At 38.8% G+C, this 53,511-nt stretch overlaps 4 protein-coding genes across 6 annotated transcripts; 2 read left to right on the forward strand and 2 right to left on the reverse strand.

Annotated features, from left to right (window-relative positions):
• Positions 1 to 391: 391 nt before the first annotated feature.
• Positions 392 to 7,616, reverse strand: gucy1a3 (guanylate cyclase 1 soluble subunit alpha). The gene is made up of 8 exons (XM_022758541.1): positions 7,377 to 7,616; positions 7,038 to 7,105; positions 6,167 to 6,255; positions 5,339 to 6,054; positions 3,265 to 3,750; positions 2,448 to 2,591; positions 824 to 978; positions 392 to 537 (listed from the first exon to the last, which is right to left on the reverse strand). Exons 1-8 carry the CDS (start codon positions 7,614 to 7,616, stop codon positions 399 to 401), a joined length of 2,037 nt encoding a protein of 678 aa, XP_022614262.1. The 3' UTR covers positions 392 to 398.
• Positions 7,617 to 15,085: 7,469 nt separating this feature from the next.
• On the forward strand, positions 15,086 to 19,805 carry ufsp2 (UFM1 specific peptidase 2). Its single transcript, XM_022758544.1, has 12 exons — positions 15,086 to 15,169; positions 15,385 to 15,475; positions 16,347 to 16,530; positions 16,616 to 16,682; positions 16,928 to 17,082; positions 17,236 to 17,428; positions 17,678 to 17,824; positions 17,959 to 18,123; positions 18,252 to 18,376; positions 18,469 to 18,545; positions 19,219 to 19,343; positions 19,440 to 19,805. The coding sequence occupies exons 1-12, from the start codon at positions 15,167 to 15,169 to the stop codon at positions 19,524 to 19,526; spliced, it is 1,419 nt and encodes a 472-aa protein (XP_022614265.1). The 5' UTR covers positions 15,086 to 15,166; the 3' UTR covers positions 19,527 to 19,805.
• A 1,799-nt stretch (positions 19,806 to 21,604) lies between these two features.
• cfap97 (cilia and flagella associated protein 97) lies at positions 21,605 to 28,975 on the forward strand. 3 transcript variants are annotated; one of them, XM_022758556.1, is made up of 5 exons: positions 21,605 to 21,778; positions 22,213 to 23,168; positions 24,306 to 24,586; positions 27,294 to 27,456; positions 28,392 to 28,975. In XM_022758556.1, the coding sequence occupies exons 2-5, from the start codon at positions 22,238 to 22,240 to the stop codon at positions 28,514 to 28,516; spliced, it is 1,500 nt and encodes a 499-aa protein (XP_022614277.1). In that variant the 5' UTR covers positions 21,605 to 21,778; positions 22,213 to 22,237; the 3' UTR covers positions 28,517 to 28,975. The 3 variants fall into 3 exon arrangements, with proteins under 3 accessions (XP_022614277.1, XP_022614279.1, XP_022614278.1); XM_022758558.1 differs by having other exon boundaries at positions 28,395 to 28,975; XM_022758557.1 differs by having other exon boundaries at positions 21,626 to 21,687.
• A 730-nt stretch (positions 28,976 to 29,705) lies between these two features.
• slc25a4 (solute carrier family 25 member 4) lies at positions 29,706 to 31,986 on the reverse strand. Its single transcript, XM_022758511.1, has 4 exons — positions 31,807 to 31,986; positions 30,623 to 31,109; positions 30,383 to 30,523; positions 29,706 to 30,267 (listed from the first exon to the last, which is right to left on the reverse strand). Exons 1-4 carry the CDS (start codon positions 31,915 to 31,917, stop codon positions 30,110 to 30,112), a joined length of 897 nt encoding a protein of 298 aa, XP_022614232.1. The 5' UTR covers positions 31,918 to 31,986; the 3' UTR covers positions 29,706 to 30,109.
• Between the last annotated feature and the right edge of the window lie 21,525 nt (positions 31,987 to 53,511).

The following is a 53,511-nucleotide window of genomic DNA, read 5'->3' on the forward strand; positions in this document are numbered from 1 at the left end:
ATCTGCAAATCAAAGACGGCAAACTCGTTTAAAATATATGTCCTTTTGGCCTAAAGTCTTAAATTATATATTTTAAAAAAATGTCTCAAAATCTTTCATTAACGGTCCGTAGTGGGAGCTTGAAAACAATTCAGAGAGATGACTCACTCTGGAAGAAAAATTAGGGAAGTGAGTGTTTCTTTTCACTATTACTGTACAAACAGATAATTGCACAGAGACAAGACTCATGTTTGACAGCAAACTGACATCTCTGTAAGCTCCAAGAGTTTGACTGATAGACAACATCATTAATATCTAAACGACCCAAACCAAAAAATACAGGGTGTTTGTGCTGTATTCACTAAATATGCTTATATTTCTTTACAGCTAACATTTGTGGGCTGTGCAGCAGCTTGACTTCATTTCAGAGTCAGTTTTGAAGTTTTGAAGGAGGCCTCCAAAAAGTAACAAACACCAGGGATGTCTTCTGGGAAGTTGGCCGGAAGCTCCTGTCTGCTCCTGGGAACAAAGACAAACTCTGGGCGATCCTTCAGCAATCTGGGACAAAGTGCACACAAATAAAACATGAATCTAAAAACAATGTGGCAAATTATTTGACACAAGAAGAAACACAGCGATGTTCTAAAAGTTACGTTTCCTGACCAGAGCACTTTGTTTTGTTTCTCTGCAACAGCCACTATTACTTTTTTTTTTTTTTTTTAGAGTCGGATCATATGTTTTGAGAGGGTTACGAAAAGTTATTATTGAGGTATAATCCTCACTGTGATGATAATGATAAAACCACAACAATCACTTATAACTTGCATTTGCAGAGTTACATCACCTGTGGGTTGTAGGGCTGATATTGATTTTTCTAGGTTGGCTGCAGGATTCAAACTTGTTGGCCAATGTGACATTGTTCCCAAAAAGGCAGTAGCGTGGCATCTTCACCCCTACTACACCAGCCAGAACTGAACCAGTGTGGAGGCCGATACGCATCTGGAAAAAACATTCAGCACGAATCAGGCTTCCTTATTAATCAGATTAATCAACAGAACTGAACTAAAATGTCTTACAGTGTATGAGCGTAGAGTTGGTATTGGTATCAGTATAGCTCCTGAGTAACGCTGCTGTGCACATAATTTAAATCAATACTTTTAAAGGGTAACTCTGGTGATAATCCATATTTTTTTTATAGTCAACAAATCTCACAAAAAGGTAAAATTCAACATTAAATTGATTCTTTAAGCAACACAAACACTGCCCTGCTGCTATAAATACTCACCAGCACACAAAATCTGCAGTTGAAAATAGTCACAAATGAATGCATAATTTACTGTTTAAAGGTATCCTGTGAGGTTTTTGACCACTATAGTGCTATGCAGTGTTGCTTTTATGAGTAGGGCCCTGTTTTGATTGTATCGGGCATGTACATGAGGACGCACACAAATGTGCACAAGGTTGCGGGCAGTGCAGTTATTGGCAGTAATGTGTGAACAAACGCAGTGAAGAAGACTAATAGCAACTACATCAACAACATGGGAGCACAGTAAACGATGCATGATTTAAAACATGAGGAAGGAAATGCTGGTTAAGATTTATGTCATTAATGGGAGTTAATGGATTTGGGAATGGGAGCCTCTGACAGGGCAGAGAAGCCAGAAAGTATTACAGTAACATACAGACCAACATGTTGGTTTTGGTCTTTTCATGGGATTTTTATTTTTGACAATAAAAAAAATATAGAATATCGTCAGTCTTATCCTTGAACATCTTAGCCATCAGAGTCCAAAAGCTGATTTCAAAGGATTTAAATGCAGTTAAATAAAAGCATAGCCGTCCTTCACTATAGTGTTATGAAATTTTCCTTGAAACTTCTTAGTGAATTGTTTTCAAGTAAGATCAAATATTTTTTCAATCATACATTGTACACATTTCTATCATACACATTGTATACATATTATTATAATTAATTAATCCAGGCACCTCATCAATTGTTTTCCATTTGATGAAGTGTCTGGCTAAATTAATCAGTTCTGATGAATTGATTCAGCTCTAAATTCTGATTTCTCTTAAAATCTCTGATTTCTAAATAGTGCACAATATAATATTTCATGAAGTATTTTGATTCGTGATAACTAAAATGATTTGTTCACTTGTTAGTTTTTAAGAAGGTCTCTACAGATAAAGAAGATCATTTCAACAATTGAACAATGTTGTGGCTTGAAATGAATCAATCAGTATATTAAAATAAATCATACCATCGATCAAGACCATAGCTACTTTGTAGGCAAAGGTCGACAACTTTAATAATGATAAATAATAAACTTTAGAGAAGGCACCATTTCCTTTCAAATGGAGAACATTTCTTTTTAAATAAAAGGCCTTCATACCAAAACTCTCTTAGGTTGTTAGAGTTATATAATTACACTGAATGAGGAGTACAGTATGCAGTACTTGACCCTCACCTGTATTGGGTCTCCAGTTGGTGTCATGACTTCGTCTGAGAGCTCCATCATCTTTAAGGCCATGAGTGCAATTTGGACAGCATGAGTCCCACTCTCCTTGTGTAAGCCACCAGCTACACAGTACGCATCACCAATGGTCTCCACCTGAACACAGTGGAGGATCATTACAATGAGTTCTAACCTGGCAAAGTGAGACAGAAAAAAGAAGCTGTTTGTGTCTCCTTCCACCCAAAGTCAAGGGCTCCCTTAACTGTATTAAATATGTACTGTGCCATGAAGACAATGGACCTTGAACAGAATGACAAATGTGAAGTGGATATTCATCAAAATCTCTTTGATTAAGAATCTGACTTGCTCTTCATCTTGCAGTAAAAGACAGAGGGCAAGAAACAAGGAGTAATAAAACTTAAATAGTAATAGTACTTGATCCCTGGCCATATTAAAAAGTCCAGAAGCGTTTTGTCTTCTTCTTCTTTGCCTTTGTACGTGTAAATCTGGACGGCGGAGCACTCAGCAGCTATGTGGCAGAGACAAAGTGAAACTATTTTTAGACTCATACATGTGGAGTGGAAACAGGGTCCTGAAGGAACCTCTGACTTCCTAGCGTTTTACGAGATATTTGTCAAACATGCTGCTCTGTCTGTTATGCTTCCATGACACTTTGATTACATTATCCACCCTCCCTGTAGATTAACAGCCTCTGGCAGACACTAGGGTTGTTGGTTGAGCTACAGTCGGTCCTTTCAGTCCTTTGGAATTTGTAAAGCAAAATTGTTAAACATTTTGTTCAAAATTTCCAAAAGTTTAATTAACCTACCTTATAAACATCAAGCTCTCCACACTGGTGGTCAAACCTGGTGTACAACTCATTGAGCATGGTGATCACTTGCATTGGGGTACAGAGGGAGCAAACAGCCGTGAAGCCCACAATGTCAGAGAAGAGCATTGTAACCCTGTCAAACTTCTTGGCCTGGACTGTTTGTCCCTGCCACAACTGCTGTGCCACAGTGCCAGGGAAAATGGAGAAGAGGAGGTCCACTGTCTTCTTCTTCTCCTCCTCCAGCGCTTGGTGAGCATGCTCCAAGGCTGCCTTGGCCTTCCCCAGACGCTTCTTCAAACCGTCCTGGGCTTTGGCCTGTTCACCAACCAGAACGACGTCACGCAGCGCATTATGGATAGGGATGTCTGACAAGTAGAGACCACGGCCTGTTAGCTCCTCCAGCTTGTCCACGCATGGTGAGCCTAGGAACAAAATGGCATTGGACTCTGACACGTAGATCATCTGACCTTTAAGGTCCATGAGCTGAAAGGGAAGATCATATGATGAGAAAAGTTAATCTATTGGAATGTGGTAAAGCTAGTTTGAATTGGAGACTAACTGTCCTCACACCTCAATGAAAAACAACTAAATGTGTAAAGATGTTTTTCCTTGTGTGGCATCTGTGCATTTCAAAATAAGCAATGTTTACATACATAAAATCCCTCGAGACGTATAGGAATAAGAATTTAAACATTAGAGAAAAGAAAAGCAAACTGGCCATTTGCATGGTATTTATGAAATAGCAGCTGTATGCAGCTGTCCCTCAGCTGCAGCGGTAAACAACACCAAAAGGTTTATTTATGTTCCAGTGGAGCACAAATTCAAGAAACCGAAAAATCTAGCTCAAGTACATTTGTATTAGTCACAGTAGCAGCATGCCTCTAGGGATGTCAGTGTCAGTCGGTTGGTCAAGTCCACAACTTTGGACCGGACTAAAATATCTCAACAACTACGAGATGGATTGCCATGTTATTTGGTACACACATTCATTGCTCCTAGAGGATGATTCCTAGTGACTCTTGTGACCCCCTGACCTTTCATTTAGCGCCACCATGAGGTTAATATTTGCAGTTCAGAGTGAAACATCTCGGCAACTGTTGAATGAATTGGCATTAATTTTGGCATAGTTACTCATGGTTTGTGTTGGTGATCCCTTGACTTTTCATCTAGCACCATCAATCAAGTCAAAATTTTAATGGCAACAAAGCCTTTACCTATTATAACTGTGCTATATTTATTATTATTATTATTATTATTATTATTGTTATTTTATAGTCTGACACAGTTTACTTGATTGTGTCTGCTAAAGGTCGAAAACAAATTTTCGAACTCAACTTTTATCAATCTAACTGTTAAATTTTTTCATATTACAGCCTCACAGAGCTGAGACTGTGGCCGTAGACCCAGAGTCTCCTTCACTGTTATAACAACAGTAGCTATAGGGAGAAATACAGCCGCAGAAGTAGTTTGAAGACTGTAACATAATTCATGTTGAATGTGCCACTTCTGTTGACATTTCAGTCATGTTTGTGTATAGTGGACTTGTCAGTGGAGTAATACACTATCATCCCCAGATGGACGAGAATGAGACACTTGCTTTCTGCTCACCCACTTACTGATTTTTTTTTTTAAACCTGTTTTAACTGGTCCGTGTGGTCAGTAAAGGTAAAGGTAAAGCTACCACTGGAGGACTAGTGTTATAGTAAGTGGAAGCATCTCTGACTGAATGTCATTAGTCATTACACCACTGTCATGTTTACTCAATGACACTTTTTTTTCTTGTCGTGGCGACCAATTGCTGTGCACCCTTACATAAATAGCACGAGCATGGCTGTGCCTTTGATGGATGAAATGGTTTGACATTTGCTTCTGATCTCCACTGGGGGTATAATCTTGATCTCTACCTCAGGCCAAGTACACCACTAATAAGCCTGAGCGCTTATAAACAGCCTGATTTTTTACCCTCTATCTTACTCGATTTAATATTAACACGATGACCGGAAGACCTTTTCTGCCTCATTAGTCGGTGACGTCACTGGTCAATTTATATCCCGCAGACATGACGACATACCTTCCCTGTGATGTCTGTGGTGTAGACTCCATGCTTGATCCGAATGATAAACTGTGTGTTTAGCATGGTCAGAATACCTTGAAAGGTACATTTGATCTGGGGAGAGACAATAGAGAAGTGTTCTTGGAAGGTAGCAGACCGCCTCAGTCCATCCTTTCTGGTCAGTCTCTTCCTGAGCCCATGTCCTATTTGAACCAGAACCAAGTCCTGGTCCAGGATCAGATGGAAAGGGAAAATGGTGGAGAACAGAGTGGTAGGAAGGGTCCCAGCTGAGGTAGCCCGCAGCGGGCTGGGGCTCAGATTTTTAGCATCCTTAACAACAACTGTGTACAGAAGACTGGCCTGTGGGCTGGACTGCAAGATGCTGTCTTTAGCACTGGGGGGGTCCATCAACACATCCACAGTGGTGTGATACAGCAAGCGGGCAGCAGCTTTGATGACTCCGGGGAAAAAGAGCTGAGTGGTCGGGCGGGGGTTGAAGAAATAGACAGTAAGCAGACCCGGATCCTTGTCTAAGCACAGCACCGATGGTTCGTTTACATAATCCTCTCTGTCCGGGTTGGGTAGCGTGCTGCTCTGCTTCAACAAGACATTGAAGCTGTTGAGGAAGTCGTGGAGAGCTCCCCCCACCACCCTCAAAATGTGTCCGTCCTCCTCATAACACATGTTGAAAAGCTCTTCGCCAAGAGCAACTTTCAAAGCTTCCATTGGGATTGCTGCCAGATACATGAAGGGAAACAGGTGAAGATGGGCACACAGCCCACACTACCCAGAATCTTAAAATGAAAATGGCATGTTTTGGACAATAAGTTTCAGATTTCACATTACCTGTTTTGGTTGAGTAAATGTTTATCATCTCCACTAAATGCTCTGGTTCATCACTGCAACTCTGATTGTCTGTGCAGCAAATTCTTGGACTGGTGAGACAATAAATAAAATATAAGTCAAAGACACACAAACCAGTGCTTGATGGACCATACATTTACTGTTCAGTTACTGGAAAATATAAGACTAGAGCTGCAGCTCCCTATTATTTTCATGACCTGATAATCTGCCAAATGTTTTCTTAATGAATCGATTAAGAGTTTAGTCTTAAAAAGAGTGAAAAATGTTTTTAGAATTTCCCAGCCCAGGCTGACATCTTCAGATGTTTTTTTTTGTCTGACTAACAGTCCAAAACCCAAAGATATGCAGTTTACTGTCATATGACCAAAAAGAATCAACAAATTGTCACATTTAAGAAGCTGCAACCAACAAATATTTGGATTTTAGCTTAAAAAAAGAAGATTAAACAAATGAATCAATTATGAAAATAGTTTCTGATGACTTTTTTTATTTTAGCTCTCCATGGCTATAGTACTGTGTTCTCAGCAGATGCGTAAGGGTTTTCTCTCTATCGCCAGGTATCCATAGCAGCCTGAGTCTGCATCACGCCTTATTGTTGTTCTCATCATTAGCATCAGTCTAGTAGAGAGATTGGCAGGAGAAATTGGTAAGAAATCTTCAGGTAAACAGAGGGTCAAATGAGGCTGTAACATCTTAGCATCATTACAGTTATTATAAGAATACATGTTGTGGTGTAGTAGCCTAGTGATAGTATAGGCCTGTGATTTACAGTGGCTGTGGTGGTAATTGTGGCAGTGCAGGAGAAGTAGAGTAGTTGTTATTGATGTCTAATAAAATAAAAAACACACGTTACCTTTCAGAGTCCCTGGTGTGATCTGATAGTCTCATCATTCGGTGCAGGGCAGTATGCAGCCTTTGAAACTGTGTGACAAAGTGTTCACCAAGTTAAAGGTCATCCTCTGGTGAGACTTGAAAGCAGCTTTAATTACAGAGACAGCATTGACATAAAGAAAGCAGGATTACCATATCTTTATCTCAAGTGAATAAACAGACATGCGTAAAGACAGACATGCGACAAACTCAACTGCAGAGTCAAATTAATGTCATTTATTTATTTTTCATAATTTACGTAAATAGAGCATGTTTGTTGCATGAAGTGTATATTAATATATGTATTTTTTTTCTTACTCACCTCAGGACATGCCAATTTTCGGATGCTCTCCCCAAGTGTATGCAGGTTAACTTTGGCTCTGCTTGTCTTCTGTCGAGGTAGATCCTCACCTATTTTTCCGTGCACGTCCTTAGAAATAGGCAATAAATCCGCGTCGTCAGCTGAGCGCTCCTCTAAGTCTCCGAGCTCATTATTTTTGGCGCTGCTGGAGAATGGACATTCTCCGGATATCTTCAGTTCTTTCAGCTTAGCGCAGAACATCTTGCCCGCTGTAATCTCTCCTGCCTCTTCTCTCTTATCTAATTTCGGAGGGAGACAGTCCTGGTCGAGCAGCTGCGGTCTGTGGGAGAAATTCCATCATCTGGTGTGCTCATCCAGGATATACCTCTCCCCCCTCGCAAACCGCTGATTCAAATGATCAACACCAAAGCAAGCCAGAGACCACATACAAAATTCATTGAAAAATGCATGGGCAACTATCATTACCTAAAGCCAATGAGAAACTGGAGAAAAAAGAGCACCAGGCCAATCCATGCGCAAGTGGGGCTGGTGTAGCTGAACAACCTATCAGCAATGAGAAATTATTTCCAGGCGACTCCACGCATGCAACGGACTTTTTTTTTATTTAGATCAGCCTTTGGACTGAGTCCCGTCATATGAAAGTGGTCCCCCAAACACTAATAATGACGTTTCTATTATATTCACATACTGACTTCAAGTGTAGGCTACGTGCCTGTAGTGCCAAGTGTGTGTTCTAGTTCTGTGTTCCTATAAAAATACTAATAGTTAATGTTTTCATTTTACATTATTTATTCTTATTATTTAATATTACAGATATTCTCTCTCTCGTTCTCTCTCTCTCTCTCTCTCTCTCTCTCTCTCTCTCTCTCTCTCTCTCTCTCAGTAGCAGACACACACACACACAAATACCTACGTTATAACTTCCCTCCTTCACCCCCCCACGAAAAACCTGTAAATTGACGCCTCTGTGGTGTTTAACATTAAGTTGTAAGGTTCCCTCTCAACCTAGTGCTTCTTCTGAAGATCTCTAATAACACTAGATTTCATTAACAATCAATTTGTTGAAATTTTTTGTCAATCGACCAGTTGTTTGATTGATAAAATATCAAGAAATTGAAAAAGGACCATCTCATGTTCCCAGAGCCTAAGATAATGTCCTCAGATTACTTATTTGGTCCAAACAACAGTTTTAGACCCAAAGACATTAAGTTCTATTGTATAAGACAAAGAAAAGCAGGAAATCTTCACATTTTAGAAGCAACAAGCAAACAACAAGCAAATATTTGGCATTTTTCCTTTAAATGTGATGTTATTTTAATTCAGTAATGGGATATTCCAAGTGATGTCACTTGAGACAGTGCTGGTCCTGCCTGAAGACTACCAGACCTCTGTAGCCCACTCCTCATCTCTGCTTGAGGCTAGCAGCTCCAGGCTGCATTACCTGCTACTTTTATAGCACACCTGAATATCCAACCAAACTGTTAGCAGTGGTTTTGTGTTGTGGGTAATGTAGGCAGCAGGCTCTGACAAGGAAGAAGAATGTTTGGAATAAAAACAGAAGATATCTCTAATTTAGCATTTTTAAAAACTGTCTATCGTCTTCTGTCGATTGATTAATCAACCAATTATTATTATCATTATTTTGATGACTTGCTGCCAACTTGTCCCAGTTCCTGCAGTTGCCAGATGTTCTGCTTTGCATAATGTATGGGCATATTTGTCAGTATCTTATGAGCATTATGATATTATTACTCACAGTTGTGTCTCATAACTCATGCTTTGTTTACTGTCATACTAGCATTTTATAAACTTCAAAGTTACTTCTGTTATTCATATTAATGTTATGTTTCAGAAATAAGTCTATATCCTATTGTGTCATGCTGCTCTGCATGGCTGATGTGTGTAAAATGCGGTTGTTAACATTATTGATAATTTGTGCTTTGTTACTTCATGTTCAGGTTACAAATACTGAATAATGAATGTTTTATTATTTTATTGTGCTTCAACGTTTGACTGTTTCCTGCTGCTCTTCAAAGCTCCTGCACAATCTTAAGAATGTTGATTTTGTTGCTCTTGCTGTCCACTCTGTGTGTGTGTATTTCGTCAAGTGTTGCTGGATCGGTTTTAGAATAGCTTGGCAAAAAGCTTCAGTTCAAAAACCACTGGCTAGCTAACAGTGATTAAAGCGACTATCCTGACCAGAAATTAGCCATGTGGTTGTTTTTGACACGCTTCAATGAGTGGATGTCCAGATAATATTCACTGTTGGATGAAGTTTTCATTTAATCAAGATTTCAGTTTACAGTAAATTACTCCTATTGCAAACTAAAGTGTGGTGATATTATGGCTGGTTTGGCTTTTTGGTGTGCCCTGGTGTTAGAGCGGTAAAAACCGTGAGATCTCCCTGTCACCCTCCTATCAGTAGCCGGTCTGTTGCACCTGTGCCACATATAGAATCCACCTGTCACATTACTCCACCGGTGGTGAATTTTATATTTTATATTTCACATATAAAGAACCATAAATACACAGACAGAATAGATGGCTCCTGCACTGCTTGTTGGTCTTGTTTGGTCTGAAAAAGATTTCATTGTCTAACAGAATAAATCCATTACAGAGCTTAAATAATGAACAGCTTTGTCACTCGGGAGTTGGAGTAATTTCTCGCAGGATAACTCTGGACTGGCACACTGCTTACTTTGGCTGTCTTTCAACAACAAGGCCGAGGATGCTGCTACTACATAAAAACATAAAGTCCATAGGTTAGATACTTAAGGAAGAACCCTTTCATTTGGCACCAGGTGTGGACAGGACCATGTTATTCATTAAACTGCAATTTAAAAATTCCTCTTTTTAATGCATGTGTGTATGTTATTTTACCTTTTATGTTGTGTTATGTTCAATCTTTTCTCCAAAGACTGAATTAGAAAGGTCTAACTTGTTGGATTTATTCATCACATATTTTCGAGGGCAAGTTTAAGGGGACCTTTTACAAGCACATTTACTTAAAAGCACACACTGATGTAAACCAAATAAATAAGATGAATTAGGCTGACAATTTTATTTATATAGCCCAATAACACATAAAAATAACAATAAAACTAATCAAAAATATGTAATGGGAGGAAGAATGAGAGAAACCTCAGGAAGAACTACAGACAGATGAGATCAAAATAATCAAATTACAACATAAAAAAATTAACAACACCTGTGTGCCACCAAACAAATAGGGCCTGAACCACATGACTTCTGATATCGTCTTTGCTTTTCTGAGAATTCCACCTATACCAAGATCAATGACAAGTTGAATTATTTTGGAAATTAATGAAAAAAATAAATAGATTCTAAATCACACGTGTTTTTAAATTTGACAAGAAGCAAATGCAAATGAACTGCACAGATTCTACAGGCCATCCTCAGGTCTCAGTGACCCATCTGCCACCACAGAGGTGACAGCTGTTGCTGCCGCCTCTCACCAGGACCCAGAGGAGATAGCACCAGCTGCACTGGCATGAACAAACCTCTTTGTCATGATTATCTACAACATGGACCTTATGATCTGTGCCAAGGTGAGACAGTGAATTAAGATTCAGGACCGAAAAGTCTTGCAGTTGTAGTCCTGACTCTGCGTTGCTTTGAGTCTTATTGTTGTACTCTTTCAGAGCTGAAGACTACAGTGCAACTGGAGTTGAAGGAGAAGATGATGAGCTCTGAAGCATCTGCCGTTCAAAATGAGGAGCACTGACCCACAGGAATGGGCACAGGCCACTTCTCTTGAACCATTTCTCTCTTTCTTGGTCCTCAAAGAACATTTCAGTTTAGGGAAGCAGAGAAGGCAGTAAATATGACTGATGGACAGATTAGGAGAAAATGGGCCCCTGCGCAGACAGGTGAAAGACCCCGCACTCCTCTATTACAAGCCCCCCAGACTGAGGGAGACATCAAATGACTACAAATCACATTTCGTCATTTTTCATCTCTTTATTGTCATTTTTGTCTTTTGTGGTCATGTTAAAGGTGATCAGTTTGTCTCTTTGTAGTCATTTTGAGTATATGTTTTCATCATTTTGTGTGTTCTTGTAGTTGTTTTGTGTATCTTTGTTGTCATTTTGTGTTTCTTTGTGTGCTACAATTTAAAAATACCCTGTTACATCTAAAAGTCATGCATTCAAAATAAGTTAAGCAAAAGCACACAACTATTATAAGGAAAATATAAAAGTAAAAGCACTCATTATGCAGAAGAATTGCACCTTTCAGTGTTATTGTATATTGTATTACTGGATTCGTATTATTGATGTATTAGTGTGTAAGCAGCATTTTGTTGTTGGGAAGGTTAATCTGTAAAAGTGCATTATATTGTATGAGCTGATCATATAGTACGTATGTCCTAGTACATCTGCAATGTAGCAGAGTAGAAGCATAAAGTAAAAGACAAGTACCTCGCAATCGTGATTAACTACGGTACTCCAGTGAATATAGCTACTTATCTTCATTCCAATGGTTGAATCAGGCAAAATGTTGGACTCTCTTCTTGTTTCCTTCATCTATTTGTCTCTCAGAGGTTGTCCCAGGGTGAACCCATTAGCAATGGTGAATGACTGAGGGCCAGGATCCAGAGCTCATGCCTCAGTAGGAGACCAATGATGTGAAGCTAAGGTCATTTGATATCCAGAGGCAAAAGATGTGGATGTTAAATCAAGATATTTCAATGGGCCACACTGTTCCAGTTTTTACAGTTAATTACCCCCAAGTTCCCTGCTGTTCGTGAAGAAGACATTTTTTTAATGAAAAGAGAAAAAATTACAAATTTAAACATCAAGAGTAGGCATGCTGTATACGTGTAGCACTTTGATTATTATTAATGTCCAATTTCAGTTCTATTTTCTGTCTTTCTTTCCCCTATGTCCTCACACAACACAAACAATGCACACACACACACACACACACACACACACACACACACACTTTTGTACTCATGCATCTATCTATCTATCTATCTATCTATCTATCTATCTATCTATCTATCTATCTATCTATCTATCTATCTATCTATCTATCTTATCTGGAGCAAATACGAGGTCTCAGCAGTCTGGGTTAAAAAACTAATCAAGTCAATATCTTACAAACTAACAGTAACTGTTAGTAACTGTATAAAATTCCCTCTTTGTGTTCCCTTGTGTCCCTTTTCTGTAGCAGTGAAGGAATAATAATAAAAACAAACAAGATGTGTTTTTGTATCACTGAAATCTCATGTCATCTTCAGATGACATCTTTTAGAATAAAAATTCCCCAGGAGGACTCTCCCATCACTTACATTCAAAGTGCATTAAGAAGGAATCTTTTAATGGCCCGTTTGAACAAGAGGAATGATTACAGCAAGAAAAACCTCTTTTAGTGTCCATATAGGAGCACCCGATTACAAGCATGAAAAATTATAAACCCATCCTTAAAAAAGACCTTATTTTAATGAGATCTTAAGTGATATTAAACCTCTACACAGCTTCTATAATCCCCAGCCTCACCGCCAGGTATATGCCACCCTTAAAACATGAAGGATGTATCAGTCATAAATGATTCTGTAACATTTTTGGCAAAAACAAACAAAAAAGCATTACCTTTCACTGACTGCCGGAATTGATCAAATTGTAAAACCAAATATGTGAACATTGCCACAAAAGACCACAATAATATACATTAAATTTGTTGTAAAAGCTAAAGTGAGTTGTCCCTAATAATAGTCCACTTCAACTTTGCCATCACACTTGCTCAAATATTATTTGTGATCCAAACACTCTTATTTGCTTTGCTACATCCTGCCATCAATCATTTTGAATAAATATTACACAAACAAATGAATCCAAAGATAAACTTTGCCTATATCCATATGATGAATGTACATTTCTAATGTGAGTTTCAGTCCCTGCCATTTAATCAGTCCTCGCACACTCTCTTCCAAAGATCCCAACTCTGTGTTTATGATACCCAGAGAGATAGCTAATCTCATCACAAATCAAGCCCAGAACACTAAGTCCACAGGAACTTAACAGCCATGACCTCAGACACTTACAATGTATATACACTCAGTTTCACAAGAAGAAAGTTTTTTTTAGGCAGATTGTAACATTCAGGCACATAAAGCCTTCCAATAGATACTTACATTAAATCTTCTTTGGTAATGTTGCATTTATGCACTCTTGTAAATAACAAAATTGCTCCTCAAAACTAATTGACACATCAGACAAAACTGTTTCTCAAAATTAATGTGATTTCCATAAATGTTTTTCTAATGAAGGTACAATATGATGAAGCGATTTCATCCAAATGTTCATAATTCCTAACACTACAGTCTACTAATGTACATTAGACCTATTGAGTGTGTTTAGGTTTTTTTTTTTTCTAACAATCTTCTACAGATGACTGATTTTGAATGCTTGGGATAGGAAAAAGGCCATGTCAGCTCCTTTTCCCACTAATCCTAACAAACCCTTGATGATCTTTTTCCAGAAGCAATGTTAGAACAAAACATCACTGACCTAAAATTAGCCTCATTTTCAACTTTGCTTCCTGACTTTCAGATTTGCTTTATTTGACTTTGCCATAATACGTAGTAGTAGTTGTAAAAGGCCTGTAATGTAAGTCCTTTCATTTACAGGTAAATACGTACTGCTATCTGATTTGTCTTCTTACCATTAGTGCAGCCTTTGATGATCATTTGATTTTTCAAAGCTTACTGAGTTCAAAGAGTTTTGGATAGATAGTTTTTGGTAGAGTTTTTTTCAGATAGATAGAAAACATCCTCTTCTACATACAGAATAATGACATACAGTACAGTATCTCTAACCCTGTGTCCACTCATCCTGCCTGGCCTTGCATGCATGGCTACCATGTAATAGCCTGCAGCAAACAGGCAACACACAAGAAACAGGTTTTACTGTTTAGCTATGTATTCATTGTGATTATTCAAACTTCCCTTGAATTATTTATCCTTTTAAAAAGATAATTAAAAAAAAATCAAAATAAATAGCTGAACAAAAAATTTAAAATGCAAGAATGTTGATGCATGTTTTCAAGTGTTGCATAAGACGGGTGACATGGGCACGGATGCTGGAATAATTAGATATAGTATGCATCACTAAGGCTGAACACACTTAATACTGTACTAACAGCACCACGACAGGAGATTTTACATGACACTCATTTACAGTATGACTGGAGAAATTTTTACTCTCTCACTGGCATTTTGTATTTCTTGAGTCTCTTAAAAATCAAATTATGGTAGTAATTATCACAACAGAAGAGCAAAGATGGATGTCCAGTTAAGCTGAATGGGTCGCATTTTAGTTGCTTTTGCACAGGAGATGGAAAACCAATGCATCTCTTGGTCAACTGTAGTGCAGCCCAGAGAGAAAGAAAAAAAAATCTGCTACACAAAATTGTGTCTATTTTTTCAGACTACACTGTCATTTTTTCTTGTCTTGTAAAATATCATGTACCTCCTCAGGCATCTTAAAACTTATTTTACTAAAAGAATCTGAGGAGGAAAAAAAGTGGAACTAAGTATCCAGGCTCCCTACATGGAGATGCCCCCTAAAAAGGTTACGAGCCACAGCTGTAATCATCTCTGTTATCCGGGAAAATTTTCCAAAAATTACGAGTTACCCTGAATGCAACATCAGCGGGTGGGGTCAGTGTGGTCCAATAGGATGCAGCAGCCAGAGACACGTACAACAAACATGTCAGCGTCCTGTGTGCGTAGAGAGTAGTTGTACATTGCTTGACTCAACTCCACCATGGTAAGTTTACTGAGAAATTAGCTAGTTTAATGTAGTATAGCTTAATGTTTCCCTCAGCTTGCTGTTAGTTGTTGCTAGTAGATAACTAGCAGCTGACAGCGGCTCCTCAACTCTTCTTCAGTAGTAAATAAAAGCACAAAATAATGTAGATGTGTGTTATCAACTCTGTCAGCTGGTTATCTCTCAGGCGACTAACGTGTCCTGTGTTACCTCAGGTGTTTGTTGACTCACATCCCCCCTACACTGGGACCATCCTTCGTGTGAGAGGGCGGCTGGAGCTCAAATGTCAGCTGGACAGCACAGACGGTACTGCATGTTTATGGACTCTTAACCACAATATTATTTATTTAAACGTGGGTTTCTCGTGTTTTTATGTTGGGTTTCACTTCCTGGCTGCTTCCCTCTTGTGGGATGCTGTAACAAATCAGTTACTGCATGGGAGGAACATTACCAGTGGTGGGAGGAGTATTCAAATCCTTAACTAAAGTAGAGGTGCCAATACAACAATCTAAACATGCTCCATTACAAGTAGAAGTCCTGCATGAATAAGTCTTCTTGAGTATAAGTACATGACACACAGGACATGATTTCATAGTTAATCCAGATCATTAATTATCAATCCTTAAGCAGCATGTCACTGTTAAAGCAAATTTTACTAACTACTAAATACTGTATACAGTTAGGTTGTTTAGTCCAGTGATTCAGGGATCAATAAATCTGAGAGATCATGAGATGACTAATGGTTGAGGGAAGAACAAAAAGTTCCACTGCACAAACAAGGATTTATCTTTTAGACTTTACTCTAATCATCTTTTTTTTGTGAAATAGAGAGAAATGAGAAATTTTGTTACATTTCATTGTTGAATGAAGTTGAGGTTGAGGGTCTGTGCAGGTCACTCAAGGTCTTCCACACTGCAGTCAATAAACCATTTCATCATTGGCCTGGTTTTATGCACAACGGAACTGTTACATTGAAATAAGAAATGCCTTCATTAAAACTGTTGCCTCAAAGTTAGAAGCACATACCGTTATCTAAAGATAATTGTTTGCTGTAGTATTGAGATTTCCCTTAAATGACCTGAGGAGCCTAGCCCAAACCAACAGCCTCAAACCAAAAGTGCAGAGAAGTATGTAGACAGTAATGACTAATATTGTCTATGTCTCTGTCCCCTGTCAGTGTCGCTGATGCACAAGGCGATCTCAGGAACATTTGTGACCCTCCGCTCCCAGGTGAAATCTGAATCCTGTGTTCTCACAGTCTGTGACAGTCCTGTTATTATATGGCCAAACAAAGGTGTTAATGCAACACCAGAAGAAATAACACCAAACGCACTGTGTGAAGATATACATCTGTGGATACAGTGAGTCATGTTTTGTTGATCATGTGACTAGCCTGTGTTGTTTTTTTTTGGTTAGCTGAATAATTAATATTTTTATTGATTTCAGGACGGATGAACAGGAGAGCTTTGGCAAGAAATCTGGAAAAAAGAAAAACAAGAAAAGTTCAGCAGTGGTAAGTTTCTAATATGGAAATGGATGTGGGAGTGCCAAGACAGAAATAGTAGTTTTTGTAATGTTTGTCCTCAGTAGGGGGTCAGAAATGTTGCAGGAACAGTGCAACATACTTTTCTTCTTCATCATGTGTACAAAAAGGTATCCACTATCTACAGTAGTTTTCCACATTGAGATAGTATAACTTATAAGCAATGACTTATCAACTTTATGTTGTGTGTTTATGCCACTAAACTTGTCATTTAGAGTGTCATAAACCTTAACCTGATGATGGAGGTGACAAAGCCAGGCCCTCTCTCAGCTCCCATCCTCAGCAGAACTCTCCAGAGCTCCCACTTCCTGTCTGCGACTCTTCCCATGGACTGTGTTGTCCGCACCAGCTGCAATGACACGATCAAGGAGTATGTCTTATTTAAAATAAAAATAAAAGATCAGAATCTGAACTACAGGTCAAACTCTGTAAACTCAATATATTAATGTTAAAATAGTGATAGACTCACTACCTTGATAAAGCTTGTATCTCACTGTGAAAAAATTTTATTCTGGTGTTGCAGTGCCTGTGAGCGTCTGGTGGAGGCGCTAACTCATCAGCTGTTTGAGATGGAGAAAGTGACTTTGCAACACACAAAAGGGACGACACTGCTGGTCCCTGAGCCACTCCACTTTCTTCTTCCAGAGCCAAAAGGACTAGTGACAGTGGTTTACCCAGCAGGAGTGCCTGACAGCCAACTAGAGACACAGCGGAAGGTAAGAACCACAGACTGAGCTTCTTTAAAAGCTCAAACAAACTGGCAAGCAACATGTAAATCTGTTGATATTATAATCAAATTTTGGTAGCATCTTTATCACAAAAACAACGTACATAATAGAAAGGAACACTGAGATTCAGAAAGTCTGACATTTTATCCTATAGCTTCATACAGCAGGCAGTGGATCCAGCTTCTTGTATTTACATAATACACCATTATTCATTTTGCACAAAATCTCTATTTGTAGGAATTGCATCAACAGTTTGAGCTACCAGATGACAGGCCTTTTTTCAGAAGAGCCAATGCGTACCACTTTCCCAATGAGCCCTACAGAGACGGTTATCTCCGAAACCCTCATCTGCTCCTCACACATCCTACCCTGGATGATGGAAAGGTATAGCTAATTACCATATTAAAGTCTGTTACACTTTGTCCCCTTTTTTGAAGATGGATACTGAGATGTACTCAAGGAATATACAGGGGATAGTAACCTTGATTTGCCTGTCTTATGTTGTTTTTCTTTTCAAGGTGTACTTGGTCCAGGGGATCTACAGCTATCACCACTACATGCAGGACCGTATGGATGACAATGGCTGGGGCTGTGCTTATCGTTCCCTGCAGACCATCTGCTCCTGGTTCCAGCAGCAAGGCTACGTAGAGCGGTCTGTGCCCACTCACAAAGAGATCCAACAGGTAATACTTCTATAAATATGATCACAATACAATAAAAGATGTGCCTGTATTTGTTTTTTTTCTTCTTTTGAAATTTCATATCAATAATGTCCAAGATGCCTGCCTCTATTTGGGTCACTGTTTTCCAGGCTTTAGTGGATGTTGGAGACAAGCAGACATCCTTTGTGGGATCACGCCAGTGGATCGGATCCATTGAGGTTCAGGCTGTTCTGAACCAGCTGCTTGAAGTCACTTCCAAGATCATGTTTGTGAGGTCTGATTACACGCCTCCATAGCACCTTGTATATTGTAATATTTATGTGAAGGTTTTGGATTTATCTGATGGCTCATCTGTGTGCTTTTCAGTCAAGGGTCTGAGTTGGCATCCAAAGGCAGAGAACTGGCCAACCACTTCCTTACAGAAGGGACTCCCATCATGATTGGTGAGCTGAATGTCAGACCATTATTTCCAGCATTTTGGGCTTTAATTAAACTTAATCAACTTGCACAAACTTTAAAACTCATATATTTAACAATAACAACTCTGGTATATATATATATATATCTTTCGTAAGATTATACTGAATTTTTACTTAAAACTATAAACACGCATACAGTCTACAGCAACATGGTGCTATGATATTAAACAAAAAATCTATGATCCAGTTGCAGACTAAAGGGCCAAGCCTTCTTTAAAATTCAAAACAGAGTTTTTTCATTTTTATTAAAGAAACTAGACAACATCTTAATCTGGCTAATCACCACAAGACCCATTTCGATCAGCTTTGCCCAGTTGTCACAATGTTATTAATTTTGTCTGATGCTATAATTTTTTTTTTTTTTTTTTTCTACATTAGTATTTGTAAACACAAGACTAATACAGTCACATGCACATCAGTGATGTTATTCTATAAATTCAGTTCTTTGATTACTGTATACTTAATAGACTGTAATTAACTGGACAAAAATCGTCTAATCAACTATTGCTGACATTGTGACAGAGGGGTTCAGCATTTACAAAAGCCCATATTAGTTATGACTAACAATGAAATGCAAATATTAATTCCCAATTAGAATTACAGGTTTGTTAAAAAAAATAATGGTCCTATGTTGCAGGAGGGGGAGTTTTAGCTCACACTATTCTGGGTGTGGCATGGAGTGAGACCACCGGGCAGATCCGCTATCTCATCCTAGATCCACATTACACAGGAGCAGAGGACCTACAGGTTATCACAGACAAGGTGACTGTTGCATGTATCCACACTGGCAGCATTTCTCGCTGTAAAGTAAAACTTTTCAGAAACAGTGTTGACCAGTGTGTATTTTGTCTTTCTCAGGGCTGGTGTGGCTGGAAAGGACCAGATTTTTGGGATCAAACTGCATATTATAATCTCTGTCTGCCTCAGAAGCCAAAGCTCATCTGAGCTCTCACAGCCTTTCAGATGAACATCATTGGTATCAGTACAGCATATGGAAACCTTAGAAGTGACACTATAACCCATTTGTTTATAAGAATGTGTCCAATTAATTATTGTCTTCGCAAACAAAGACACAACTAGATGTAGATGTAATTTTATGGAGAAATGAATCATGTCTGTACTTTCTGTACTTGCTATTATTTAATACGACAAAGTCTGGTAGAATATCTATACTAAATAGGCTAATTTTATTTTGAAGAGAAATACAATACATCATGGTCATAAGAGTTTTGTCACTGCTTTATGTTATTGGTAGACAAACAAACCCACGATTACTGATGCAAAACATGGCCCTTCTGCATCTGGTTGATATGAACACAAGCTGACACCTTTTCTACTGTACCATACTGTACTGGCTGATTTACAAATTATGTTACAATAATTAAACTGTACAGTACAGCCTGTATGAGGGGAGATAAAAGTGGGGAGGAATATATACTCATTCTTATGCATTCTGTAATTTATGTATTTACAGGTGAATAAATTACAGTGAATTTAGAATAATTCCCATTTTACTGTGGACCCCCTAGAAACATTTAAAGGAATCTATGCACCCTTGGTCCCACTCTAAGATCCACTTTTGTCACAGCCCATTATTGGAAAACAATCACGCTCTGTAATTGAGTTTTCACAATCAGTCAGTTGTCAGAGTCAGATGGGTGATTTTCTCCTGTCACCAGCAGACATAAAGAAATAGGAATTTTATTAAAAGAAATGTTTAAATCTTATCCTTTTGTCACTCTTTGGGATTTCGTATCCATGGGTTGATTGTATAAGTATGGGACTGTCACAGAAATACCCCCATTCAATCCCCATCTCTACCCATCCTGCATTGGCATGTAAATTCAATGACAGTGACCAGACACAGGTTTATATGATAGAGTCCCCCAAGTACTATTGTCCTAGGACATCGGCATTTCATTAGTGTGTGTCACTTCTAGGTCTAACTATGTTATTAAGAGAAAACCCGTGACAAATTGTAATTTCAGGGGACGCGCCTCCAGATAATCCCCTTTCTTGTTAATGGAGATGCACTAGGGGGAGCAGTTACTTTGGCATAATAGATCCCCAAGGAAAAAACTAAATGACCTCCCCTCTATTTCTCTACAGCTTCTGTCCCTCAATATGTTTAACAGATTTATATTTGTGCTTTTGACTGCAAGAGCAAAATACTGCAGTCTGAAGATTCATTTTGTTTTTTATGAAATAGCTGCTTAGCAGCCACATTGTGTTCATATGTTGATACCTGTCACTTGAGAATTACTTAAAAAACAAATACACACACACATATATATATATATATATACAAAAGAACATCGCAAGAAAAAACAACATACACATTATGATTGTTGAGCAGAATCACCAAATTGACTCATAATGTTGTAGTGTACAGTATGTTGGCTCTTTGTGTTTTTTGTTAGTTTGACATTAGATTCATTTTCATTTACAGTCTATGGATTCAACCACGAAACCATCTGGGAAATATGTGAAGTCAACTTTAATGTTACACCGTTTATAATGAAAGACAAAGAGTTATTTGCTCATTCAAAATGGGTTGGTTCAAATAGGCCTACCTTTAAATCTCTCACAGCAGCACAGTCTTTTCATGAGTGTAAAACCCAGCTGTTCAAAACTTCTTACTTCTCCGGTTTGTGTAGACATACAAAATGTATTCAGGTTCAATATATAAAATATAGATTTAGATCTTTTGTGAGATTTTAATCTGCAGCTTTTCACTCAATGGCATTCATCAGCGGTTTAATAGGCTGCTGGCACGTAGATCTTAAGTTAGGCCCAAGATTTTATTTATTTATTTTTGTCAAAACACTGACGACACATGGTTAAATAATTTCAGCTGAAAAATTATTATTAATTATTTTATATTATATTTAATTATTATTATATCTTTATTTCTATTCACTTTCAATTTTATTTTTATTTGATTCTTGGGAGATTTTGTTAAATTATTGTGAAACATTTAAGGCGCAACGCTGCTGCAGAGCAACCGTTGCCAGGAAGTGACGTAGCGTAGTTACTAGGCACCATGTCACGCTCACGGTATCCAGCTGTAGTAGCCCGCTAAAAGAAGATTTGGCTTTTAGTGCAGGTTTGTGGTTTGTTTATTCTTCTTCTCAGTGGAATACATCTTCTCTAAAGAAGCAAATGCAACTGTAACGTGAAACACCGTTTGTCGTGAGGTAAGATTTGGTTGCCACACAGCTAAAGTTAGCTAACCTAAACGTATAGTTGGAGTAAGTTAAGCTAGCCAGCTATCAAACTCAACGTATACAGTATGCGTTGTAGGTTTAAACGATGCTTTGTCTTCATGGTGTTTTTAAAGGGTTAACTGTTATGTACTACGTGGAGAAAAGTGTCTTTATTGACTAAAATATGTCATTGCCATGGCTGGTTTGACCAAATCCCGTGCTAAATTTGCTTATAATGCTATAGCCGCATGCGTTAAGTATTGATTTATCAAAATGATATGTCCGCTTTAATGTGTCACAAAGAACATCTGCATCACGTTTAAATCAATTTTTGCCAATGTTATGTTATTGTTGTGTCATAATGTATAATAATGTGATATTTTTCTTAAACCATTATATTATCTCAACCTTACACTATCCTACAGGTTCAGTGTATGAGGACAGACTGTCATGTTCAACCCCAGTGAACTCGAAGGTGAAGTGGATCATTCGTTTTTTGATAGTGACTGTGATGATGATGGCATTAGCAGAGATAGAGGGAAAAAGTTGGAGAGCCCACCAGCACATGAGAGGCTTTGTGCAACACAGACTGAAAAAACAAAAGATGATTTGTCCCTGAGGACTAGTGGGAGGAAAAATCACCTGAAACAAGTGAACAACAACAGAAGCAATGTGGAAAGGAAAGAGAACAGCTGTCAATCAAGGGAAGAGGAGAGGAGCAAGGCATCCAATGTGTCATCTGTTGCCTCTATGTCAGATAAAGTCATCATTAGTAGCAGTGATAGTGAGGATGATTACAATTTGCACTCTAAAAGGTCCAGTGGGACATTTATGGCTTTGTTGGCTAAGGGCGGAGAGATACATGATAAGGATGTGTACAACCAGAGCTCTAATGAGAGTGAAGAAGAAGCATTACTGCCCAGTGCCAAACACTCAGGATCAAAAAGGAGAAATAAACAATCTCCTAAAAAACTTAGTAGAAATTGGCGCATGCGAAGTCCACTCCCCTCCTCAACCAAGGTCAGTGTAGACGCAGACTCAGAAAGCTCTTCAAGCAGTAGCAGTGGGAGAAGCAGTTTAGGGTCCCCGACCCTTCCCAAACCCAAAAAGTCTTCTTTATCCCCTGGAGAGAGAAGGGCCAGAGTGGGCACAGCAGGATCTCTGGATTTGCCTACCAGCCATGCAGAGGAGTCAGATGATACAGTGACAGATGTGAGCCCCCTCTCCTCTCCTGACATCAGCCCTCTGCAGTCATTGGACCTGAACCACACAGAGGCTGAAGAGGGAAGCCTTAAAGAGCAGCAGCAGCACGAGAGTGTGCCCTCCAGTGGCCTTGGCAATATACATCAAGCTGAGGGCTCAGATGAGGATGTGGATGAGTGTGAGTAAAGCTGTGCCATTCTTTGTCTGTCAGTTACAGACAAGAATGGCATGTTTTTTTCTGTGCTTTTTCTCTATACCAGTGATTCTTTGCCCTTTTGGCTTGTGGAAGAATTAAAGTATTCAGTATTTTAAAAAGTCAGAAAATATAAACCTGTTGAAGGGGTCGCAACTCCTAGATTGGGAACCAGTTCTCTATACTGTAACTGCTTGTTTAGATTTAAATGTAGTTAGTTATTTATCTTATTTATTGTGTTATGCACATACAAGTGTCCAGCACACATAGACTTATAAGACAGAAATATCAATGCAATGTTTAAACATTTGTAAGACAAGAAAACAACTTCTTAAATATAATGCCATTACACTGGAAATTAAAGAACTTTGTTTTCTGTACCAACCTGAACAAGTATAACCTGCCACTAAGATGTTCCCTTCCTTAAATACGGCTCAAGTTTTTCATCATCATACATACAGAAGAACTCTGAAAATTATGATCTTATTATTATATTATATTTACTAAAAACATAGCTCTTAAATCAACAAATCAGTCATAAAACAACCAAATAGATTTCCTCTTCAAGCTCACCTAAATCACAAAAAGCCTTTTCTCTTTTAGATCAGTGAATCTGTCTTTTTGAATAGCTAATGGTAATGTACCTTAATACCACTGTGCACATAAGTATCTTTGACTTTGAGTAAAATTCTGCTTTACATTAAGTTCTACACTGTAGTTGTTTTTCATGAAACACTATGTTTGTAATTTAGGTCAGTACTAAACTGCAACACACCATCTTTCCTTACACTGTACATCAGAAACAATGTGCACTAAGCACATTCAGTACACTGTAATGTGTTTTGAAAAAAAAATGTAGTCATTCAAAATTATCCAATGATATACAGGGCATGCAAACGGTAAATAATAGCATTATAAAGTTTAGGGATATGCCTCAAGAATATGACATTTTATGTTCTTGTATATTTTGTTCTTTTTGTTTATGCAATACTCTATAAAGAAAGAAACCCACCACACTTGGTTCACTTTGAACCAAAGGACCATTAAAACATTGCATAAAACACAATAACTCTTCCAAAGGCAGATGATGATACTCTAACCATTGTCTTTTTCATCAATCAGGCTCTCTCAGTTCAGATAGTCAATTTGGAGGTAAACTGGTTTTCCACTGTCCTGGAGGAAGAAACAGGAAGAATTACTCATTCACCAATGACGAAGTCCGGCGCATAGATCGAGAGAACCAGCGACTTTTGCGGGAGCTTTCGCGCCTTTCTCCAGGGCCCAGACCGGGAAGTGCAGATGAGAAGAAAACCAATATGGCCGGTAAATCGCCTCTCATTCGCCTCTCTCACAGTGCACTCAACAGGCAGCGGGAACAGCAACGCATCGAGAGGGAGAACTTGGTGAGTTTTGATGCTCTGATGCTGTTTTTGTTGTATCTGTTTGTTGTATATATTTGTCATTTTGCTATATCTGGCTATGTTTGTTTTTCTTTTTCTCTTCTGTACTCAGGTCTCTCATGAAAAAGAGATATCAATGAGATTACCTCATTAAAGAAAAAGTTATAATATTATAATTAAACAATGGCAATGTTCCCAGCAATCTTAGAATATATGGTGGTGAGTTTTCATACTGACAAAATATAATGTGATAACTGATAATTGATTAAGTTAGTACTGGGTAGTATGTGATATTGACGTTGCTTTGTCTCTAGAGATTTCACTTTTGTCATTTGTGTAATTATGTCTGTCTGAACTGACGAAATATGTAGCTGCTGTTGGCTTTTTGAACGTTCTCATCTTCTGGTTAACTCCTGTCAGTGAGAATATACTGTATGCCAATTATTTTTTTTAACTGTCTGTTGTTTCATTTGTGTAACACAACACTTTGATCTCACAGACAGATGTGTCATCAATGCATTTTGTCGACTTGATCCACTTGACTATGTTACTGCATCAGTCATTTCCTCCAAAACATGTCAGCATGTCAGTGTATCACCTACTGATGTAGTTTTAATGAAATGTCCCTGTAATTGGTTTTAATTAACTAAGAGAATCTGTAATTTAAGTACTTAAAGTAATCATTGTCAAAACTTTCATATAAGAAATGCACATATTTTTGTAGCTTTAGTCTGTGTATGCATTACAGCATAATTTTGTGCCGGTATATTAATTTTTATTCTAATATATACAGTATATTTAAGGATACTAGTTAGACAACTACTAGTTGGTTGGGTTGGGTTAGTGTCAGTCTGGGAGTGTCACCCCTGAAAGAAGACACGGATGGACTGGGACAGATGGCAGCAGGTGGCAGGACAGCAGCAGCACCACAGAGTGACATTAAAAGACAGCTCAGCCTCTGCAGCTTCAGCCTCTCACTTCATATGTTAACTCTGCTTGACCACTTAATGATAAAATACAGCAGTGTTTGCAAATGATTCAGGAAATCTTAATTGAATTAATTATTTCCAGCCAACAGTAACAGTAGCAGGTTGTTAGTTGTTGTTTAAGTGAAAACAGAAAACGTGCATTCCTTTCTTTTACTGTCTCTTCTTTTTCTTATTATTACTGATTAAACAACTTTCATTATTTTATTTTTTTTGGTATCATAGATTATGTTCCAGCTAGTTTCAGTTCAGACAGTTCTCCCTCTTGATTTCCATCTCTCCACGTTGTTGGGGGTGCTTTTCCCCTTCTCTATTCTTAGAGTAGACTAAGTAATTGAATCTGCCGTGTGATCAGTGTGTCCACCCCACACATTACACATGCACCCCATTTGTCCTGCATAAGTAGAACTAGTTATACCATGTATTTCAAGATTGGTCATTTACACAATATACTTATTTTTCTGCACAAGAAGTGATATTGATATAGAGGGAAGAGATTTTAAAATAATCACACATTGGAAAAGCAGTAGGTGACTAGTCTGTCTGCAATTACTGTAGAAATCAGTAGTGCCTTTTTATGACCTCTGGAGAATTTGTGAACTTTAGTGGACCAGTCTCTTGACTATTGAGCTTTACGCTAGTTACATTGCTTCATATGGAGTTTTTGCTTACTGACGGATTTTTGCACAGCATGCATGTGGAAGTGTGAACGCATGTATGACTTTCAGCCACTTGCCTACACTGTTTTGCTTCATGCTGTTTGGTTGTGTTTGTTGTGAAGCACCAGACATTTTTCTATTTTTATAATTTGATTGGCATTTGTAGAATGGGGACTATTTTGTGTTTTATTTCATTTTGTGAATGATATAAACACTTTTTAAATGTTATTATGTGTGTTATATATTCTGCTTCAGTAAATGACAGTGAATAGTGAATTACTCAATAACTCAAATGCTTGACAAAATTTAGCATTTACATAATACTTCTGCTTGTGAGCCTTACTGCATATTTAGGCTTTCTGGCTGAAGTCAGGAATAACACACAGTCAGAGTCACTGAAGACTTTTATTACGAGCATTTACACTACTGTGCAAAAGTTTCAAAATATTGCCATGATTCCTTAGGATTCCCTAGTACAACGTGCAGACACCCAAACAAACAACCTAAATCAGATCAGTGTTTGGTGTGACAGTCCTTTGCCTTTAAAACAGCACCAGTTCTCCTCGGTACACTGGCAGATAGGTTATTCCAAACATCTTGGAGAACTTGGCACAGTTCTTCTGTGGATTTAGGCTGTCTCAGTGTCTTCTGTCCCCTTCACATAATCCCAGACTGACACCATGATGTTGAGATCAGGGCTGTGTTGGGGCCAGACCATCTGCTTCAGGTCTCCTTGTTCTTCTTGTCACTGAAGATAGTTCGTAATATCTCTGGCTGTACGTTTGGGATCGTTGTCATGCTGCAGAATGAATTTGGGGCTGATCAGACAACCTGATGGCATTGCATGATGGATGAGAATCTCAACATCAAAAGTTCTGAAAACTTACTTACTTACGATACTCTGTATATTAAAGCACTATATTCAAAATTAAATCAATAGCTTTACCGAGAATGCTTTTGAACTGACCTCCTGTACATGCTCATCTCTTTTAGGGTTGAATGTGACTGAAAAATACGTCTTGGAATTGGTTCTCAAAATGTGAGAAATGTATGTGTTTCTTACAGGCTTTCCTGAAGAGACTGGAGTCTGTCAAACCTACACCTGGCCTGAGGCGCTCAGAGCAAATGGCAGACTACCAGCGCCAAGTCGGGTACCTGGGAGCTCCGTCATTCCCCATCTGTGGGTCCACTTCAAAGAAAAAGAGGCCTACCAGCAGGACAACCTCAGGTAGGTGATTTTTTTTCTAGTTACAAAACCCTGATAGTGAATAATTTATATAGACCTAAATAACATGACCATATGGTGATGAAAACCTGCTCATACAAGGTCTTCAGCCACACATTATATAAAACAGATTGAATAATAAGTGTGTGCCTTCCTGTCCATCCCTCCACCCATTCATATATTTCATATGTACGATGAAAACGTGGGGGCCAGGAGATGCTGATTATCACTTTAAGACAAACCCACTTGTGAGGTAACTGCACAGCATAAAATCTCCCGTGCACCCAGCCCTCACTGAGAGTTCTGATTCCACAAAAGCACCAACAGAAGTGCATGTGTAGTCATTTTGCTGCAGGCTGTTGGTGAATGTGATAATTTAATCGAGCTAAACAAAGAAGATTAGCATGTGGCACTGTGCTGCATAGCACTGCTCAGATTGGAAGCATATTTATCACACAGCTGACCTGCTGCCTTCAGATGGCTACAGAGGTTAAATTAACAGAAGGAGAAGTGCAAAGCAGCTGCGGATGACTGATACCGGTAAGAAAAACACCCACTAATTCAGAGATCAGTAACGACTGCTTCACCGATGTTCCTGCTCTTATCACATTAAACCTATTTAAAGTTGTTTAAAATAACTGCTTGAAGAGTTGTTTGGTAATATTTGTAGTTAAATTGTTTAGCATTTTTCCATTTTTGTGTAAAAGTGTGAACTTAATGTCCTTAATTGTTGGCCAATAGTAGAGTCCAGAGTGCTAAATGACAATAAGACATCTATTGATGATTGAACACGATTTGCTTGTGTGTGTGTTTACTTGCACTGTAACTGTTTGTTGTGGCTGAAATCTAAAATAAATATTCTAAAATGTTTAGTATCTACTTTGAATATGTGATGGTAAGTCTGTAGTCAGAGTTTGTTTCTCTGTTGTCCACACCAGCAGGTCCCAGGTCAACCAGTTCCGCCCACCACAGCTCCAGAGCAGTTTCCACCACCACGGACTCTAGCAGCACACCTTTACCCAGGTCGAAAAAACTGAGTGCAGCTCGACCAGCCTGGTGCTAAGACCTCTGCTGTTTTCAGACATCTAATCTACTAAGAAGTACATCGCTGGTTCCCTTAACAAAAGGTCAAGTGTGGAAGGTATGATGTTCAAAGGATTTTTTTTTCAGCATACACCTTTATCAGCTATTCAGTGATTCTGTGGTCATGATTATATATAGAGAAGATAGACATTTTTCTGCTCCTCAATGCTGAAATATAGCAAGTGATGCTCTGGGCTCAAAGCTATTGTAATGCACTCAAATAGTTCAACTGTGGCTTCTGAATATTGCAGTAAGGTGTTACAACAGTAAGCTTGCTGTACTTTTGAAGAAAATATTGCCTTTCACCAACCGTCGTGTTGAAATTATAACAATAAATAATCCATTGTTTATTATTTCAGTAATTGACGTTTCAAATAAATATTTTTTATTTTAAATCTGCAGCTTTTTGTTTGCCGCCTTCTCATATTTGTACAGTTTATGATGCACTAAAGAATTATGTTTTTAAAAAATTAAAACATTATTTGAACATTGATTTTTGGTGTTATATGTGTGCTATACATATTTAAATAGGTTGGTGGACAGTTAATCATTCTTTTAACTTTTCTAATCAAACACTATTGTGACCAGTTTGTTCCAATTGGACACATGCCATTGTTTGGTTAGGGGGGTAGCTGTACATTAAGCTACTCAGTGTATTTCTTTGGTATACTCGTGACGTTGAATATTTTTGAAAATCTTCTCTACTAGACCAAAAATGATGTGGTACAAGCCTTTCTGCTACTTTTTGCTTGATTTTATTGACAGTGCAAGTGTCATGTATGAAAAGATATCATCTTTCAATTTTGGATATTTTGACAAAATCCTACTGTATTTTAACTGCATTGTGTTCTAAATCGGCATTTTCTCTGAACACACTTTGACATGTCACAGTAGGAAAAGCACAGGTGTTATGATGAATTCTGTTCAGCTGCTTCAGTTTCAGGGTCCTGGTGTTGTACATGTTGGTTCACTGTCACACTTGGGTCATGACTTACTGGGATACTTGAATAAAACAGAGCCATTGTTAGTGTTATTAGTAACAACTGTGCTTTTCCTATGACAAGTCAAAATATCTGCTGTGAAAAAGACCTGTTTAATTGCAGATAACAGGTTGCCATGGCAACAAAACATGCATCAAAAAGACAGGACTTTTAGACTAATAAATCTTTATTCTTAATAAAATAATGTATGAGGTGGGATACATGGGTCAGAGTGGTCACAACATAACAACACATGGGCCTCAGCAACTGCTTTACAAACTGACTCTAACATGAGGAGCATATGGTGGGTAGTGACGTCATCCGTTGCATCATCACAACATCACTGAAACACCGGCTTGACTTTGCCACACTGAAAGTTTGTGCCTTATGGCACGTCGTAGATGGGATATATATACAGATTTCTGAGGAGGCATGTTAACCCAGGTCAAGTTTCCCTTCCTTCCCCCGGGCTGTTGCTGAAGAGCACATGCCCACATTGTAATTCACCACAAGCTGTTATCAACTCTATCACAAGAATTAAGACTTAAACAAAGCCAAGGGTTTCCTTTGGGACTGGGAGATTAGAAAGTTTATTATGTGTACTTCTTGATCTCGTCGTACAACACCAACACAAAGGCACCACCCATGCCTCTGATCACGTTGGACCAGGCACCCTTGAAGAAGGCTCTTGATCCCTCGTCCTTGAGGATCTTCCTCCAGCAGTCGAGTGTGCCCTTGTACATGATATCCGCTGTGGAAATTGAGACACAGATAGTAATGCGTAATTCCAATGGATGCATGCGTAAAATGCGCAATTGGGCCAAACTATTCAAATTCATCACTAAAAGGACATGTCTGATGCTCACCTCCTTTGCGTCCAGACTGCATCATCATACGACGTCTGACAGTGTCGAAGGGGTATGAGACAAGACCAGCTGCAGCGGTGACAGTCTGGGCAATCATCCAGCTCACGACGATGTGCGTGTTCTTGGGATCTGGCAGCATTCCTGTATGAGGGAGAAGTTAAGTCACTCGTTCATCACGAGAAAAGACGCGAATACAATGTTAAACACATGTTTAATGTCGGGTCGAACAGATGTGCAGACCTTTGGCTGTGTCGAAGCATCCAAAGTAGGCCGCTCTGTAGATGATAATTCCCTGAACTGACACGTTGAAACCGAGGTAAAGACCCTTGAGGCCATCGGTCTTGAAGATTTTGGCGATGCAGTTTCCAAGACCGGTGAACTCTCTCTCAGCTGCGCCCTTACCGATGTCGGCAGCGAGTCTTGTTCTGGCGAAGTCAAGAGGATAGACGAAGCAGAGGGAAGTCGCACCAGCGGCACCGCCAGATGCCAAGTTGCCAGCGAAGTAACGCCAGAACTGTGTTTTTTGATCCACTCCACCGAGGAAGATCTTCTTGTACTTGTCTTTGAAGGCGAAGTTGAGGGCTTGGGTGGGGAAGTAACGGATCACATTGGCCAGGTTGCCTCTCCAGAAGGAAATAAAGCCCTGTTCCTTCGGGATCCTGTATACACAGTCCATGATCCCCTTGTACTGTGTCTCTGCGGTGATCTGTTTGCTGGCATGCTGGACCTACAAATAATACAATACAATAAAAGTTCATTAGAAAAAGACGATTACCCCATAGTGTGATAGATTCACTAATAAAAGTTTTGTGTGCAAAGGAACTTTTTCATCCCCAGATTATTTAAAAACAGAATATATTGTTTTGTATTTCACTTTTGATAACTTCTTGTATTTTCATAATCTTAGTCGATGTTTCATATTCTCCGTTCAGTCATTTTGTACTGTAGTTGTAGCAGCAGCCTCCAGGCACTCTCCTGTCACTTGAGAATCGGCTGTGTATTAGATTACACACTCCAAGTTAAATTTAGCAATTCACTTACACTGAATATTACTGCGGTCATCTGTTATAAAGGAGTAATAATTCACTTAAAAAACTTACAAACAGTAGCATAATCTATTATTATGACTGTGTTGCTTTAACGTATGACTCTTGCCATCATCATCATGGCAGCAGCATCGCGAAGAGCAGTGCGTAAAACCATCTCCACTTAAACGCAGGACCTCTCACGTGCCCCTTGACATTACGCACCAGATCAAATGAACCTACTCCGTGGACAATTAGACTTTTCTTCCATTAAAACAAATTCCACTGTTACATTTTGGTGTTAGGTTGATCAGCTATCCAGAATTTACGCACACTTTTACGCACAAAACAGTGAACATGCGATCATGCAATAGGTAACAGTTGCTTCAATTATTTTACCTGCAGCAACAACTTGACTCTCTCAATAGGAGCAACAGCTGTTTTGGAGATGGCAGCGGCAATGCCACCAGCCAAAAAGTCCTTCATGAAACTAACCACCGCGTCCGACATGGTTGGATGTTTCTTGTGCAAACCTGTAACCCTTGACTGTTCCAAACCTCACCAAGGTCCTTAAGGAAACCCAACGCCCCTTCAAGTGGACGAGGCTCCTCCATCCGTCTTAATATATCGGCGCCAATTATCGCGAGAATTTTGAGTGATGGATTAGCATTTTGTCAAACAGATAAACGACTTTGAATAAATATCCGAGGTTGAAGGTCAAGGCATGCGCCATGTTCATGTCATGTCCTAGCCGGGGGACGTTTAAAGGACACAATCTGTGTAATTTGATTACAATTAAAACGAAGATTTATTTGTTCTCTAATCTAATCCACATCATGGTAGTTTAAAAACAAAAACCTGCTGGTGAACAGCCTTCTCACCCACAATACCAAACATACACTTGTGGGGTCAACTGAGTTTCCAAAATCCTTCAAATGAAATAAGGAATTATGGTAGTGCATCTGAATAAGGAATCAACTGTGGTTTTTACATTTTTAAAGTAATCTTATAGTGTATAGGCCATTTTAACAATGGCAGACAAGGTGTGATATGACTCTGACAAATACACAGAAACTCACGCAGTGTTTTTCTTCATTTGATTAATTTCACACAAAGATGTTCTCAGGCTTCTTACTAGAAGCAAAGCAAATGTAAAGCCGATTTTCATTCAAACAAGCAGTGATGTCACTTAAATTGGAAAAACAACCTGTTGATTCTGGGTCAGAGGTCAGGTGCTTAGGAAACTTTTTTTTATGATAAAAGAAAAACAAGTTGGAAGTATTCGACTGAATCACCATCCACAATACTTTACTTTCATTTGTATAATCGATTTGATTTTCCACTCCAGGCATGGACAGTTTTGCTGCACATCCATTTTTGGCACCTGTTGGAAACCTGCCTCGAATCAGAAGTAGATTAGACAGAGTAAGAATGGAAAAGACCATTTTTCTGTCAAAGCGATCATGCCTCCAGCAAACGAGTCGAATGGTTTTAGTCAATTTTGTTGTGGAAAAAAAAATCTGGTCCTGACTGACTTGAGACGTGAGATATCACAAGATCTGACATGAAAACGCAATTTGATCCAAACTGGTAAACCGGCCAACTTGGCTTGGTTTAGTTCCACTGACGAGTCGTTGGACATAACGTACTACAGCCCCCAGTCCGCCAGTGTGGCTGGATTCCAAGACTACTTCATTCATGTAATTACAAAACGTACTGCTTTCAGTTGGCTGTCAAGATTTTTATAATAACGGGCATTAAAAAGGCACGTCTATACAAACAAATCAGGCAATAACAATACGTGTCAAAATCATAGTCTATAGAAAAATTAAAAAAAATTTTTAAAAAAGTTTAGCAGTTTCTCATAGACTCAATAAATTAACTAAAATGTAAATGCAATCAAATAAGTGAAGCTGTCATGTTTTTGAGGTTTCATCCTCTTGGTCTTCCCTGCAGGACTTTCACCACCTCTCCTTGGCCACTTGGTGGCGCTCTTTGACTGCGTGGCTCCATAGGCAAACTTCACAAAGTTTCATGATGTTTCTTAACGGGTTAATATCAAAGTAGTAAAACTCAGCACTTATACTAATAGTATTAGTACTCATTTCTACCAATCATAATAGATAAAAACTTGTACTTGATGGCGGCAAATCAAAGTTACACAGTGTTTCTCTGATGTTAGACCTCACTACTCATATTTTTATACAGCTGATCCTATTTTATTTTGTTTTTATAGATATTTATATTTTATAGTAATATTTAAAGACTTATTGAGGGAATTGTAACTGTTTGGTATCCTGTTGACAACAGGATGAAAACAACTTTGAGACCTCCTCTCATAATCCATCTTAATCTATACGGACTGAACTGTGGTAATTGAGTCCAGTATGTAGCCTATGCTTCTAGTATGCAGATCTTCCAATCACCATGCTGCTCTGTTGTGTTTTCTGGACTGTTCAGTGGGTGGCACTAGAGAGCTGGGTTACATTCAAGAGCATCACTAACCTCCCCACATAGCAAATGTGGTACCCAGTGAAAACAGGTGCTTTTTTTCCTTGTTTACTCCCGCTCCATACATAACAATACAAATAATGCACCACTTTACTTGTTCCCCACAGGGAAACACTTAAGTAGCTCCCACCAGCCAGGTCAGAGGTCAGGCTCAGCTGCAGGGCTGCAGCCGAAGAGCTGGTTAGGGATTCAGCATCTTGTTCATCTTGTTGCCTTCAGTAAGGCAGGTGCTAGCTGACACAGGGGCTTGCACCTGCTTTTTGGCAAGAAAAAGTCATACTCACAGCACATAGACTTAGGTCTACCCAACTCCCGGTTAACTCGGCTTTGTCAATTCACATCTTTCTCTTCTAAAGCATCCTCATTGTAAGCTGTCATGGACGGCCTGATTTTATATATTTGTTTAAAATTACAGTTAGTCATTTTTATGGAAATTATATCTCCGTCAATGTTGGTTTGGCAATGTAGAATTAAATTACTTCTCAAATTCTCAGGACTGTTGTCATAGTTTATAATTTGTCGAATAACCAACAATTTTGTTATTATTGATGATGTAGAGTGAGTTTTGTATCTGCAAATTTGTCTCATATTATTTCAAAGAATAATTTTTTGTTTTTATTCTTTGTAAAACTCACCAACAGTCATTCAATTATTATCTAAAAATATCTAGATCATTAGCATGGTCAGATGAGATTTTGCAGAGTATGTTGTTCTACAAATCATCTGGATCAGAAAATTTGCTTTTCATATTATTTTCAGAAAAAGCTGTTTAATGCCGTGTTTAGTGCTGTTTATTCTCTTTTTGTACTGTTATTTAAATCTGATCTAGATTTGCAAAAGTCGTTGCTCAGTAACCTTGGATCTTGGAGGTTGAGGGAGGGGTCATGGAGGGGGTGTGGGCTTGGATTTGCATTTTGAGTATGAAGAGCTGCAGGTGTCAGACAGTTAGACCCCCCCCCGCCACACACATAAACATGCACACACGCATACACAAAGCCGTTACGCACGGCTCTTACACCAATACAGTCACTGATTTTATATGTTAAGAAGCAACTGTGAAAAGCATCTTTTTCTTCGTCTGATCCCCTACTGTCTATCTCAGACCAGTAGAGACTGGAAGACAATGGAGATTATGAATGTCAGACAGGGTTAAAACCACAGATATTAGGGTCAAAACTCACCAGCATGGGACCACTGGTTGCTTCTGACTCCAACAGTTTCAGACTGGTCATTTCTGGTTAGGGTATTATTTTGCCATAAAATAGTTAAAGCTTTGAAAACCTGACATTTTATTATGATCATGAAAAATATGACACTAAGAAATAATAAGAGAGTTGAAACACAGAGATTATGTTAAGATTTAACTTAAACTGCCGCAAACAATATAATTATGCATATAATATATTGTCCATTGTATTGCGCCTTTAGGAGCTAAATCACAGCAGCTGTTCTTCAGAGACCACATAGATAGTGATCATAACAATACAAAACATACAATTACATTGACAATGAAATTCCAAAGATGAGATGACTTTATTTGGCACACCTCTATAATATAATTCAATCCAATACAACGTTTCTGCCACAAAGCATATTTATATGATGCCCATAATGTTCAGTTTTTGTTGACACTGTCAAGTATATGTTTTAGCATTAAGGCCATGGTTAGTGGTGCTGTTGTACTGGAATACATTATATTCAGAGGCGTTTCTAATATTTTACCCCCCTCATGTATTTAAATAGTGAGCACAAAAAACTAGCCTCAGTAATAAGACCAACATCTAAAAGACTAACATCCATGTGTTAGTCATCTCTTGTACTTTCTGACTTCCTTACACTGTCTGTGGAAACCAACCCACACCCATTATATCCCACTAAGACATAAATCTTTAAAAACTGGTTTCATTTTTTAAAAAGGCAAACTAATTTCCTGAAACAGCTGGGCACTGTAGTTTTTAGGAAACGTAGAAGTAAAAGAAGAAACTAGTTCATTTGTTGAGAACTATCTTTTTTCTTCCGTAGACATTTGTTGCACTTGTGCGTCATGAGTATTACTCAAGAATAAACCACCAAGCCCACGTTAACTGTAACAAAGTAACATGTCACCCAGTATAACATTGTGGCTCATCGATAATACTTTTTTCTTTTGGACAAAAAAACCCTCTATGGCACAGAAGAATGAAGTATATCAGAAATCAACAGGGTTTTTTAATACTGTACATTCAAATAAACTTTACACAACATTATGTGTCTCTGGTATAAACGATAATGCAAGCAGCTTTATCCTGTAGGTTTTACACAGGGATATACATCAAAAAAAGCTCAGCCCCTTCCGAAGAGAAGATCACGTTGGCTGTTTATACCCTCACAATGCTTGATCCCATGAGTCTCCTGTTTAAAGTCACTCTAGTACAATCCTCTTGCCTCAAATCCAACCGGCTGGGATGCACACTGAGTTCTCCTGAGCAGACAGAGAGGCTGAGCTCTCCAGGGCTCAGGGGGAAGGAGATTATTTAAGTGTTTCCCCTCTCTTCTCCTTGGTGCCATTATTGGCTCTTGGCCTGTTTTCATTAACGTTAAATAGGCTGACTGAGGACAATATGAGTCAAAGGCACATGGGTGTCTCTGTGGGTAAAAAAAAAAAAAAAAAGAAGAGAAAGACAGCATCATGCAGCTGACGTTTCTCACCCGCAGTCAGGGCAGTGCCCACGGCAGAGCAGCCAAGGTAGACAAACACACGCACATAAACACACACTGCTGTGGAAGAGGAGGAGAAATCCCCATGACCAATCAGGAAGACCTGGAGACACACAGTCAGTGGGGGACGAAGGGATGGACATGGCGGGAGTGGGGGTGGAGGGTGAGAGGCAGAGAGAGAAGAGGTTCAAGAGAAACATGGGTGGGGTGAAAATTAAAAATGGGAGAGAGGGAATTTATGAGTAGATCTGGGGCTGAGGAAAGAGAGAGAGAAGACGAGTGTTAAGAGAAGGAAGCCTGAGGTTGGAGGATGGGAGTCTGATAATGTTTGGGTGACAGTTGTCCATTATGTTATCATCAGAAAAATACTTAGGAGACTTGGCAGAACATGTTGGTTAAATGTCATCTCACATAGTGTAAATATACATTACAGTATATACCTGAAAATACCATAAAGACACATTTGTTTCCCATAGTAAATCTTTCCTTTATTAAATATTTTTACTAATTAGTTGACACAGCTTTGCATCTGACTCAAGACACTTTAGATATGTATAACAAAATACATACTACAAAATAATATGTACTGCTTTTACGGTTAAGAGTGTGCAGGCTCCAAAAGTCACACTGTTTATACTTGAGCTCTGAAGTTGGGATTTAGAGACAGCAGAGCAGGCAGACGCTTTACAGATTAAGTTCCCTAAATTGGATAAATTAGACAAAGTAAACTTTGCTCACAGTTCATTTTCAGGGTTTAGGGAGGCTGTAGGATGAGAATAATTGGGATCAGTCCAAACAGAGGAGACACTGTGTGTGTGTGTGTCTGTGTGATAAGATAAATATACACACATAGTGTTATCCCCTTCTACCTCTTCATAAACTTATTTGTAGTATTGTTTTTCCCCTGTTAATTATTCAAATAAAACAGCCTGCTGAGGAGAAATGAATCTGAAATAGTTTTCTTTTCTGGAGAAGAGTAATTTTGTTGCTTTCTTTAGCTTACTAAAGTACTTGTACCCTATTTTTTGTAAAAACAGGTAAAATCATTTGAACTGATCATGTATCAATCCATGCAATGTGCATAATCCAGATAAAGTTTTAGGTTTTATTCAAAAAAATATAATATATCAAAATATCATTCACTTCCACCAATTGATTATGTAATTCTTGGGTATTCTAAATATTAGCACAGCCATAGGATTTTTTGCAACAACCCCCACAACATGACGTGAAGCTAGAACAAAAGCTCTCATGTCTTTGCTGTAATGTTTCAGTCTCTTGAGCCTCCTGCTCCGTTGTCTTCCTTACACTGAAATGTAGACATTTTTAAACAGCAGCACTCATCTCTCACTCATGATAAAAGAATTCCACTTGGGCTGGCGTTCGCTCAAGAAAACCTAATCAATCCAGAGCAGTAATATACTTGTAGCACCCTCAAGATGATGGTTCCTTACACACAAGTGTGTGAACTTCATTCATCCATTCTTAAGTCTTCTCAGAAAGACAACAACCTCTTCATAACTCAAGGCCTCATTTAAAACGGATTCTGAGCCCTCGTAACGGCCCTTAGTCCCAAATTAGTGTCGTCATTTTAGCTGTGAAATAATCTCATCTGGAATTAGAGTTTGTAATGAGGAACACTTTGTCACACACAGTTTGTCAAGAGTTTAACATGTAGTGGCTCCATTGTGTGAAAGTGCTGGTATGTATGTAAATTTATTGGGTTTTCTCATGGGCATTATGTTGTAGAGAGGTTCTGCACCTTTTTCCTCGTGGAGAGAACATCTTTTATGTTCTTCTTGCATTCAGTAAAAAGGGGTGACTTCACTCAATTATAAACAGGAAGACTTTAGAAAATGTAAATCCCTTGTTGCTGCATCTTCTTATCTTTATTGCACACATATTACTCAGAAAATATCAGTTAACTGTGTTAAGAAATGAAGAACAACAGCAAATGCTCTCATTTGAGAAGCTGTAACCAAGTGGTTCCAAAAACCTTAGTTTCAGTTGACTCAGTAATTAACTGACTAACCGCTTCAGCTCTAATCAACACCTCATCAGACACTGAACATTATAGGCTTATGTAACATTTATTGGGGTGTGATCGTATTGGTTTATTCTGTATTGTAAAATATTTGTGTTATATTGTAGAATTGCCTTTGATCACAGGAATGACCTGCCCGAGGAGCTTTTTAAAACTAATGTTTTATGGACTTGTATATCAATATTTTTTCTTTTATGTTTGTTAAATTTTTATTTTATGTGCATGTTACTTGTTGTGCAGTTTATTTTATTCATGTTCCTTTGTTGAACTGTCTGTTTCATGTAAAACACTTGTGATAATTAAGAAGATTATGTAAAAATTCATTCTAAAAGTAGTTTGAGCACCACTCTGTGTGCACTAAATATAATTAAATAACTCATAAATGGTTTGGATAAATGTTTCCCAGGTGAGGTATGGAACAGGTATACAGATATTTCCAATTTCTAGGCTATAATTTGTCTATAACTAAAATGCTTTAATCAATAGAAGAGTGATTTTGTTTTTCAGATATTTTTTCTACACCAAAGGTGAGTGAAAACTTTTTTTTACACATGTATGTTTTATTGATTTCTTCACATTGACCCATTAATATTGGCTATAATTTCAATGCAAAAACACCCAGTTAATGTCACAAAAGTTCAGCCAAATCTAGGCTAATGTCTTTATGCTCTTCTTGTCTTTGTTGAAACGTGGTTTAGATTATCTGAAAACCTTAAAAGTAGATTAGTTTAAAAAAAAAAAAAAAGCCTTAACACCATTGATAAATCAATTTGTTTTGATTTCAGATTCTGTGTCAGTGTGTGTGCGCGTGCATGGGTGTGTGTAGTGTGCTTGTGTGTTAGTGACAATGCATCACTGACCCTTTGATTGGGGGATAAGTCGCCGCTTGTGCGTCCATCTTGATTTGATGGCCGGAGAGAGGGCTGATTGACCCCGTGACCTTCCTGCGTGGGGCGACGCTCCTCGGTGTCCGGAGCTCCTGTCAGCGGGTTAATGAGCGACGGCTGCTCGGGGCACGCTGGGCCTTGGCTAAGTGACCGGGCCGGATGACCACCCTCTGCTCTGACCCTTACGCCTCTCTACGGCCATCAGTTAAACACCCCCTCCTCCGCCTCCGCCTCCGCCACCACCTCCACCCAACACCCGTCTTCCTCCTGTCCCGTCCGCTGACTTGATGCCTAGGTTTGTACAGCTGCTCCCCACTGGTCAACAACGGATATGCTCACTACCCGTTTGTAATGACATTTTGGGAGGAAGCAATTCATTACAAATGTTATATCATATTAACATAGATATTGACAGCAGACATTTATGCATACATGCATAACATCGACCTAGATCAGTGGAATCTAGTTTATATAGTAGTAGAACATTATAAAGAAATACATGTATTGAGAATATAGTAATATATCATGACAACAATGTAATATTGTGTTGTCAAGCATACGTTTTCTGTTATGGATGCTTCATATAGCGAGTTATAGCTGGTAACACATACATGAACAACTTGAAAATATCCTTAAATCTGCAGTTACATTATAAAGTGTTGTAAAGCATCTACTCATTGTTACTTCTCCACTCAAAAAGAACGACCTTTAGGCTTCCAAAAGTGTATCCTCCTTAAACATAATTTACTTTGTCTTATTAATATTTAACATTTAACTCCACACTTGATGGATTATTATAAATGACCCTTCAAATTTTATTGCATTTTAGAAAGTCATTTATAAAGGATCATGACATCTTCACTTTATAATAAGCCATCAGGCCTGGAGCCTTTATGTTATATTGTTGTCTTGTTATATGTTGTTATAAATGGCTTACTGATCTATGAACATTTATAAATGATTGATTCACCATTATCAACAACTTACAAACCTTTAAAAGTATTAATAAGTAGAAAGTGTCACCAAATGTAATTCACAAAACATTTTGATGCTTTAATGACAAGAAGTTATCATGTCCTGTCTTCTGTTGGACACAAAATGTTTTCTATTCCAAAACATAAATGGAATACAGAACAATATTTGTTCAATTAATGAGTATAGGACCGGGATAATTTAAGTTTGATTAAGTAACAGCAATAAATATACATTAACAAGGAATATAAAAGCAACTACACAGAAACAAACAAAAAGCTATTATGAACACCAACTGTACTTCAATAATTCCACTAATGCTATCGCTCTAAGCCTTATGAAAAAACAAACATCTCATTCTCTTTTTATTGTATTATGGGTTGTTCATCAGGAAGTAAAGGTTGTCATTTGCTATATTTTCTGCACCTCATACAAATTCTGACTCTGCTTTTATCCTTTACTTTTATGTGTAAACTTTTCTTGTTTGTGTTAACTTCTCCTATGAGGTCAGCAGATTTGGCCCACGATGCAACAGCCTCCTTTCTCGGTGCACGTGAAGTCTCGGGGCCTCACCACGGCGAGCAAAAGCGCAGCTGAAGGTGGCCCATCCCAGTGCTGGACGTTTGTTAAAGTGAACAGGGTAATGAATTTTAAACTGCTATAGTAACAGCTCTCAGACATGTGGTTTTAGTGTGTGAGCATGGGTGAGTGGGTGGGCGTGTGTGTGTGTGCGGTTGGGATTTGCAGTTTGTGTCTGTGTCTATGTATCTGTATGAATGTAGGGGGATATGTGCATAAATGGGGGAGGGGGCTGGGAGTCAGGCTCTGTGTATGTGTGAGTGTATGTGCCGAGGATAAAGACCTAGCAAACCAGCCTGGCTTAGTTGACAGGTGACAAGGGTTGTTTTGAATGGGGATTTTGTAATACCAACAGTGAGGAAAAAGCCGGGGTACCAAGGGACTTCTGAAAAGAGAGAAAAAGGACTTTTCTTCTGGCAGTGAAGGAAGAGAGAAAAGGCCATGAAGGCTTCGAGGGACTTAGGGATCCCACTAATCAAACTGCTCCACCGTCTAGCGCACTCATTTTTATTCAAAACGTAGAAATGCTAAATCATTCCAATCGGATTGATCCCTGTGTCAGTGCTTGTGTGGCATTTTCATTCTGGTCTCTCCGCCGTGTCCTCAACTTTGACATATCAGTCAAGCAAGGACAGGGCTGTTACAAAGAGGACTGATCCAGAGGCAGCCTAATGGTTAAGAAGTGGCATTTTAAATGTTGTTTGTAAATTTGCATAAATTAACTGGGCGCTCTTGAAACGAACCGCTGCAAAACGTTTCGTCTTTGAAAGATTTTACCACAAAATTTGACAGAATAAAAGCCCGCAGCTTCAAACACAGATACAGTGAAGTGGGTTGACTTGGCCTTAACACTGTGGGAAATTTGTCTGTATTGTTTGTCAAACAGTAGGCCTGTAATTACATTGTGCATGATATTGTTGTATAGATTGTGTGTGTGTGTGTGTGTGTGTGTGTGCAACAACACACAATGTAAATTAATTCATTACTCAACTAAACAAACATGCCGTAGTCCTGTTTTTTAGGTTTTTTAGGTTATCATGGAAACACAGTTGTCTGTCTGTCTGTCTGTCTGTCTGTCTGTCTGTCTGTCTGTCTGTCTGTCTGTCTGTCTGTCTGTCTGTGTGTGTGTGTGTGTGTGTGTGTGTGTGGTGTCCTACATGTGTGTGTATGTGTGGGGCAGTTGGTATAGGCATAATATCTGAATAATGAGTGTCAGAGGGCGGCGCTCGAATGTTCTTGGAATTTCTGTCAGTGACACGTTTGCAAAGTTTGATTTCACTAATGTAAAAGTTCACTTTCTTCAGCTCAGTCTCAGATTCAGCCTGTGTGACAGTTTGTAAAGATCATATTGAAGAGGAACTCTTTTCTCTTCTGTACACATAGGTCAGTTTACTAGTTATGAGAGGTGCTACTCAGCCTCTGAAAACAGATACATATCTTCTTTTTTAAGTTTGGTATCATCACTAAAGATCCAAAAATGGATGTTGATTAAAATTCAGGATATACTAGCTTCTTTTTTTTTTACGCTGTCTCTTGTAACAACCCGACTTTATGCAGTGTAATGTTAAATTGTTGGACTACCCCTTTAAGGACAGCCATTCATTTTCATTTGCCCTGTGAAGTCCATTCAGGGGTTACTCAACATTTTGTACCATATGTTCCATGTACCATGTAGACATAGATTTGCCTTTTAACTCTGCTTAGTACAAAACTGGACAAATGCCCCATACTAACAATATACCTATTGACTTAGTGACTTAGTTAATGACTTAGCTCTATGATGGACAGGTAACCTGAAGACAGTGTTTACCTTACATCTCTCAATATATGCTGGGATATATTGTACATTATTGTCAATATGAGCAATTAGATAAAGACTGTGAATAAATGACAGCTTAATAAATGAATCACATAGAAAATATAAAAAATGTTTATCTGTACACAAAACCCAAGCAGCACTTTGACGTTTGAACTACCCACCGTAGGCACTAGTAACTAATGCGTAATTATGCTGTGAATGATAGCAGTATACATCATGATAACGTTTTTTCTATTTTAACCCTTGTGCCTTACTTTCCCATTTCTGGGGCACACATGGAGCCCACTGCGTGAAAATGACAATAAATCAACCACTCCCTCTAACTCCCTTTGAATATTTTTTTTGAATATATATTATTTTTCTTTGCCAACAAGTCGTGGCACAGACAAAGGAATACATAGTATGTGATCTTACACTGCGCTGTACCTGTATTTAAAGGTCTAACTCTGTTTTACCTTTTCCAAAACTCCAATAACATAAATCCAAACAGACCTATATGTGATTTGGGAGATGTAGTTCTGTATAAAAAGTAATGTCAACACCACTGAGCCTATAAAAACCCATGGTATTCCACCATGTTTTAAGGCAAAGGTCTCTGAGACCCCAAATAGAATATATATTAATTTGTCATTTTTTGTCGTGGAGTTATGAAAGACGTCATCATTTCAAAATCTTTTATAAGCAATTCTCATAAAATTAGAAAAAGTTATGGGTTATTGAGCCGATAAATGATGTTAATTACATTTTTTGAGCTGTTTAACATGAAAATTGGGTTAAGCAAACATATCCCTGAATTGTTGGGTAATTATTGTATGAGTTGCTACATACACTGTAATCACTCTTAATCTAGGAACATATTACATGTTGCATTCAGAAAGGACTGTTATTGAATCCATGTACCTATTAATATGTTGCACATCATTGCATTTCGACATTATGCACAGTCGTTACACTCTGAGCTCCGCTGAGTGTGTTCACCTCAGTAACATCAGAGTGGATTAGTGGCAGTAGTGAACACAGAAATTGGTAATTGTATTTAAAAGAGACAAGTTTTTAGGGTTAAACACCCCTGCTGTGACCCAGCCTGTCCAACGGAGAACATTTACCCAGGCAAACAGTGGCCTCTCCCCTACCCCCACCTCCGCTTCCACCCCACCACACCCACTATAGTGGCTTGTACCACCCCAGGAATAAAAAGAGGAGCACTGACTCAACTCTCATCCTTTCCACCACCATTCGAGATTAAATCATGAAATCATTTAGTGTTTGTGTGGTCTTCCCTGACTATGAGGAGAAAGGATGGACCGGGTGGAGAGAGAGAGGAGCTCGAGTCAGTGTGTGGGAACCACATAGGGAGAAATCCCTGGCTGATCCTGGCCAAGACACTTTGTTTTTCCTCCCCTCTGTTCCCACCCCTTCCCTCCCTCTCTTTCTCTCCATCCATTTTTGGGTTTTCATTTTTATTCATAGGTTGATCGTGGTGGAGGGAAGGGTGTCAAAAAAGCAGGGGGCAGTGTGTGTGTGTGTGTGTGTGTGTGTGTGTGTTTGTGTGTGTGTGTGTGTGTGTGTGTGCGTGCGTGTGCATCTGTGTATATATATGTGTGTGTGTGTATAGCAGGAAGGGATTGTTAGTCGGCTGATGCCAGTGGATGTAGGTGCAGGCTTGCCAACAATAGCCACAGTGTTGTTTGGGTAGTTGCGTCCAGGACTCTTGGACATTCTTCCCATGTCAGTATAATCACTACTGGGAGGTAGCTCCATTACGGATTACCATATCATTAATAGTATCCATGACTTTTGTTCAAAGGCTACTTGTGTAATGTTGCCTTGTGGATGACGGCTAATCCGCTGAGCTGCAGCTGTAGGAAAGAAGAGGGGTAGATCCCACCATCAGTTTCTCTCTCTGCCTCACATACACACACACATATAGACTCACACACACACACACACACCACACACACACACACAACTCCACACATGCAAACACATATAGAGGCATCTCTCTGTCCAGGCCCACGGGGATCAGGCCACTGAAAGACAGATACAAACAACAGTCAAATACAAAGTTCCCCCCATAGAGAAAAAGAAACATCCATTCTACACTTCCCAACTGATCCCCTCCTTAAAGCCAAAGACCAACCCCCCGCCTCCCCCCTTTCTGTCCTCTCTCCTCCCCGATCCCTGAGTTGGCTCTCGTCCTCCCATTAAAGCCCCTCCGCTCTTTAGCGCAGCCCTCCTCTCAGATGGTGGGCCAGATTAGGAGGGGAACAATAACAGTTTTCAATGTAAAATGTGCATCTTGTTAGTCCTTTTTCTCTCCTCTCCTATCTTATGATGGGGAGAGAAAAGGAGAAGCGTAAGCGGCCATTCAGAAAGTTATCTGTGGGTGTCTTCTCTCCACAAACGCTGGCTTGTTCAGTGGCTGTTTTTAATCCTCCCATTTCTCTCGACCGCTGGATTTTAGCAGAGAATGCTTTTTTTGGAAACTTTTTTGTTTGGTTTTTCTCAGCCAGTGTTTCCATAGGCGTTGACCTCCAGTGGATAGTTTCAAATGGCTTTATCTTTATGGATTTCTCCAACAATACTACTTCTAGAGGCGATTGCACTCTAATAATTTGAGTTCTGATGATTTTAGGTTAAATTTTTAGGTCAAATTTTTAAATTGAAAAATAATTTGCAACCCACCCCTTGTCATACAAATTTCAGTTTAAAAAAAAAAAGTTTACTTTACTAACCTCTTGTCTATCAATAAGAGCAGAAGATGTTTGTTAAACCAACTATGTGCTATTGTCTCTTATACCTTTTGAAATATTTTTAAATTAAATGGGATAAACACAGCAAGTATGTATATTGTCTTTACAAAAAGAATGTACAAAAGTTATGTACATTTATTCTGAATGGATAATATAAAGTGCGGTTGAAGACACTTTATACAGATTAACGTCTGATACCAAATGAGGTCAAATTGAATCTGTCTGTTCAGAGGATCAGTTTAGTTGTTGTTGCTTTGAATGGATCCCAGCCTGAGAGTCACCCCCGATGTTGGCACATGGGCAGGGAGAGCTGCCAAATCTGAGTGCAGCAGATACCGCTGAATGATGCACTCTCAAGCCCTTGTTTGTTTTCCTAATGGGCATTAATGTTGGGCATAAAAAACACTCCTTTGTGTGTGTGTGTGTGTGTGTGTGTGTGTGTGTGTGTGTGTGTGTGTGTGTGTGTGTGTGTGTGTGTTGGCTTCGTACTGATAGCAGGAGATCAGTGGAGGCAGCAGGATTTATATTCTGCAGTTAAGTCAGATCAACTAATAGAAACTATAAGAATGTTTGACAAAAATAATCTTAAATCATGGTCCACAACTTTTATCTGAAACTTTCAACCGCATCTCATGGTCTTCACCAGCAAATAGTTTGTCCGACTATTGTTCTAATGGTCAAGAATGAACCTTGTTTGAATTGATTTACCTACGTTATCATCTCATGCTCACAGGCCAGTAAACATTTTCAGGAGATCAGTGGGAACAACATGTACAGTAAGAATAAACAGCTCAGCTGCTATGTGGAAAATAGTCAAGTCAGATTTATGACAACTGAATGCTAGATCCATCTTAGCTTTTCTAATGGTTAATCGATGTTCAGCTGTTACAATGTTAGAAAGTTTCAACATCACCTGTTGGTAAATTGAGTTTTGTTCGGTCGTAGTTGGAAAAAATAGTGTTTAAATTTTTATTTTCAAATCAGTGTTGAAAACAACTTTACAATACAGACACAGAACTCATGATACAAATTCTTCTCTATTTGTTCATCCTCAGTCAAACAGGTTCAGGCATTCGTAATGTTTGATTTACTTAAGTTTAATGAAGGTGTGAGGTTAAAGGCAACTTGTTTAACTTGGTAAACTGCACCGGGACACTTTAACTCACTGTTCACTGTGAGCCGTATGTTGTTGTGCGTGTGAGTGGGTCAGGATGAGAAAAGTCTCTTTTTAGTACAATCAAAGTTTAGAATCATGAGTGCACCCTGGTGGCCCAAAGGTTTAAGACAATGTTTCCAGCTTGAGTCCAGCTGGAAACATTTGTTGCATGTGATTCTCCTTCTGTCTCTCTCTCTCTCTCTTTCTCTCATTTTCTGTCATCCCACCATCGCACACTATCTTCTTAATGGCAAAAATGAGAAAAAAACAAAAAAACTTTAAACTGCAATCGGACTTTCCCTTGGAGAAACTGTTTTTATCTTTTGTGATCAGTGCCTTTAGCCAGCATGTATACACATCTTAAAACACTCACAATGTGTAAAATATGTCATTATGCTGTAGTTGCAACAATTTTTTAAAATGTTAATGAAACTGTGCAACTGTATCAAAAAGATAGTTTTCCGGTCGCTCAGTCTGCCTCGCTGGATGAATGACATTTTTTATTTCAAAGAGATTTCCTTATGTAGCTGTTGTTTCCAGAGACTGTGTTGTGTTGCTTCATGTTCTTGGTGTCGGACATGGGTGCCCTGCTGTGAAGGTCACAGTGAGGTCAGTGAGGGTATGACCACTTTGCCCTCCACCACGATGACCACAACCATACGACCAATCTGACTGTTGCAAACATTGTAAAACTAAAGGAAACATTCTTTAACTTTACAATATAGTGTTTTTGTTTTTTGAACGTTGCTTTCATGCTCTGTCGTTGGCTCTCCTCTGAGTGTGTGAACGTCTTTCTTTGGTTCGGTTTCATCCCCTTTTATACTAAAGCTGCCTCTCCCTCAAAAAGCTCTTTCAGTTAAAAATGAAAGCATTCACACGAGAAAATGTATTTGCTGGGTCTCATTCAGTTTGACCGAACACAGTCACTTGAGATGAAGTCTCCGACCCTCACTGGCTGCCAATCGCATTTCTGCTTTATTTCTTTCTCTGGATTGGTTACTCAGATCATGACCTCAGAGTGTGACCTGTGCAGCCCCGGGGTCCCCCCTCGCTGGCCCTACGCTGGCCCCCGGACGCAGCTAAATACAGAGGAGCGGCCGTCATCTCGCCGGACAAAAGGGCGAACATACCATGCTCGCCCCTCATGAGTCCAGCCAAGCGCACAGGGAGCACATTAGGACCTCTGGGTTTTATTTACCCTTTCTTTTTGGCCCTGCAAAGAGTCGACTAGGGCGTCAAGTTTGTCAGGTGCCTCAGCTGTGACCGTCTGACCACATCACACACACAGCCTTTCAGATTCCCCAAAAGCCTCACGTTGCATTCTCCTGATTCACGTTGTCAGTTTTCATATTCTGCACTCGCCACTGAAGCGTTATGTTTGGGGAAGATTTCTGGCAGGAATGAACCATCACTGGTTACAACTTAAAGGCTTTCTTAAAGAAACTTTCACACGTGAATGCGGCCTCACAAGCACGAGAGTGGCTGAAACTGAAAGGACGGCTCTCAGTCTCCACTGAATCCCAAGATCCTTTAGAAGAAATTCCAGTGCTGTTGGAGATCTTGAGCTCTATACTTGTATAACAGAGGAGAAAGAGATGAGTTAACTGTGGAGCAGGGAAATAAAAAGTGAGAGCAGCTTACAACTCAACAGGCTAACTGATTTTTTTTCCATTTTCAAATACAGGACACGGCTCAGCTTCTTGTAAGATCTCACAGAATTTTGCTCATTTATGCTTGACGAGGGAAAGAGAAGCAGTTTTTCATTAACACTTGTTGTAAAATTTATATATGTCTGTTTCACCAACATCACTAACAGGCCTATAGTTTTGGTTTCATCTGCTCAGGTCGTGAGGAGATAAAATCACTGCATTTTTTTTTATAGCAATAGATTATTTATTAGTTAATATCAACTGCACATATTAAGGGGCTTAGAATTTATTTTGGATTATCCATTAAACACTAAGAGATTTAAAACATTATGATATCCCATGTTTTCAAAAATGAAGTTATAAAATTGAGGATGAAAGAACCCAAAATTAGGTTGGAAGTAATAGTAATGTGCATGCATGTTTTGCATTTATAGATATTTATATTTCCCATATAAACCATATTCTTTTGAAGTAAACATTTTTTTAAAATATAACTGTAATTTTATTGAGAAATTGAGAAATTACATTTCAGCTCTTAATTATTCTAAAGGAATGAATAATTAGGCAAATATCCTTATTAGGGGCTTTTTAAATTTTACATATTCTTTCAAATATGAATAATTTATTGATGTTGTCAAACTTAATGCCTTTAGTCTTTAACAAAAAGCCCTTAAAACATAAATTATGCCACTCTATTGGAGACGTCTTGTGAAATTACTCACATGGTGTTTTGCCTCCTCTTTTACTCATACTCCTTTTATAAACACACACAGGAACTGGAATGTATGGTGCTCTTTGTCTAACTACCATGCAAAATTACCTGATTTATCTCAAGCACTTTCTGATGTCACACTGTCTGTGCTCATGACAAAAGTGTCCCTTGTTGTGGCACACCAGATAACCAAACCCACCCTCATGAAACTCACAGCGCCGATTTAAAACACGCTTTCTCAACCTTTTGTCCCCCGAAAAACAAAGAACTGCACTTTCTCTTGGCAAATGATGCCTTAATTGTGCAAGTTAACAAGCTTGCTCTTTTTTTCCCATGAATAACAAAGCGTTTGGTCCAATTTTGTTTCTTTTTGTTTGTTGTTTTTTTTTTGTTTCTTTAACTCACGGCTCTCTTCTATAGTGTGTTGTTGCACGCTTGTTGGGCTGTTCCCATGCTGCTCTCTGCCTCCATATTTCTCAGATTGTCTGCGGCAGTTCTCTACAAAACTTTACAAAACAACAGAAGAAAGACAACGAGCGAGAAAAGTGAGGGCGTGACTGAAATGGCGGTCCACAGTGGGATATTTTGTACAGTATTCATTATGTTTTCATTTATATCGGAGATGTCTTTGACCCTTCCCTACTCTGCCTCCTTTAAAACACTGCCTCTTTTATCACTCTATTCATTTTTGGCTCAAATATCTCAGTTCTAAATAGAGGTAGTGTTGAATAGGACATCTCCATGGATTTGCATAATCTGATGGCATTGCTGGTGAGCACATAGAGGGTTGTGCCAAGTGCAAAAAGGTGAAACCCTCATCCCTTGGCAGGGGGCAGAGACGACTATGGAAAGTCCTCCTACAGCAAATGTTGTCAGATTTTATAGTAGATATGTTTGGCTTCACATCATTTTATTTTAATCCTGGATGAGCAGAACACAAAGAGGCCAACGGGAAAACTGTATTTAATGTTTATTACTCTTCAGAAACGCCTTCCTTTTCCCATGAAAAACACACATCATCAGTTCAGATATTGCCACTTTTCACACTCCATGTGCTCTCACCAGAATCACTCCCAGACAATCAAAAGGCATTGATATGTGTTGTTTTTTTTCTTTCTCCCTCTCTTCTAACAGACTCCATTCATGTCTGCTCTCTTCTTACAGTGCCCGTCATTCTTCAGACATCGCCGGTGCCAAGGCAGTAGGATTGCTGCCTCTCTCTGATGGGAAACTGTTGCTCATGTGCTGGGTTGGCTGCCAAGTTTTGGCATTATTGGTGAGGGGAAGAGGGGGAGGAAGAGAGGGCAGGAGGGGGTGGGGGGTGTACAGAAAGGGGGCCCTTTAAACCCTGTGAGATAGTGGTATCTGTTGTGGGAATGATCTTCATCCCTTTCCCCCCTTTTCTTAGCACTCTCGCTGTTTCTGTTTCTCTCACTCTCTTCGTCTTTCCCTCTTGTCTCATCCCCGTTCTCCCCCCTCCTCCCTCCCCTCCCTGCTCTCTGTCTCTGTCTTTTCATGCTGTAGATCAGACGACCATCCTGAGGTGAGCCGGCGGAGATCCGATGCCACTGGAGCACTTTGATTACCCACCAGACTGAATGACTGTTGGATTTCTCACAGCTTGTGTACTTCTTTGGCATTGCTCCCAAACCTCGACTGTAACTCTCCTTCACACACACACACACACACACACACACACACACACACACACACACAAACACACCACACTATAGTAAATGAAAGAAGATTTGCTGTTGTACTCCAGAAGCTTAGCTAACAGTCTAAGCCTGACTTTAGTGCTCCTACGGGTGCAAAGATCAAATCAGCACTTATAGGTCCCTCTTTAGGCTACAGCACTGGTTTTGCAATATTTTTGGTTTGTGACCACTTAAAAGAATATTTCAACATTTTGGGAAATATGCTTGTTTGCTTTGTTGCAGAGAGCTTGATGAGAAGATTGATACCACTCTCTTATCTATCCATTAGATATGAAGCTATACAGCCAGGCTGGCATAGCAGTATTGGAAACAACTAGTCTGACTCTGTCCAAAGGTGACAAAATCCACCCACCAGCACCTCTAGAGCTCACTAATGAACATGTCATATCTTGTGTATTAAAACTGACACACTGAAAACAACAATGTGCTGTTTTCAGTGGTACAGTGTGCCAGACTACGTCTTGGCTATAGCAAGAATATGGCGAGCTTGCCTTCTCCCCCTGTTTCCTGTCTTTGTGCTAAGGTCAGCTAATGAGCTGCTGGCTGTAGAAAGCAAATGAGTTTATTTGCAAGAATGATGAACTATTGTTAAACAATGACTGGCCACAGGTTTTAGCTTCTGTGTGGACATTAGTTTGGAACAGTTTTCCTTTTCTTGTCTTTCTCAGAGGTGAAAGTCGCCTCTTTAGGCCTAGAAAAATTATTTAACAAGTAAAAAGCAAATTTTGGAAAAAAAAAAGAATGCCAGAAAAACTAAAACTCTTTGTATTAAATCTAATTGTATTAAAACAATAAAAGAATAACTGTTAAGTACAGCCAGAATTTTAATCTGTTTCTAATAAAAATCGGCAGCAAAAGGCAGGTTGCTGCACTAGAATGAAGAAAAATGAAATGTGATGTTAGAAAATATTTCAAACGAATTGATTTACATCAGACATATTCTCAGTGCAATGGCAGATTTCACTTGTTTTAAGAACACAAGACTTGAAGGACTCAAGTTACAAGTTGATAAAAATAATATCACTGCAGTGATCATGTGACCCCTGAAATGTGTCTTGGGAACCCCCTGGGGTTGTTGTGACCCCCAGTGTGTGAACCAGTGAGCTACAGTTTGTGTGTGCGTGTTCTAAAAGGAACACATACGCTCATGTACATACTGTATGTACACTAACACAGAGTCTGAGCAAAATGCACAAACTGTAAACCACAGCACACAGAAAACACATTTAGTATTTATTCATAATGTTTCTAATAATGTGATGCTAAAAACATTTCACACAATTAAATATTTCACCTTGATCAGTAGAATCATTTTGCCAAAATGATTTAGTATGTCTGTTGTAATTTGTAATCCGTAACTTTAAAGTTGCATTGCAGAAATTACGCTTTGGTTTCTGTCAGTTTTTTTGCCAGCGGTAGATAAAATATTTAGGTCTTTTACTTGACTAAATGTAGCTATAACACAAAGTGAAGTACTCCACAACAAATAAAAGTTCTCCAACAAAATGTACTTAAAGTATCCAGAGTAAAGGTACTCGTCATGTAAAATGACCCCATAGTTATGTATTATAACATTTCATTATTATTATTGATGCCTTAATATAAAAGCAAAATCCCCTTCAGAAACTTTAAGATACAATACGCTACAAAATGCTATGAAACGATACGATACGATACGATACGATACGATACGATACGATAGGACATGAAGAGATGCATAACTATCTTAAACAAAAACTTCGAAGGACTACAATACTACATATATTATAAGCATCTGCAACAAACAAATAACGCATGAAATAACTAAATAGAAATATATAAAGATAAATGGCACTATGTACAACATATACCAACATACGCAGTGACTGTAAAGTGTATTGAGGCAAAAGTAGTCAAATTGCACTTGAATGAATGAAACTGGGCGGTGGGCAAAGTGTGTTGTGTCTGCAGACAAACGTTTTAGCAGCTTAAAATAGTTATTTATATGTAAAAGATTTCTAATACAATTATATCTGCCTTTTTTAAGGGATGAAATTTTAAAGTCTTGAACTGGATGAGGAAACTTGTCTTCTCTTCATAAACTTGCCTGACTTCATGTTCATCAAAGTAAAAGTATAAGATCTGAGTGCAATTGTGTTTCTCTTTGACATTCCAGTGATGAATAATTTTTCAAAAGAGCGGATTGTTAATGTTCAGCATGTGGTATTAATGTGAAAGATAAACATTCTCCAACTGAAGCTTTACCACTGTGGCTCAGTTTACATGACAATAAACGGTGTGGAGTCCTTTTTCTATCGCTGCTCAATTTATTATTATTCATGTGATGTGCTGTGGCTAAATCTTTCTCATCTGGCTGCACATGAGTCTTTTTTTTTCCTGTTTAGAGTCAGGATTTAAACCAATATTGGGGCTGTAGGGATCCAAGTATTCCTTCAAAGCCTTTTCTCTTTTATCGCATTGTCACTTTTCCATCTGCGTGGCCACTGTTTTTCCAATTCTTTCATTTGCCCTCTTGTTGCTTGTCTTTTTGGTCAGGGGCCGGTTAATGTGGGTTTATCCAACCATCCAGGCGATTAATGTGGGCTTATCCATGCATCCGTCATCTAC

Source organism: Seriola dumerili, unplaced genomic scaffold, assembly GCF_002260705.1.
Source record: "Seriola dumerili isolate Sdu_G_001 unplaced genomic scaffold, Sdu_1.0 BDQW01000301.1, whole genome shotgun sequence".
Lineage (NCBI taxonomy): Eukaryota > Metazoa > Chordata > Actinopteri > Carangiformes > Carangidae > Seriola > Seriola dumerili.

Excerpts from the sequence above, each read along its gene's own strand:
- slc25a4 (XM_022758511.1), bottom strand. The coding sequence starts at position 31,917 with ATGTCGGACGCGGTGGTTAGTTTCATGAAGGACTTTTTGGCTGGTGGC. Across the intron at positions 30,524-30,622 it reads ATGCTTCGACACAGCCAAAG|GAATGCTGCCAGATCCCAAG; the intron begins GTCTGCACATCT and ends TCCCTCATACAG. Across the intron at positions 30,268-30,382 it reads GCAGTCTGGACGCAAAGGAG|CGGATATCATGTACAAGGGC; the intron begins GTGAGCATCAGA and ends CAATTTCCACAG.
- ufsp2 (XM_022758544.1), top strand. Across the intron at positions 15,476-16,346 it reads TCAGCTGGACAGCACAGACG|TGTCGCTGATGCACAAGGCG; the intron begins GTACTGCATGTT and ends GTCCCCTGTCAG. Across the intron at positions 18,377-18,468 it reads TCCAAGATCATGTTTGTGAG|TCAAGGGTCTGAGTTGGCAT; the intron begins GTCTGATTACAC and ends TGTGCTTTTCAG.
- gucy1a3 (XM_022758541.1), bottom strand. The coding sequence starts at position 7,616 with ATGTTCTGCGCTAAGCTGAAAGAACTGAAGATATCCGGAGAATGTCCA. Across the intron at positions 6,256-7,037 it reads CACACCAGGGACTCTGAAAG|TCCAAGAATTTGCTGCACAG; the intron begins GTAACGTGTGTT and ends TTGTCTCACCAG. Across the intron at positions 3,751-5,338 it reads CCACAGACATCACAGGGAAG|CTCATGGACCTTAAAGGTCA; the intron begins GTATGTCGTCAT and ends CTTCCCTTTCAG.
- cfap97 (XM_022758556.1), top strand. The coding sequence starts at position 22,238 with ATGTTCAACCCCAGTGAACTCGAAGGTGAAGTGGATCATTCGTTTTTT. Across the intron at positions 23,169-24,305 it reads AGATGAGGATGTGGATGAGT|GCTCTCTCAGTTCAGATAGT; the intron begins GTGAGTAAAGCT and ends TTCATCAATCAG. Across the intron at positions 24,587-27,293 it reads GCATCGAGAGGGAGAACTTG|GCTTTCCTGAAGAGACTGGA; the intron begins GTGAGTTTTGAT and ends TGTTTCTTACAG.